Below are 72,089 nucleotides of genomic sequence, written 5' to 3'. Positions count from 1 at the left end.
AAACACATAGCCAGGAACAGATCTCAGTGTACTGCAGTATTGCGGTGATGAAACAATTGTATAACATATGCACGCTGCCTTCTCCATGCGGTACATTGATGGATGAATAATCAGAAAATCCTTCTGACTATATGATTGTAGAAACTGTTCACATATTAATGATTCTTCTTAGAGATATTGGTGACTACACTGTATTTTAGTGGAGAAAACAAATGATGTTGTCATCTCTGGGTGTGGTGCATGTAACACTGAGACTAGTCTGGAAGGGGACAAACAAATGCAATATGCCACGTTGGGCTGCTTAGTCATGCTGTGCGGTGTAGCAGCAGGTGCTTGTGTACAATAACAGAGCTGGGCTAAATACGTCTATAAATGATGCCCTACATTGTAATCAGGCTTGTCTGACTTAATGCTGTGTCTTTGTATGGGTGTTGTAAAAAGTCATGCACATACAGGTTTATATTATTTGAAAAGTGCAAAAGTCACCTTTTTAAAAAATATGATCTATTATATCTAATATATATATATTAGCTATATATGCTAATTGCCACTCACATGCAATACAGATACTGTATATCTTTATGTTATCTGATAAATCTTTGATTAAGATGTATATTTATAAGCAATAAGTAAGCATAGCTCCGTGTAGATAATTATGATATAGGTCAAAAGATCTCTGCGCAGATTCATAGAGACACCATGTTTGGATTAAAATATAAGTTTGGAAATGGTTTTCAGAAATCTAAATGCTAAAAAATTCTAGCTTTACCATAGTACTCAGCAAGGTTGAGTTCATATTTTCATTATAGTCATAATCCCGTTGTTGTGTCTTCTATATGTACCGAGGCGTGTTTTATTCTCTCTCGTTCAGGCTTTCTCTCTCTTTCTTTTTCTGTTGCTCTTTCGCATGGACGATTTCATGGCAGCTACATGAAGGGAAACAGTCAAGCTATTTTTAAAATAATCCCCTATATGAAATTCTCTCAGCCCCCGACTAGAGACAATCCAAGGCAATTTGATTTTATTATGAAGGCCTCAGGTGCTGAAACAATGTTGTCTTCATACTTATATATTTATAGGATGTTGGTTAATTGTTAAGTAATTACATTTTACGTCAAGTCTCCTTGTGTTGGAATCTTTCATTTTTTTATTGATGGAATGGATCAGTATGAATTATATGTTTCCAATAGATATAAGATAACATTCTGCTGATTTAGAGACTGATTGGAGGAGCACGATATATATGTTTAAAGGATAATTTGCGTGCTTGTAGTGAGGACAGCTCATTGTAACCCATTGGAAGTCACTGTAGTGGTGAATTAAAAAAAAACGAAATTGAGAGCTCCAATTGTGGTAAATAGGTTCAGTTAATTTTTATTTGGCAAGGAGCCACAGGAGTAGCCGGCATGTTCCGGCAGGCTTGTAGTAGGAGAATATATGGCTAGATAGCACACTGGACCATGTTGAAATGGTTATAATGAATCTAATAACATTTACAGGAGGGTACTATGCTTTACACTATTGAGTATCCCTAAATTTAAATTACCATAGGTTTGACTTTGCCACATATTGGGCATTGCTTTACTTCTGGTAACATGGTACTGGTAAAGAGATAGTAATTCTAGTTTATGAATTAAGGCATTGTTCATTGTACTTGTAATATGACATTGTAATGGTGTCAGAATATTCTGGACCTGGCGAAATGGTGTCCCATTTTACCTAAAATTGTCCCAGTTTATAACTGAAAAATGAAATTGACTTTTTTGGGTATCCCTAGCCTTTCCCAATTTTCCATATTTTAAAAAGAAGGCTTGTATTTAAACTGGAGCACAAGAAGCAGCATATTCAGAGATTGTTTAGAAGTAGTTATAATACATCCTGCAGACAGAGCTGCAGTTACAGTGCACAGATGCAAGAAATGTATGTTCATGATGTAATGGTCGCTTGCAATGATCAGACTTTAAGACGATGCTTCACATGCCTGGTGGTAAATAAATGTGCAACCAAATAAGACTTTTAAATACCCTGGAGTTCACATCCTTTATACTATAAGATAAAAAAAAAACTTTAAAGTTCATCTGTGAGGCTCAGCACATTTTTCCCACTGATGTAGCAAACAAGACTATTTATATGTATAATATGTATGGTCACCCTTACTGCCAGTTAATCTGTTTTTCTATTACCGTATGTATGTGTAGGCATTGCAGAAATCTGGCGAAAGGGACGTGATGGAGAAGAAGAAAGAGATCCATTTATGTATATTCATATACACACACAGGCACATGCTCACATGCCAATTTTACTTGTCTCAGGAGTATTCAAAGCTGTCGAGAAATTAAAATCTGGTTACAAAATCAATTATTTATATCATTTCCTGGAAGGAATGATGAATAAGATTGAATTAACCTTTGCAAAACCAGATAATTTAGAACAATATGACTTCATATATAATCTGTACTTTGATTATATATATGAAGCCTGAATGACATTTGTAGAATTAACCTTTAAAATACCAGACAACTGTTTATAATCTATATATTGAATATATAGACATCTATGTAGCATGAATCCCACTCTGTTGCTCTGGAGCTATTTACATTCAATTAGACTGACAGGGATGTGGACCTGAAATGAGAAAGGAGAGGTACATAGCTGGGCTGCAGAGGGAGGGGTACAAACACATGCATAGGGAGGGAGGTGTATAGTGCAGGGACACACTGATGTGTCATTAATGTTTCATTCCATTTGCTGGGGGGGTTCCTGCAGCCTTAGCCCACTCACTATACTTTGGGTGGGGTGTGGGAGTGGACTAATGGTATCAGAACAGTGCACAGTTTATTCATGGGAAGCAGAGAGACCCCAGAAAATCCTACTTTTTTTCCTTCAATTCCTGAAACCTGATGCCAATGAGATCCAAAAATAATTTTAGCATCCCTCTTGCTTTATGAAGTTTTAAACTTTGGATAACCTGTTTGGCTGGACATCTGCCACACATCCCAGAGGCAGATTTAGGAGGTAAGACACTGCTGTCTAGGAATCAGCATTGTGCTTGCTGTGTGTGCTGGAGAGAGGGCATGATGTATTGCAGCTGAATGGAGATGTGTGCTTAATACAGAATATACATTATACAGTGTTATATTCTGCACACTCAATGACCCTTACTAGAAACATGTGCATGGTATGACTTCATGTAGAAACAGGGTGAATGGAGTGTGAATGTGTGTAGGACAGATAGTGATCAGTAATATTTAGAGGGATTAAACTGCTGGGATCGGGTTAGCAGCTGCAGGACTTGATTTTTATCACTGAACTATCCTCTAAGGAGATTTTACTTCCAACAAAAGCAACACGTTGAGGCTTTGACAATGCGATCCTTCAAGTGGCTGAGAATTAATCAGAGAGAATTTATTGCAGCACTGTGGACAGCTCCTGATGAATTCAATGAGCCTTACCTCTTTATTCCTCCCATAGGAGAGTCCGGCTGCTGCTTTATGGCTGGGAACATACAGGGTGGAGGATTGTAGGATACTATGGAAATAACTTTAAAGTTTTCTCACTCTACCTATATGGCTGTCATTTCTGCTTTTTAATGGTTAGTTAATTTTATATATAATGTTACAATCTTTTGGTGATGGTCAGTTTGATCATTCTGACTATTCTTACTGTCCTTCCAAGCATGCTTCTAGTCATCTATTCATTTGGATCTATCTCTCCTTCCAACCATCCTTCCAATAATCTATTCTTTCAAGTCTATCTTTCTGTCCTTCCAACCATTTATTCATTCATATTCTTCATCTATCTATCTATCTATCTATCTATCTATCTATCTATCTATCTATCTATCCTCCCATGCTTCCATTAATTTATCCTTTCAACCATCTGTTCATTCTGATTTATCTATCTATATATCTATCCTTTCAACCATTCTTCCAACTATTTTTCCAGATCTATCTATCTATCTATCTATCTATCTATCTATCTATCTATCTATGTATCTTTCTATCTATCTATCTATCTATCTATCTATCTATCTATCTATCTATCTATCTATCCATTCTTCCAGTCATACTTTTAATTGTCTATTCATTCTGATCTATCTATCCTTCCAATCATTTGTTCTTTCAGGTCTGTCTATGTGTCTATCTGTCCTTCCAATTATCTATCTTTATATCTACCAATCCACCCATCCTTCCAAACACCTTTTTTGCCAGATTAATCCATATTACCAACCATACTTTTACTCAACTATTCCTTCTCGTCTTCTTGATCTATCCTTCCAATCATTTGTTCTTTCAGGTCTGTGTATGTGTCTCTATTTATCGATTTATCCTTCCAACCATCCTTCCAAATATCTACTTTTCCAGATCTATCCATCCTCCCAATCATACTTTTAACCATCTATTTTTTCTGATCTATCTATCCTTCCAATCATCTGTTCTTTCAGGTCTATCAATGTGTCTATCTGTCCTTCCAATCATCTGTTTTTTTTCTGATTTATCTATCTGTATATCTACCAATCCAACCTTCCTTCCAAACATCTTGATTTCCTGATCTATCTCTTTTACCATGTGTATCTGTATTTGTCCTTCCAATTTATCTATCTATCTATCTATCTATCTATCTATCTATCTATCTATCTATTTCTCTCTCTCTCTCTCTCTCTATCCATCTATCTATCTGTCTTTCTTTTTTTCATTCCAATCATCTTTTCAAACATCTGTTTATTCTGATCCATCTTTCAATCCACCCTTTCACCCATACCTCCAATCATCTGTTCTTTCAGATCTATCTATCTATCTATCTATCTATCTATCTATCTATCTATCTATATCTATCTATCTTCTGTAGGTTTATAATGTGATCTTGGGTCTTTACATATTCCAAATCTATCTTTCTATCTGTCCTCATTCATCTAAAAGGTGACCTTTTATACAAATATCTACACAATTATCCCCCTTTTAGTTTCTGAGCCCCCTCCTGATCCCCCTCTGCTCCTCTATTCTCCCTGTGTATGTTTAATGCATGTGTAATGCTCTAGCATGTCTACATTAGTCTCTGTGCCCTCCCAGCATGGGACCCACTGGGCCATTCATTCAGGGACAGACTAAATGTGTCCCCTAACCAGCTTTCTTTGTGGCTGCAGCATTTAAGGTTAATTTAGCAAATGACTGGGACAGGACATAGAAGGCATGAATGATGGAAAGATTTAGGAAAGAGAAAATGGATTAGCAAAATAGCAGATTTCCAGGCTACAATATCATGTTTTAAAGGGTTCTCACTTATATTTTACTTAAATGGACACTGGTTTAGTTTGTCTAGAAGGGAGTTGTCATTGAGGTGACATTTACTACAGGCAGAAAGCTCAGGGCAAATTGTAGGATAGGAGAAATGTGGATATTATATCAACAGGAGGGGACAGGAAAAAGTAAAAATTGGAGGTATTAATAGCTTTATCATGAAGACAAACAAGAGCAAGACAGTTGGCACAGAATAAGTTTAAGGTAGCAATATTGGTGAATGATACATATTTAGTAAAAATGGGTAACAGAGGAGAAGGTGAATAGTAAAGAGTGGAGATGGCGGAACCTTAATGCAAGGAAATGGGGAAATGAAAAATATTACAATGCATTAAAAAGCAACAAAATGATTTATAATTATGGCCAGAGATGAGGCCGGACATGAAGGGGCTTTAGGTTAAGGAAATAGAAAGTTGGGAATGTCAGTGATTTGCTGAAATGCTATTCTATAGCTTGTGTCAAGGTCAAAGAGGACAATGTGTGAACGTTGAAAATATATAATAAAAATTTACATGCTGCACTTGTTAGAATAGTGGGTATATATTTTATAGATAATATATTCTGTCAATGCATTAAATAAGTGGTACAAAATCAATTTTTCAATGCTTGTATAATGCATAATATGTATATTTATAATTCATTCTTTGTGTGTGCATGTACAGGATGTACACAGTATATATGTGTGTGGATATATATATTTATATATATATAGTTGTTTTAATATATTTTATATATGTTATATATGTTTATAATACATTTTTTAAAGTCTAAAGTGATGTCACTATACAAATAAATCTTACATTTTATATGAACTGGTTGGAATTTTTTTTTTTTGCAAATATTTCTGCAGATAATCCTTTATATTGCACATTCTATTTTTAGTTACTGAGATATTATATATTAATAATAACTTAATACTATATTTCAGACATATTTAGGTAGAATAAAAGGTAACCATGTTTTAGGCTCTTATTATTTAATTTTGCCAAAAATACTGAATTTGATGTAATTTAAAGTACAAAACAGAAAAACAAAATAAAAAATTACATACATAATGAATGATTAAAAAATGTAAAAAGGTGTTTAAAAAATCATTACTTTCCTAAAAAAAAAAAAAATCCTAAAAAAGTATTTTTCCCCATACTAAAAACAAAAACATAATGCCCTGTCAAAAAGAGTTTTAAAATAAAAAATTACAAAATTGTATTGAGAAATCTGGACCTGGCACAAATTTTTGAAATTTCCCTATAAACAAAGCAAAGCAGAACAACAATAGCAATTGACTGTACATTGTAATTTCTTAGTACTAATTATCATTTATTGTAATAGAATTATATTCTCAGATGTAACATCCACATAGGAGATTTTTCCTTGCTCTAGTGTGATCCAAAATCTAATTTTTTTCTTGTAATCTGGGAGCAGATGTTTGTAATATTTAATTTTAATTTTTACAAAACATTGGTTCTAGCATTGATCTTCAAACATTTGCCTTCTTGGGAGTGAACAGTTGAGCATACAACATTTTATAGCTACATATAGCTTTCAATACGTCTTGCACATATGAAAAAATGGCGCTTGTTTTTTTTTTTTTTTATCATTGTGTTGCTACTTTGCTTTGTCTCACATGTAGTGCATTGAACACATTTTAAACAATTTCCTTTTGTGTGTGTGTGCATATATATATATATATATATATATATATATATATGTTTTTTTTATAGTATTTGATAGATAAATAGTACATACACACACAACATATATATATATATATGTTGAATTTAATTTTTTTAGCTGAATTTTTTTTAGAACTTTTGCATCTTTACCCTGATTGTGCAATTCTTCCTAAAAGAGAAGCCTATTGCTTATATATCAAGAATATATTTGTTGCAAACATAAAAGAGAAGTAGCAGTGCATGTCTGAGTTGAAGGTGAGATGCTCTGCATGTGCTTCCATAAAGATGAACGGTGATTACACGGCTGATAAGCTGCAGACAGCCAGCCTGGACAAGATAATAGAGACACTTCTCTCTGTGACAGAGCCTTGCAATGTGCCCTGTTCTCTGTAGCATAGCAGGATTAGCAGTACATGTAGGAGGGGGGCAGAAGCTATTGTTCTCATGAATGCACACATTCCACAGGCACCTGTTGTCCTGAACTGTCCTCTACAGTGCAGAAGATGCCAGGAGGGAAATGCAAAAAAAAGAAGGGCATCAGAAATCTATTGATTTTTTATATGTCTCTCTGATCTTTGGCAGATAGTCATAGTTGGGCCAAACAAGGAATTATTTGCACCCGTAGCCTGAGTTTACTAGAAGCATCCCAGGAGATTTGTTTTTTAGTTCCATTTATCTTGGCTGGGCATTTGAAGTAAACACAGCCTTACGTGGAACATTGTTCCTTTAGGGTTCCTTCACACTTCTATTCTTCCCTGAGGCAAACCGCAATCTCACCACAGGGAATCCACAACTCCAATATTCATCTATGCCACATTACAGCATAAAAAAGTACTAAAGTTTTTAGAAAATCTTTATTTCTCTATTTTTAAATATTTCTAGAATGGGTAAAATTTTGCTAAAAAAATACTCTGAATATGTATTTGGCATTTAAAAAATGAAAATAGTTGCATATTTCTTTCCTTAGCAACATGATCATGAGAAAAATATAAAACCGGCATTATTAAGAACAAATAAAGAAACACATAAAAATACATGCCAGATGTTAGTAGACCGTCAAGGCAACGTACACTAAGTGAAAAATATATAACTTGCATTTGTTGACGTAGTACAAAGTTGGTTTCATGGAATAGTGGCTAAACCTGCTTTTTTGATCTTTTTCCGAAATTCTGCCTGCTCGCAACATTCAACATGTTTATATAGTGCTGACAGTTTTTCTAAATTACTTTAGAGAGAACAGAGAAACATTCCCATCTGCCCCCAGCACAGCTTATATCAATGTCCCTAACAGTCATACACATGTGCACAGAGTAGGTTCAATGAAAGCTAATTAGCATACCAGTATAATTTTTGGATTGAGGGAGAACATACAAAGGAATGCAGGAAGTTCCCTTGGAGAAATCAAATTAGTGCTGCCAATTAATATAGCTATCATGCTGCACACATTATTCCTGCAGCATCCAGGGATAGCACAGTGCATCTAATAAATCAGGTATCTTCTTCATTAAAAGTAGTGACAGTGGATATTGGCTTCTTACTATCTAATTGTAGAAATGACAATAACAATATTTTTATAGCATTTTTCTTCCAAAGTATATTTTTTTCATTGTAAACCCACACAAGCATGAGGAGAACATACTGAGTCAATATTGGGTCCTGGCCATGGTTAAAACCTGCAACCCTAGCAGTGCAAGACAAAAGTGCAAACTGTTTAGTGATGGACATAATCTGATTGTCCAGTTTGGTTACTTAGGGACTACAGTGTCATTCCCGATCGATCATCAGTCTGCCATGGCAGGTTGATGAATAATGTTGGGAGACCTCTGTACACGTCAGATTTTCTGACTTGTGAACATAACTTTAGTAGTTTTGTTTAGGTTGGGGACCATCACTTTCACGATCCTTTCCAACGACAAAAGACTGCATGATGCATGAATAAGCGCTGTACATACAGGAGGAGGGAAGGAGAGGGAAGGGGGAGATCGACGGAGCAGCACCCTGTCCAATATCAGCCCTGAGGCGATTGTCGGACGAGAATCATCTGACGTGTGTACGTAGCCTACGTCTCTCATTATTCATGTCCTCCATAGTGTTCAGCTCTAGATTGCATAATTCATGTATAGAAAGCAGATAAGAAGAACCTTCCATTGTTTACAAGTGTCCAGGGGAAACCCAGACGAGGAGAACATACAAACACAATGCATATTGTGTCCTGGCTAAGCTTTGATCCTGGGACCTTAGTGCTGCAAGGCGAGCCATTAGGCAGTACATATATAGTATATATATTTACAGAGCAGATATAGTATATTAAGTAAACATATGAGATCTTTGGCCAAACACAATGGTGGAAACCAGAAGAAATCTGGTTCTCCTGGAAGAAATGGCGAATGTAAGCCCCACTTTGCCCCATATATGTGCTATATATTGTGCAATGGAAACATTTTGAATTTGCTAATAGGGTTCCATAGCGAGGTATGTCAACAATGGTTTGATGAAATATCGCACATCTTTTCCAATGTCAAGGGTGGGCCCAAAACATGAGAGTGGAGCAATGCAGAGACATACCTTTCAGTACTGGGATTTTAACGTATACTCTATGATTTTATTAACAATTAAATCAGTTGTATCATACAGCAGTGTATGGACACCTTTAAACGATTTCCCTTCCTAATTTTGTTCTTTTATCTGTAGCAAGAAACAATTTTGATCTGTTTCTGTAACATTTTCACCAAGCTTTGAATTTTTAAATCATAACTACTCCCTCCCAAGCCCCCAGAACCACATTTCCTAGGAGCCCATCAGAAAATGTGTATGTATGAGGGAGACGTACTAACTATGCCTGATTTAAATTGCCCCTACACCTGTAGACAAAAGGTGGCAGGAAGACATAAGGTCTTGCTCCTGTCTTGTACATAAACATGCATGCAATTTATATTTGTTTGCAATTATATTTGTTTTGTTTGAAATACAGAGCTGTAGAGTTAATTTCTCTATAAAGATTTGTAAAGTATTGCCTGAAGATTTTAGCCTTGCCTTTAGCCTATTTTCCTGATTGTGTCTGTTAAGCTTTTACTCACAATGGACTTCTTGATTGACTATTTATTCCTGACAAAATTGCACATACATTACAAAAGACTTGTAATATCTATGCACATCTTAAGTCATTAAAGCTATCCAAACTTCACCTTCGTGTTGTGCATGTACGGACTAGATCTTGCTTTTGTGACTAAACAAATAGATTAGCAGCTATAACCTGTGACTTCATTGTACAGTTATGTACATCTTACTTATGTAATTGTATAAACAAATTAGTGGCTTTAGGTTTGGCATCATTTGTAGGGTAACGTGTTCACAAAGAATTGCAATTCATCACATGGAAACCAAAAAATGGTAGCATGTGGAGCTAGTGTGGTGCAAAATGTTGCTTGGTATATACGTTGAATGTTCTTACTGCATGTAATATGAACACGGTAAATCTAATTTTATTAAAAATTCTTTTGATGAAATATAATCAGCCCCTAGGGACTGAAAAACATGCAAATATCATCCACAGAAAAAAGAACACCACATAATTCCTTCTATTTTAAAAGCGGTTGTATTTTAAATACCCCTCTCTTTCTGGATGTTTTGAATTACCATGTTTTATGTGAGCCTAAAAAGAGAAGGCTGATTCCTGAAAATTATCATGAGGAATATATCACAAAATAGCAGTTTTTGTCTATAATGACCATTCAGAATTCTTACTGACACTAAAAGGAACCTGGTTAGTTGTAGTTGTAAACTTTTCTTTTCTTTAGTTTTGTCCAAATTTTAATGAATCACCCTTAATAAGATCCTTTGAGTTTAGTTAAAAAAGCAGACCAGCATGGTATTTATGGTTTGGACAGAAGACTCAATGTAATGCCATCCTTATGTCCTCGCTACTAAAGAATATGAGATACTTATCTTGTGTAGAGAAGAAACCTTCCTATCTGTATATGACTAGTGAGGTCCTTTCTTCTCTGAACTATTCCCAATGGAAATTGAAGCTCTGCAAAAGCATTAGTGTAGAAATCTCTTCTTGATGTCTGCATCAAAGTGCTCATTTTCAGGCTTTCCATCTTTAACTTTAAACAGCAATAAGACACAACCACAAGCTCCTTTCACTGGCCTTGTATGACATTAATGATTTCTTCATGACTGCTCCGATGTTCTTTGCTCATCCCAAGGCTTCATAAATAGCTTCACCTATTCCCTTACCATTTTCCAACCAATGCTAATTTTGGTTTGGTGAAGCTGATTTTCTTAGGGCTTCATACGAGCCCTAAGACCCTGGGCCAGGTTTTTTAAAGCTCTCAGAGGTTGGAGAGGATAAACTTTCATCAGTAAAGCTGGAGTATCCAGCAACTCTGGAATGGATTCTTTCAAAGTAATGTGCTATTTGATAGCTAATGTTTTGAATCATGGACCAGATCCACTCCAGGTTTGCTGGATCACCCAGCTTCACTTATGAAAGTGTATCCTCTGCAGCCTCTGAGAGCTTTAATAAATCAGGCCCAGGGTTTTAGGGCTCGTATGAAGCCAGTTTCATCACAGCTTTAACAAACACTGTTGGCTTAGCAATTTCCTATTAGATAAAAATGCTGACTATTTTACTCAGCTGACATGCTTTTCATTTTTGGTATTCAACTTCTGTTATCAAGGTGGCTTCCTTCTTTAGGACAAGAAATTCACTAGGAAGCAGTATTAGGCAGCACTTACGTTTTTCTAGAGGTATGGGACAAAAATCCATTTGTGCAGCCCATTCTGGAATAGCATTTGTTTCTGTGGATAAGTCTCACGGGTGCTTGTGACACCAAACGTTGCAAGCTTGATGCAAAAACAGTATATTTGACCTTTCCATCCTGTTGATCTATGATTAAAAAAACATTGCTCTGCAAGGTAACATTTTTTTAGTAATTTAAATCAAAACTGAACTTACTGAACTGTTTCAGGTAGAGTTATGACTTGACTGCCCAGTTTAAGCCAAGAAAAAAAACAAAATTAGCTCCTTTACTTACGTCAATGTCAAATCCAAATTGTTTCAAATTTTTTAGTCCTTGTCTGTTTCATTTAACTTCTGTTTGTAAATCCTGTTTATGTTTTTGCAGTTTTGTAATTTCTGGAGATTATTGATAAATGTGGCTCCAAGGAATATGGCACCCATGCTAAACTGCTGTGTATGGGCATACATCTCAGTTTACTGTATACATAACAGATATTGGCAGAAATATTTTCCCATAATTTATTTTCACATTTTGTTTTTATCATTCTAGGTGGAATATGGATTTTCTTCTCTTCCTGTATGCTGCTGTAACACTCCTGGGGACAGCACACAGCTGCCCTGAACCATGTTCTTGTGTGGATAAATACAATCAACAGTTTGCTGACTGCACCTACAAGAAGCTACAAAAGGTCCCAACAGGGTTTCCTTCCAATGTTACAACACTTAGTCTTTCAGCCAACAAAATTGGTTCTTTAAAGAAGTCTAACTTTGTGGGGGTGCCTCAGGTCACATCATTGTGGCTAGCGCACAATGACATTAGTACTGTGGAAAAGGGCACTTTGGCCACTTTGGTGCATCTTAAAAATCTGGATATTAGTCACAACCAACTTGTGGATTTCCCCTGGGAAGACTTGGCCAGCCTGCCTGCTCTACAGCTACTGAAAATGAACAACAATCGAATGGTCAATCTGCCAGTGGATGCTTTTGACAACTTAAAAGATCTTAGGTCACTTAGAATCAATAACAATCAGTTTTCCGTCATTCGTGAGGGAACATTTAAACCCTTGGTTTCCCTGCTGCATATCCAGATTTACAACAACCCCTTCCATTGTACTTGTTCACTTATGTGGCTTAAAAAATGGACTGAAGAAGCTCAAGTTACTGTGGCGGAGAAGGACTTAATTGTGTGTGCTTCACCAGAAGATCTCCAAGGGAAGACACTTTCTAAAATTCCAGATTTACCATGTGTAGCTCCTTCTGTGCAACTAAGCTATCACCCTAACCTAGACAACACTGAACTTTATGATGGATTCACTCTTGCGCTTCACTGCTTGGTCACTGGCATCCCCAAACCAGTCATCCAATGGAAAGTTCGTAATGCTACTCAAGAAGTTGAGATAAACTTGCCCACTGACACATCAAAAGCTGAAATATCTGGACACTTTGTGGTTCATCAGAATGGAACTCTGGTTATCCCCCACCTTAGCAAAAAGTTGGAAGGGGTTTATACCTGTTTGGCCACTAATGAGATGGGAAGTAGTCAGAGTTCTGTAAATGTCTCTGTGGCAGGTAGTCAAAAATATCCAACTAAGGTTGAGGATCCCGCAGCAGGAAAAATTCCAATGGATGGAAAGAAAACAGTGTCTAAAGATGTAGGGAACAATGTCCTCAATCCAGATAAAGATGAAGAAAAAATCAAGGTTGTGGTTCCAACAGAGCAAACAAGTGACAATGAGAACAGTATTGGGAATACCATGGAGCATCCACATTCAGATCAGAAGAAATGTGGACCAAATATAGGAGGCTTGCATGTTTCAAACCATGCATTCAATGAAAGCACTAACCTAAAACCTCATGTCTTTGACCTGGGAGTCATTGCTTTAGATGTATCTGAGAAAGAAGCTAAAGTTCAGATTACTCCTTATCATACACTTTCAGGAAAAAAACAGCTTAAGATGCTGTACCTGTGCCAAGAAAGTTCCAAAGGTTTTTCATTGGTTCAGTGGTCAGAGATTGAAGATCGAGTCAACTCCTACTGGTTTCAAGACCTAACTCCTGGCACTAACTACTCTGTATGCTTAACATATAAAGGAGAAGACTGTCAAGTGCAAGTGGTTTTCACCACCAAGAAGGAAGTGCCATCTTTAATCATCATTATTGTGGTAAGCATTTTCCTTCTTGGATTGGCCACTATACCTCTTTTGGGAGCCACTTGCTGCCATTTATTATCAAAATATCATGGCAAAAATTACAAATTAATCATGAAAGCGCACAAACCAGATCCAGAAGAGAAGCACATGGCTGCTGACTTTGACCCCAGAGCTTCTTTTGTGGGGTCAGAAAAGAACTCTGATCCTAGCGAAGCTGGTGGAGATGAAGGAGATGCAGAAGCAGCCCCAGCAGAAGAAGAGGAAGCAGTTGAGAGGGAGATTCAGGGAAGTGTAATAGAAGAGAGCCTTCCAAACTCACAATCCAAAACAAACCAGGAAGAGTTTGAAGTTGGGTCAGAGTACAGTGATAAGCTTCCTTTGGGTGCTGAAGCAGTTACTATCTCTGAGGAGATTAATGGAAACTACAAACAACCTGCACGCTGACTTTACATCTCTAACTGTCAGCAAATCATTTATCACTTAAGCCCTTTCATTTCTTCATGAAAGAGTCCAAAAATGAAATCCACCATAAAAGCCACAGTTTTAAGAGTAAGAACATAACCTGAACAAATATCCCAGTTCTCTGAGAATTTGTTCAGGATTAAGAACTTACACTAAGAAGATGAGATGCATATATACATATATATAAAACACATCTTAAAACTCCCTAATGGATAAACAACAAAAGTTACTACAGTGACTAGTCTAATATTTGTCCACAGACGTGCAAGGGAAGCAAAATACCAAGTACCCAGTCAACAGAAAATATTTTGATGGTGCCATAACACTGCACATTCGTATGCATGCCATGTATAATGCAGGTCAGTGTGCTTCAAAGTGTTTCGCTAACAAAGTGTATGTGTAGACCACAAAATACAAAAATGTGTACTGTAGGCTAGTCTATGAAAATCTGTAACTGTAACTGTGAGTGCATATTTCGTATTTTATTGAAACATGTAAATGTATATATGAAAGTGTTTCTGCAATGACAATGCACACCATAAATGTAGACCTGCATGCAAAGCATTAGATTGGATATGCAGGACAAAGAAATTGAGTGTTGCTTATGTACAGAATAATTAATCTAAATGTTCTAAGCGTTAGGTATGCAAATACATAACAATCAAACTAGTCTTCAAAACATCATTACGTAAAGTTTTTTTTAAATAATATGCACATTTTTTTGTAAATCAATTCTATATGATCAACAGAACAACCCTTTATGGACCTATATTCTTGCAGTTCAAAATGATGCATTGAATGGCACCCATGTCCCTGTTAATTTATTTCTATTACATTTAGGACTGCATAGAACACTGTATGATCAAATGCTAATCCTCTGTTAACTGTAGACTTCCTGAATCACCATTGTCAACAAAGAAACAAGATATATTCAAATCCCTGGGAGATCTAATTACATTAAAACAACAGGATTATGGAGGAAATTGTGCTGAGAGTGTATCTGCTCTGTGTCTTCTCTGAGTAATACCTGTAAAAGCTCCATCGTGTGTCTCTTGGGACACCATCACCATCCCTCCCTTCATTTCACAGAGTAAGAACCAGTTGGACACAAAGTCAATCCATCACAATGAGATGAGAGCACAATATTTATATGGAGTTTAGTATGTCTCTTTTATTATTCATATACCTATTTGATCATCATGTAACCAATGATTTATGCTTTAGGTGGTAGGGAGAAGAAACCCATATTTTATAATGAGACAACATTGCCAAACAAGCTACATGTCAAATACAGTAAATTTATAACCATATACTGTTTGACAAGCATTTATTAACATCTAAATTTATGACTTGTACACAACAGTTTTATCATGGGGGAGATACATTTTCTGGAGGATAATTACAATTCTAATATGCATATGTGGCTACAAGAAAACTTTACACTATATTAATTATGCTGTTCAATAAATGTCAGTAGACATAACTGTATATACATGACATGTATATAAGACTATATGCACATGCGTCTTAATGCCTTCTATCACAGGCAATCATAAAATAAAATATTTAACAAGTTACGAGGGAGGCAAACGTACAAAGCATTTATAAAGTACCGACACAAGTATAATAGTACTTCACAAGTGTGTTTTACATCTAACATATAGGGCTTTATTTGAAGCTGAACTCCAGGCAGATATCAATAATAAATCATATCATTTTATATTCATTAAATAAATTGACATGAATTTTCAAATGCAGCTAGTGTAAGTACTTATATTTGAGTCTCTTGTTATTCCCTGTATAGCACCAGGATGGGAAGGAGCAGTATTAGGAGCCAGTTAGGTTCTTCTGCATTCACGTGTTATAAGAAACAGACTAATGCAGGCTGACCAAGTTGTATTGTCTAATTTCAGAAAAGGAAAGTCAGGTCAGCAATGTGGCTGTGCTGCCTAGCAGAGTTGTGTAAATCTCAGAACTGGCTATATATACAGATATACAGAGGTAATATATTGCTTTTAATATTCATTACGGCTCTGCATGAAGCTATATGCCTGGAGTTCAGCTTCAATAGCATGGTGCTAAGAACAGTCATGAAAAGTGATCCATAGATAATAATCAAAGGTGAGCTTTAATGTTGGCCCCAACTGCCCACCATGGTCCTTCTCATTCCATAATTATGACCTCCTATTTCAGATCATGCACCATCCTCCTCCTCTTGCTGCCATATCCCACAGCTCTGGTGGCTCCAATGACTGTGGACACCATACCCATTGTAGTTCACAGCTGATGGGGAGTCTGACATCTGAATTGACATACAATTGTCCTTTAAATGGCTAAAATCACGTTGGATTGAGTTATAACTTCTCTCTGCACTGTATTAATAGGCAAGCCCCATTATGTCCCAGCTTGTTGGTAAAAGTACGTACACATGATCACATAACTGTTACCGATTATTACCATAATGTTAGCCTAAATTCTACTACAGGGCTCCTGCAAGGCAATCACTATCTCTGTTAACTGTTTTTTAAACTAAAGTTGAATTGTTGATTTTTTTACTCTCTCTTAATATATAAGATTGATTTTGTTAGACTTTTCTGGTTACTTAGGTTCTTATCTGGGGTGCCAATTTCTGCCTAAGGGCACTGGCAAAGTAAACTTGTCTGTTTGGGCATGTGCATATTTACAGTATAAATATACAGCTGCATGAAATATATATTTATACTGTGCATACTGGTGCACTTATTGTCAAACTTTCTCTGTGCCTGAAACATGTTTATTGTTAAGAATTTCTAAAACATTTACCTTTGTATCATTCTTCTTTTGTGATTTTTTTACTAATGTATGTGTTTTTTTATATGTTCTTTTATAGTGGTGATTTGTTTGTATATTAGGGGAATAATATATATTAAGTTGCAGAGACATTTTTTTAAATATTACCTACTATAATGTGACATTTTGATTCAATAGATTACTGTAATAGAAATCTTTTGTAATGGATTATTGATGCAATTGACAGTAAAATCAATTAAAAAAATTCAAGCACCCATTCATAAATATTGAAAATTAAGCAATCAGTTCATGTTTTAAAATCAGTGAGCAGGTGAACATCACTCAGTTCTGTTTGAAATTGCATTTGCACAAGATACCACATATATGCAATGGGAAAACTAAAGCTACATAAGGTGTAGTTGCAAGCACATGTCATTTATTGAAAAATCCTTTAATTTATCAAGATGGTTTCTGTACAATGAAATTCTAGTTACTCATATGATCATTAGTACCTGCTAGTGGTATAATTTACGGGGAAGACAGGAAATCCTCAACGGTTGGTTGCACTGTATGTGATCCCTAGAACAAGGCTAATTTGTGGCTATCATCATTTCTAACGGAATTCAGAGCTTTTGCTGATACATACATTCTACTAAAAAAACTGCCTATCCCCGTATTCTAGAGCGCTCCTGTGCTCAGCACCAGTCTTTTATATTCAACAGGATGCAATTTGCACAAAGTTAATTAAAAAAGCACACATTCAGGTAATGAAAAAAATACCCTAATAGGGAAATTATTTATTCCAGACCAATGCATCAGCTTTTTACCTTAGAAAGGGTCATACCGTGTTTTTTTAAAATATATTTAAACATTTAAAATTGCTGTTTTAGAAACAACCCCTATTTAACATAAAACATTGCTTCTCCAAGCTCTTTCCAGTGCAGCGCATAGCGCTGCTTTTTTAAATGGGTGGCAGATCTAACTGTTTGACCACAGTCAACTGCTCTGAAGAACTTTTAATGTACTTTATATACATTTATATCACCGGTCTATTCAAATGTCAGACATACCTGCAATGTGTGGTAATTGGTATATACGGAGGAAGAGCAGGTCCTCCCACGTGCCTGCCCTTCACATAGTGATAAGATGCTATATACAATTTTTACAATCCCTTTCTTTATAAAATGAAAAAAAACTTGTTTTGATACGTCTATATCTGGATTTACTTCATTAGACAAATAATGATGTCACACAGGGTAGGGGTTGTGATTGCAGACCACTTTTAAACTTCCAGTGCCTGGCAGTTATGCCTAAACACTGGTTTCACCACTTTTATAGGTCATTAAATTAGTACAAGTAATAAATGTGGTTACAATGGTGAAAATTCCTTATATGTGCACTTTTTATGAATAAGAAACACAAAGTACTGAAGGTAAAACATTATTATGACAACCAGGTGACTAGAAAAATCTAAAGGAGCAGACAGCGATGGGATCATCCATGGTTGTAATGAAACAAGGTTTCCTTTAGGATTGATGCAAGATTCATTCAAATCATTCATCTCTATTTAATCAATGGGCAATCTATTTCAATCATTAGTATATATTATTTCCCAGATAAATATGTGTTATAATAAGTAAATTGTTTCTCATAGTAAAATGTTGGTTAAGAAAACAGAGGCAGTGAATCATGACATGTGCAAATTCAATAAATATTGTAATTACAGGAAGAGTGAATGTGTATGTTATTTGTACACCTACATCTACATTTATATCAGCCATCTTGAGGTGAGAACTTTTTTTAATCAATTCTTTCCTCTCACAAATTCATTGCTATAGAAGGTATTATATCTTTTAAAGCAAGTTTTTTAAAAAGGCCACCATACTCAAATTCACATTTTTTAGAAGACGATGTGATTTTAAATCTGCATTATGCAAAATATGCTGTGTTTAAACGTCCGAACTTTGCTGCTCCAACAGCTAACCCCCTAAAGTTATGACTATCTTTATGTAAGCTGTAGACCAACCTATGTACCACTGAAGCCTCTCTTATACTTACTAGAGCAAGTTACTCCGCACAGCTGTGTGTCAATACTGCTAAATATTACACTTGTTAGGTTTGCTAAATGTAAATGGGAGAGATGATATGAAGGTCAAGTTTAAGTGAACTCCAGTTAATTTTTGTTTTTATTTTTCAATTCTGTGTTAAAATAATAAAACAAAAATTGTAGTTATCTTCTCTATGCTTGGCCGGGGCCCCAGCTTCCTCCTGGGTCCTGTCATGTCATCCTTCACTTTTCCAGTAACTCCAACCTGTCATTTTACATCCCCCCGGGAGCACATTATCACATAAGCTGAGCTTACAGTACCCCAGGTCACATATCATTACATGCCCAAAAAAATGCCCACCCAGATGAAGCTGCCATGCTGTCATTAGACCAACTACGACTAAAAAAAAACAGGTATGTATATTTATTTTATAAGAATAATTATTGTTTCATAATCATTTCCAGTGAGAGAAGAAAAAATTTAAATTTACTGTCTTTTGTACAATTTTAGCAGTTCTTTAACCTGCCCAGTGGTAACCCCGAGTGTGACTTGGGGTAAAAAAAAAGTGCTGAAAGCGGTTTAGCGGCAGCTAAACCAATGTAAAACAAGAGCTTTCCTGATCCACTGGCGTCCTTCTCCGCGATCCCCGTCTTCTTGCTTCCTCCAGTCGGTGTCCTCTGCATCTGATGAGTCACCGGGGAGTTCCCGGTGATGTCAGTGCGTGCGGACATTCTGTTCAGGGCATGGCGGGAATTTCAAATATATTTGTATTGCAATCAATACAAAAAAAACTATTTTGAATGCAATACAGTGGATTTAGAAGTGTAAAAGCAGTACATTGTCTTTCATGAACATTTATTTTACAGTATAATATAATAGTATGAGTATAATATTTATTTATTTATTTTAATTTATTTAATTTATTATTTTGATGTGATTTTGTGTTTCAAACTTTATTATACTCATACTTTTATATTATACTGTAAAATAAAGTTTAATGAAAAACAATGTACCGCTTTTAGACATATAAATATGGACAGAAATTACCCACCCATGAGGTTAATAGAATCTTATTTTACTTGTTGTCTAAGGTTGCTCTTACTGCATATAACTAAAAATAGGTTATTTTAAAAATTCTCTTCGAAAGCATGTTTTTTTTGCTTATGGAATTAAGCCAGAGCTACATAAAAAAGAGGAATTTTAAACTACACAGGTAACGTGGTAACGGTGCTCCAATTGTGTGCATACTTTTGCAAATTGTATTTTTTACTTTAAATCTAATAAACAGAAATACATACACAATCCCTGTCCATTCCCATTGGGGCAAGCAAGATCATTCAGGGTTGAAGCACAATTCTCTACTACGGATTGTGTGTTGCACCATTTTGAATTTCTCCCCACCACATAGATCTCTATGCATTGCAGCACACCACAATGCATGGTAACACAATACTTAGATTTTTTGGGACAAACAAGCTGCCTAATCCAATGCACATGCAGAGGAATAGTAGGCATTAACACAGTATGTCAAATTGTCATAAATTAACTTGGCTCCTAAAAGCATTTTTTACCTAATTTTTGTGACCGGTACTCTTTAATATGTTTTTGGTGCATTTTTTACAAACCACAAGAATTTTTTAAACACAAACAAAAATGTATATCAATGGAAATAAAATGCAGCATGGTGCATTGGTGCCTGATTGCAGAACCTGTGATTATGACTCTTTAGAACCAATAGAATATAACATTTATGTTTATAAGGATTAATTCAGTAGTATTTTGTTATTATACCCCTCTACATGAACCAGCATGTTCATAATTATGTATCACATTGTTCCTTCCTATTTCCTCCCCTTGCTTTCTTATCTGCACTCTCCAACAAAGACAAAGAACTTGTTCTGTACATATTTCTCTTATACAATTTATTTTTCAAATCCACGCTTTTCTCCTGTACAACCCCCTTTCTCCCTCCCTTTGTTTCATTCTCTTAGCACATGGAGTGTGATGTGAATTAGATGTGTTTTTTTGCTGCTCCAGGACTCCGTCTCACACATAGGATTTTTTTCCAGCCACACACACAACTTGACGTCTGTCAACACTTGGTCCATATCATGTTTCATGGTGCATTCACAATTATCCCTGAGGGCAATGCTCTTGTGCAAAAGAGCTGACACTCTAAATTTTGTCTTCAGGATTAACCTTTCTCATTCTCCAAATCTTTATCTCAGTTTGCTTTCTTTTGATATCTCAATTATTCTGTCAAGCTCAAGAATACTTAAAAGGCTGTGCAAAAAAAATGTTTGATAGGTGAACAATTGCTGACAAAGCTCTTGACAAGAAGGCAAAATGGAATAATACAAAAAGTCTGGCAGGCAGAGAGTACTTAAGATACATGAGCGGGTACATGTCATTATGTGCTCTTTTATGTCATCTGTAAATTTTAGATGACTTAATAAATAAAATGTGATCATTCACAACCTCTTACTATTGTAAAGCAAATTTGTTACATGGGAGAAGTGATCCAGCACTGTGGAGGAGAGTCAAGCTATGTATGTAGGTTTTTCTCACCTGAGATTACTTCAGGCCAAAATGTGATATTTGTGTAGCTGGCCTCAAATGCCCCTCAGTGATCCGACCTGCTGGATAACTAAATTACTGGCTACCAATGCTGCTTTCTATGGGGAGGATACTGCAGGATGCCTCCTCTCTACAAAGAATGAATAACATTTCCCTCTTTCCTACTATTGCTGGAAATGATCATCTAGTGTCCACTAGAGTAGTGTGTTACCGAAATAGTTTTTGCTGTCTAAATACCAAACCAATACCAGATACATGCAAATATATACCGATTTGAATATAAACCAAGATGAAATGCTTTGACTCAAATATAAACCCAAGGAATAAAATGCAACCATTGCTACTGACATTCAAAACATCAGTCAATAGAAATGCCAATAAACTGAACGTGAATCAATACATCCAAGTTATATTTAACCATTTTTTTAGGAAAAAAAAAACACATGAACTCAGTCTGCCCCAGACTATCCCCAGAAAAGTATTTTTTACTTTTAAGTTAGTTGACTGGTCACATGCTGTTAAATGATCTTTTGTGCATTATTGATGGCCACCAAAAGATGGCGCTGCGTCCTTGTGTAATGTGTGTTACAAAAGCTTGTCTGACAGTTCTGATCTGTCAAATCAGAGACAAATGCAGCTCAAGGTTATGCCACTAGGTGTCACCCGAATATAAACCAAGATTCTTTTTTACATGGCACTTTTAAGGACAAAAAAAACATGATTTATACTTGAGAATATACTGTAATTAGCAATAAAAAGTTAACAAAATTAAACTTGCTAACCTTGTTTACTGTGTTAACCCATGTTTACACATGTTCAATTTTGGATTTGGACATGTGGTATTGACACTAATGTTTTATTGCTGTTTGTGTCCGCTCCAAAAAGATTTACTCTTGCTGCCTGTATAAATCATATCTCACATGAACAGAGCAAAAGTGATAGGAAATCTTCCCATTAGAAGACACACCACAGTAATAAACCAACATGGTTCTCTAACATTCTCTTTTATATTATAAAGCAGGTTTTATTGATATTTTGTTCTCCCTAGGAGCACATTTTTTTTTGCAATGAAAGGAAGTAAAGAGAAATCTCCACAGTAAAGAGAATGACACCATCTAAAATTTTCAGTTCAACTTGCACTTAAAGTTTTATCCTAAACCTGCAAAGGTCTACAAATACCTAAAGCTTCGTACACACGTCCAATGGTTCTCGCCCGATAATCATCTCAGGGTTGATATTGGACGAGAATCTGGCGTGTGTACAGCGCCAGTCGTCAATTGTCAGAACGACCGCCCTGGTGGATCCACGGTTGATGTACGATGAATGATCCTAATGCAAGGTAAGGGAAAGAGCGCACAGCAGGGTGCTGCTCAGTCGCTACCCCCCTTCCCTCTCCATAGAGCCGAACAGTGATGTATGTAGCAGCGCTCTTTCATGGATCGTGCAGTCCTTAGTCGTTGGAAAGGATCATGAAAGATCATTTCCAACGACAATAATTGCACGTGTGTATGCAGTTTAACAGTGAAGTCCAATTTATCCAGCATCCTGTGATTGGATGTCAACAATGCTGCTAATGAATTCTGAGTGGAGTTGCCTCTTTCTTTAACCACCCGACCGTTAAACCCGACCTTGGTTCGGGTTTAAAAATTTTGCAAAAATCGATAAACCCGAACTTTGTGGAGTGGTTTAATTCCATCACTTACCTGGTCCCCGCTGTGATGATCCGTTCTCAGCGTCATCAGCGTCGGTGCGGGCGGGAGGCGGGGCGGGAAATTCAAATCGCTTTGCAATGAACTCAATACAAAAAAGCTGTATTGAGTCCAATACAAAATAAACCTTATATAACATATATATAATTTTATTTTATATATATTATATAAGCTACTGTACAGGTACATTACATTATACACTATTTTTTTTTTTAAACTTTTTTTTAAAGATTTTTTTTTTTTATTTTTTTTTTTATGTTTTATAAAAAAAAATTATTATTAAATTTATAAAATTTTGGACATATTTCGGTGAGTTATGCGGTAATTCGGGGAATTATAAGTAATTATTGAGTAATTCGTTGAATTATAGCCTACAGTCTAAAATAAATTTCCATGCAAAAAGGCAGGAAATTCAAATATTTTGTATTGGATTCAATACAAAGTCCTGTATCAAATCCAATACTAAATAATACAAAATATATTTATGTGGTTTTGTCTATAGGTATGTGACGTTGGACTCTGTTTTAAAATTTACCGCCTAGGGAGGTGTTTTAGAAAAATATATTAGTATACAGTATACGGAATTATCACATTTTCAGTATTTTTTAAATGTATTCATGTTTAAGCTGATTTTTGTGTCTTTTATTTAACTTTATTAAAAGTAAAAAGTTAAAAAGTTTTTTTTTTTTTTTTACATGATTGTGTTTCAAACATTTTTTATATTCATGATATCTTTTAGAACCCTGTTCGGACATATTTCTGTAAGTTACAGGTCTACAATTTAAAAAAAAAAATTTCATGAAAAGGTGTACTGCTTTTGGTACAGAAATCCAGACATCAGTGTAACGCCCAGGAGGTTAAAGGATAATGTTACCGAATGTCATATTTACGGGTTTCTGTAGGGACCTAAAAGGTTAAGGATAATCCACCTGGTCAGAAGTATAAACCTGCTTGACTTACTAGAAATCCTGACCTGATTTATTTATTTGTGTGTTCAGCAATAAGTAATAGAATACAAGAAACAAGATTTGTTTTATTTTTTTATTTTCTCTAATTGGGATCAGATCTTTTTAATTTAATTTAACCCTAAATATAAAAGTTAAGCTTTGCTGGTCAGGCCACTATATTTATTGTGTATTCCCAGCTTTATGCTGTTGCACATAACCCTGGGTAAAACTCTCAATCTTTCCTTTTAGAAGCAGCATGTGTTTATCTAAGCTCTGGATACACATATATATATTCCTGTGGAAAGAACATATCACAGCCCCATTTGCAGCACAGGACAGCCCACAACAATTTGCTAATTTGTGAAAATCGGGATTTGCGGAGGTTCCTATGAAAATGATACAACTGTCTAAATAAAAATGTGTCTAATAAACATTGATCAAAGTGCTCATGGATTTACTTGCATACATTTCTTCGGAACCCCAGGGATTATTTCCTGGTTAACTTGTTTCTTTTTATAGTTTTCCCACTGATCTGCCACCAAAATCCAGCAGACATGTATGATACATTGGGCAGTCTGAGTCACCGTGTGTCTGTAATTCAGGAAAGAGACTTAGTCATAAATTTACTGTATGTCTTATTCCCATGTATTACTCCCTTTTTCCTGACTTCCTGTGATGTGAAGCATCTCTCTCCATGTCATTGCACACATCTCTGTCTCTCATTGCATATCAAGATCTCCCAGCACTCTTTCCTAATCCCCCAGGCTGTGATACTTGGAAATGCTTTTATGGAGGTGTGATTATTATCTGACCTCAATCTGACAGCTGCAGCAGGGTAGTGATGAAGTGAGGAGGGGGGTAATGGCAGAAGCAAGGCAGGGGTTAAATAGGACACTGCTACAGCAGACTGCGCTGGAGAAAAATAAATTAATTGCCCGGATTAAAAAAACTAAGGAGGCAAATAATTAGCAAAAAGCTGTGCAATTACTGGCACTAAATAAAATCTATAGGTTTTGTTGTTCGCTGTCAGGTTATTTTGTGCAGGGCAAAAGGCATTTGTAAAAAAAAAAAAAAAAAGTTCCTTGTGGTTTCAAATTAAATTACAAAGGAAAACTGAGATTTACTAAACATTTCCACTAACACTAGTCAAGCTACAATCTAGCCCTCCATTTCATATTATAGAGAGCTAAATATTATGGATATGTTCACCAACTAGAAGTAAAAAATTTTGTTGTTTAGCACCCATGGGTGCCTACTACTAGTACTATCCACAGCTAGCCATCCGGCATCACATTAGGAAAATTGCTTGCACATGGGTGTTCTGTAAAAGGTTAAAACCATTTGGCCTCAATGTTCATCTTTAAATATATGTAGAAAAACAAGATGGTGCTAGCTGCCAACCCAGTGACATATTCCATTTAAATGTTATTCAGTGCACATAATATTGGAGCCATTCATGCTAACAGAGAAGCCGGCAGGCAGTTCCAAGCAATCAGGTAATAGTGTTTGCAATTAAACTAGCCAGCAGCATTTGGCACCGGGCATATGGCTACCTTGTTGTTAAAATACATTTAGGGTTTTAACCAACCTTGTTGGATAATTATGTAAAATCCTCTAATATATTTTGGGCACAGTTTAATAGCACACAAAACAATTTTCCATTTTGAAAACATAGTTGCCAGGGCTGGTAAATGGATTCCTGATTTTTAATCAAAAGGCACATGTGGCCCTTGACCTCCCAATGGCGTTATGGTCACAATACATGCACATTAATATTCCTTTAAACAGTGCCGCATGCCGGGTCAAACCTCTTGTCTTCTACATTGAATGCAATTTTTCACAATAATTCCAGCTGATTGCCTCATTTTATTTTGCAAATTCTGACAGATAGCAGACGGTAGAGGAGGAACAGATCATTAGAATCCTGACTCTGGCTGTGGGATGGGTTTTGGCTCGTTATGCTGTTTTGGGGCTGTGTCCAGCCTGTTAGGGAAGGAGGAGAAAAAAAAAGGAATTTGTTTATTTAATTCATCCAGCTAACAGAGAAGAAAAGGGGACTGTCAGGTAAGAAAAGCAGACTATATTAATCTGGGGAAATGAGATTTGTGAAAGATGAAAAGAAACATCAGAGAGGGCCAGAAAAAAAGACTAAAAAGGGCAAAAGAGATATCTGGTTACATAGGTAGGAGTTAATGTCACGGAGATGATCACAGAACATGTCCTAAAAAGTACTGAGGAGAGTAAAACTCAGCGTTTATAGAATACAATGAATATGGTAACCTATAATCATGACTGAAAAAGTCAAAAAAAGCAAGTCAAAGACAGGTCACTGCTGCAGCAGCGGAAAGAAGCATTTTCTCATGTTATGCACGCAGAATATTTGGCTTCGTCATGTGAAAGCAAAGCGTGTGAACAGGGCCTGGCAGAAATCCTACAGCTCCATTTCCAGATGAAGAGAGAAGGGAGGAAGGGTGATATAAAACAAAACAAAAGTAATGCTGAGACATAAGGGGAGATAAAGAGAAGACATTAAAAACCTTAGAATAAAAGAGAGATGTCTCATCATATCATCATACTGAAATTCCAAATAATAATATGCTTCCTTCACAGTTAAGAGTTTAAAGTGTATGTGAGGGCAAAATTAAAGAAAGAAAATATTCTTAGTTTGCCTTCGCAACACATACGTATTTCTTTCACCCCGCTTTTTCCCCACAGCACGTGCATACATTGTTTTTCCCAGCAGAACAATGATGGTGTTCCACTCATACATTGGGCCTGATTTAATAAAGCTCTCCAAGACTAGAGAATACAGACTTTCATGGGTGAACCTGGGTGTTCCAGCAAACACAGAACAGATTTATTAAAATCATTTGGGTCAGTGGCTAGTACTCACAACGCTAGATCACAGGTCCCAATCTCAGCCAGGACACTTTCTGGAGATTTTCCCAAGTTTGCATGGGTTTCCTCTCACATGCCAAAAACATTTAGTTTGATTAATTTACTTCCCCTTAAAGAAAAAAAAAATGTCCGGAGTCTGTGTTAATGACATATGACTATAGTAGGGGCATTAGATGTGAGCCCCTTTGAGGGACTGATATGACTAAAGACTTTGCAAAGTGTTGCATAATATGTCAGCACTTTATAAATACAAGATAATAATTATTTGGCAAATGTTTTCAGTCTTGGACCAGATTTATTCCAGGTTTGCTGGACCACCCAGGTTGACCCATGATAGTCTATCTTCTGATAGTCTTGGAGAGCTTTAATAAAGCCCATTATGTCAAGAGAAGGGGCTGTTGAGAGACATAGTTCTGGGGGTAAGTGTATACAGCAAAAGAAACTGATCTCCTAGAACTCTGGTGATAACATCATATGAAATAATAAAAGCTCTTTGTACAAAAAACAAGGTGAAATAAAACAGTGCTGTGATTTCAAGGGGAAGTTTGGTAATCCTTGGACATACATTTTGCTAATTATGATATCTCCCCCCACAGGTATGACAAAAGCAAGGTCACATCTTTGGTCCTCCACATTATAAAAAAGTTTATCATGGCTGCTCAAATGTAAAACCATTAAGAAAATTATCATCTTACTCTGCATTATCCAATCCAATCTCTGGTTATTGTGCATCATGGCTGTCTACTTTCAGTTGTTTGGCATTATTGGTTACCTGTTCTTGGTGCCAAGCACATGTTGCCCAGAAACCTGCAGGTGCACTACAGCTACTCGACCCTCCGTTGACTGCTCTTACCGTAATCTAATCCGTGTGCCAGCAGATCTTCCTGTTAACATTAAACAACTTAGCCTCTCTGTAAACTACATTAGCAATCTCGATGCCTCCTCCTTTGCCAATATTTTAGAAGTGACAAGTCTGTGGCTAGCTTACAACAAGATCACCGCCATACAACCTGGCACATTTCAGAACCTGACAAACCTTATGAGCCTGGATCTGAGTAATAACCAACTCCTGGACTTTCCATGGAAAGATCTATCAACCCTTGAAGATCTCCAGCTTCTAAACCTCAACAACAACAAACTAACTATGGTCTTACCAGAAACATTCAAAAATTCCAAAAGTTTAAGATCCCTACAGCTCAGTAACAATCATTTATATTCTCTGCCTGAAAGAATTTTTGATCCATTGACAATGTTGTCACACCTTCAGTTACATGGTAATGCCTTCCATTGCTCATGTTCACTGTTATGGCTAATGGACTGGATTAAAAAGGTTCAAGCTATAGATAGAAAAGGTGATATAGCCTGCCAAACTCCTAGTGAGCTAAAGGGGGTTTCACTGGAGAAGGTGCCAGATCTACAGTGCAGAAAACCTTTGGAGGTAATGGGTGATGATCCTGAACTGAGCAATACTTTGTTGCTTTGCAAAGAAGTGGGGGTACCATATATAAAAATCCACAAAAAGCAAGAAAGCTTTGGGGTGACCATTAAAAAATTTGCCAATGGAACTATTATATTAAACCCTGGTAGACAAGGCCTTACCTACTTATGCCATGTGTCCAATCAGACTGTAGAAAATACTGGTGACATTTCTGTATCTCTCAGCTATCATAAAATATCAGGATGGCCTAATGATCCAGGAGAGATACTTCTATTTATAGTGTCTGAAAGAGTTTGGTCAATGGTAAATGAAGCTTCACGTATAGTGCCATTATGCAGAATACATTGGCATATGCTAATGCTCTTGTGGTACATCAGTTTGTGGGTATAAGTGAATATGTATTTTCTAAACAATACCAGCACAGCAATCTAAAAATCTATGGGCCTGATTTATAAAAGCTCTTCAGGACTGAAGATGATACAATTTCTTCAGTGAAGCTGGGTGATTCAGCACACTTGGAATGGATTGGGTCCAGGATTGAAAACATTTGCTAATAAATAGCAAATGACTTTTAAGAAATCCAGTCCATCCATTCCTGGATCACCCAGCTTTACTGATGAAAGTGTATCTTCTCTAGTCCTAGAGAGCTTTAATAAATCTATAAAACTATTGTAAAATCGTGGGGATTTCACACACTAAGAGTAAGAAAGCTGCCATTCGTGAAGCGTTGACTTGCAGGTCATGCAGGTATAAATTCTTTAATAATCATTAAAAGCACCTGTGTGTCCTTCTATGCACCTTTTGTCACTAGCTTGCCCAAGAACAGTGACCTTCTCACACAGGCACACTGCCAGCCTAGCTCCTCCGGGGATGTTATTAAAGTTCCAGAATGAGTATTTCTGTAGTAGCCATTGCATCTAGGACATGTCCCCACACTAGGGCATGTTCTTATTTAGATAAGCACTCATTATGTTTCCATGGCTCACGAATATCAAAGGGGAAAAATCCACCTGTAACACCAAGGCTCATGCAGAGTGTAAGTCTCATGTTTTCTATGCTTTACCATACATTCATACCTGGTCTATGGATTGGTATCTTATGCTACTCTCACACTTACCTCTTGGGGTGGGCCTTGGGGTCTTCCCCCTTTCTATTTAAGTATTGACTTTTTACCCAATTTTCCCCTAAACCCACACCTTCTAGAATTCTAGAAATATTTTTTTTTCCTCCGTAACCCCTACGTTTACTGCTGTACCTCGTAGTATGTTGTCCCAATATATGTTGTCCCCATAGACTTTTACTTTTCAAACACCAAAGATTATATTTTTGTATGTATTATCATGGATGTTACATTTATCTCTTTGAACACACAGGGTCTAAATAAGCCAATAAAACATATATTCAGACATATCTCTATTTCATCATGCAAACATTGCCTACAAATCACCCATTTTCATGTGACTTCTTCCCTACTTTTTTGCACTTTACATATCCACAATTTCCAACTACTTTGGCTGCTACAAAAGAAGTTTCCTGATTTTTCTTAACTCCATTTATCTGTACGAAACAAAGTAAAGACCCAGAAAAGAGATACTTCATTTTAGTGAGCTTATGACATAATATTTCTCCTATATCTGCCACATACCATGTTCCTAATCTGGAACAGTTTTTTCCAACATATTTCAGGTCTTCACTACTCATGCATGAGTGATGGTGCTGTTTGTGGAGACCATATTCTTGTATTACACCCCTATATAGCTCTCCAGGATCCTCAGGTCTCTGGTTTTACATCTTCAGTAGCAACAAATGAGACTACTTCGAAACCTAGTAAACCTAGTACGAAACTCAATACAGATTAATAGATTTCTAGTGAGAATAACAACCCACCAGGAAAAACTTTTTATTTCAACCCTCAAATAAATTTTCACTCTTGGTTGTAATGAAGAAACTGCAACATGTTTATACCAACCTGCAAATTACTTCTATCACAAGATCTCACCGATGCCACTGGCTTTGCCATTTGGCCTGGCCAAAGCCCAAAACATTAAAAAGACATTTTTTGTGGATGCCTTTCAGGGCCAACATTCAATATAAAGAAATCCATAAAAAATGATGCTTTAGAGATTATATAAAACTGCATATAATATTTAGAACAGTGCAATCCTCACAGACAGTACCAGACACAGTATATACTGGTAGTGAATATTTGCCTGTGTTTTTTGATTTTACAATCAGCTTGCCTTGCATAGAGAACCAGCAGCCCAATCTGAAAAAATAAATAGAATTCTAAAAAAATATTAATGGGTATGAATCAGCTAACACAAATAACCCCTTACAATTACTGATGGGTCTGCAAAATATGTGAGCACTGTATAGCAATGCCATGGCACAGTATAGCACAGTCTGTCTTTCCTCCTACTCCAACTGTGAGTTCTCTCTAACACACCGGCTTGTGGCTGCTGGGAACATCACATTTTATAGTGAGGGTACTGGCGCATATACTGCTAGTCACTTTAGTTCTGCTAACCAGTCAGGCAGGACATTATAAAAGGGAAAACTTCCTCCAAGCGAACCTTTGCGAATGTTTATTATATTTGCAAACAGCTAATGGGCAGAATTGTTCACAAACTCTGCTCAGCTGCAAAACACATTCCATCCCTACTCTAATATATGAAACAATTGGTATGTTTAGGTGTGTGCCTACAGTTCAGCTTTCATCTATCTTTCCCAATTTCTATACTTGTTCCAGGTCACTGCCTCCAGCAAAAGCAAGTTTATATTACTTTTAGTGCAGTTTACAAATAAGCACATCTGAATAATTACTAAATATATGTAAACCTTAAGTTGTATTACTATTCTGTATATGAAAGATTTGTGAAGAATATATACTGCAAATGTGAAGAGGGAAATTTGTAAATGATGAAAGAACAGAAAACTAAGTTGTCAACTTTTTATAAAGGAAACACATTTGAAACTATTAACAAAATACACATACAGCAGATTCATTTGAAAAGAACAGTCTAAAGGAGACAATACTTAAACTACAAAATCAAGGGGCCACCATTCCCCTAAAAACCCCACCCTGCCCAGCAGAGCATCTAGGGGATAGGAGGTTAGGGAGGTGGGAGGTAGACTATGTCACTGGAATGTCCCTGGTTCATGCCAGGTGCTACGTAGGACACGTGGGAGATCCTCCATTGATGCTTTTATGGCCTCTGTGGCATAGAAGTGATGGATTGTGTATAAGAGTATATGCCAAACCCCAGCGGGCTCGGGCAAGTTGTGAGCGAGCACCCTTCATCAATCGGCCATCTGCAGGCATCAGATGAATTCCTATGGAGAAGAGAGGCGATGTGTAGAAAGTTAGATGTTCATACAAACATTTAGGTACATCGTAATAACAGATCGGAGTCTGACAATATGAAATTATGACATGTAACAGATTTTGCTGCTCTTCACTAATCAAATTTAAACTTTAATTATCCAAGTATCAGTTTCCAAAATGACTGGTAAAGATTGGTACAGTGTAAAGTTGTATGTGTATATATACCGTTTTTTATGTAGATGTTTATTACAAATGACAATTGTATTAAAGCTGAAATCCAGTTAAAAAAACACAGTTTAGGTTGTGTATTTTTATTAAAGCAAGGTGTGTCTGCATCACAAGACTGACTTAACACAATTACAAATATGTTGGCAGGTAAAACAGTACATTTTTTTATTTTTAATTTGGGTACTCAACTGCTTGTTTGGAGTTCAGCTTTACATTGCACAGACAGCAACAGTATTATGGTCTATTCATATAAACATTACACAATGCACTCTATTATTGTTCAATGTGCTAAAATAAATGTTACTGTCGTTCACAACTTCATGTGTCTATTTCTGATATGTTAACAGCACTGTAAAATTATTGTAGTTCTGTGTGTCATATAAAATGCATATTAAGATTTCTAACTGCAATAAACACAATAAAATGAATGGGAATGCGTTCACGCAGGAAATGCATATACATGTAAATCACTCCACTTAAAGACCCATATAAAATGGAGCAAAACACTGTTTTTACTTCCTCTTTCTAGCGTATTACATATCCAGCTTATATGGCAGAGACAATATTAAATAAGGTTTCTCTTTGGTAGACTGAGTGAGTGTTTTCTAAATGGTCCATTAGTTCTCTTTATTAGATTATAAAGATCTAACATCAGCACTGAAAAAAGGACCATTGAACTGATTTTATTTATATGCTATGAGGCCCATTAAAAAATGATGGGTGCACTGAGCAGAGGGAGCTCCATGACTGAGAAGAGATTGTACGTCTTTACAATGCCAAAGCATGTGCTTTACAAATGTGCTCTGCACTTCACTGACTTTGGGACTCTGATGCCATGGAGAGCAATTTAAATAAATGACATCTCTGCAAACAAAAAATAGGATGAGAGTCTTTAATCGTTAGAAGTCAACTGACCTATCTTCCAATCACAAAACACTCTCTGCTTCCGAATTTTTATAAATAAAGTGGGCCACAGCTGCAGTAAATAATGCATCAGTGCATACAGGGGAACAGATGTCGATATTGGTTCTCCATTATAAATCAGAGCCTAATGCTAAACAATAATGCTTATTATGGATCATTTTGTACAGTATGCTGTGACAAGGACACCATGTTCTCTGAATGGTCATTGATAAATAATTTGTTTTTAAAAAAAAGTGTAATAATAACTAAAGACACAAATTCATGGTGACATTATTATCAGATAATGTAGGTATACACTGTATCATGCCTGTATAGAAGAAGAGGGCTGAAGTAGCTTTGACTAACCTTCTTCCAAATCGGGTTGTTTCCACCTGTTGGGTTTTATGAGCAGGCAAAATGCTCTAACCACTGGGTGACACTCAGTGGCTTCAATAATTAGGAAATTACAATAATTCCTATACCCTGCAATGCAAACATAATATTTGTACATAAAAAGTAGAAGATTATTGATGAGATCTATCAAAAAGAACATGACAATATTTGCAGGAATAATTATGGTTTAGGACAGTGTTTCTCAACCATGGTTCCTCCAGAGGTTGCCCTTTAGCAATGAGCAGTTTGTGATTCTCAGGTCAGTGTAACAGATACCAATGATCTTTTTGGCTATCTGTATAGTTGACATTGTTCTCACTGTCCAATAATATAAGAAGATATTTTCCAACTGACCACCACATTAATGTACTGTAATTTGCAGATATAGTAACTATAGCAGGGGTTCCCGGACTTGAAAGTTATTTAAGGGTTCCCCCATGTTAGAAAATGTAGAGAAGCCCTGGGTTGGATGAAGTGACACATGTCCAGATTTTGCAGGGCTAGGGCCAAAACTTGGACAAATTGTAGACCTCCTTTTAGCAATGCTAGTTTTTTGGGGTTGTATGTCTTAGTAATACTTTATTTTAAAGAACTGAAAGACAAAGGAAGAGTACAAAAGCCAGACATTTATATAAAACATCTGATAAGATGTATCACAGTGTAAGTTTAACATCAAATAATTAAAACCCTCTGAATCTAATGGTCATACTGGGACAATCATTTTAAATAATGTATGTATCAGTTTATCGCCTACATATGGGTCTGCTTTAGGCAGAGCATCCATCAATCATCAGAGATATTTGCCTTAGCATTTGTCACAATACACTGCTCCCAAGAATATGACCTGCTATGCCTTTATTTCCTGGGCAGAACTCTCTGCTGACACTTACATGACAGCACAATAGCTTTAAACTTTTAATGAAAGTGAAATTGGACCTGCTCTTTTTTTTTGGCAGGAAGTTGTTGGCTATTTTTTCTAGTGATAGAAACTAATAAATTGGTATTACCATTTTTTTCCATTAAGTTATAAACCTATATATTTTCTATCCTAATAAGAAAACAAACACATCAAGAGCCTGAGCCTGTGGGCTTTTATTGGAAATGTCAGTTTGAGATGCTTCTAAGGTTATTTAAAATTCATTGACAGGTGCATTTGACCAGCAGTTGACCTCCATGTGACCTACATTTGCAAGGTAATATAAAGTCCTGTTTTAGCTATGAAAGGTTCAGTGATGCAGGTTTTGAAGCACTCATGTAGCTGAAGATCATAGCTTACCTGGGTCCCAGCCCTGGGCACTGTGTTGTAGCAGGCTCAGATCCAGACGACAGAAGTGGATAACATTAAAAATAACTGAGACCACAAGCCGGGCAAGAGCGAGAAGCTCGCCCCGCAAAAAATTCACTGGGAACATGAGGTATGTTAGCATGAAAAGACTTTTCCTGAATAGATAATAAAAAAAAGAGATAATATTAATAAAATATAAATATTTATTAATAAAACATAATAAAATTATTGAAATACAATCCTTACAATTACAACCTACAGTGCCCAAAACACTAATAGACCAACAGAAAGAATTATTTTCATATATACAGTGTATGTATATATATATATATATATATATATATATATATATTTAAATGTTTCATATTTCCACCAATGGCCAAACATCCAGACCAAAGTTTAATGCATGCATACCGATGAATTAGTGCTCCTGGAGGCAACAGTAGATCAGCTTGGATGTAATCATTTTAATTATTATTATTTAATTCATTATTAACTAATAATAAGTTAACCTAACTGTAACATCATTGATGTAGAATTCTGATCCATTTAGGCTATGTACACACATGCAATAATTATCGCTGGAAAGGATCTTTCACAATCTTTTCCAACGACTAACTACTGCATGATGCATTAACTAGTGTTGTACATACAGAAATGTTCTGCTCTATGGAGAGGGTAGGGGGAGAACGACCGAGCGGCACCCCGCTGCGCTCTCTCCCCTTCACTTCCATTACGATCGTTCATCGCCCATCGCCTGTGGATTCACCAGGAGACAGGAGACATTACAGTGTGAGCCCCTTTGAGGGACAGTTGGTGATATGATTATGGACTTTGTACAGTGCTGCCTAATATGTTGGCGCTATACAAGTCAATTCTAAACAAAATATCTAGCAAGTGCAGATATGATCACAAAGTCTTTCCATTTTTAGTTAGCGAGGTGCATAGCCACAAACATTGAGAACCATACAGAAATAATTGATTATATCTTGGCTGCGGTACCTTAAATGATCCCCAAATGTTTTAGATTACATGCATTCATAATTATGAATTTGGTACAGCTTGATTCAGATATGTATTCAGTTTGTATTCTGTATTTAATTACCAGTTATTTCAGTAAAGTAGCATATTTTTTGCAGTTAAAGTTGTGTATTTTTTATAATTCTAATTAAGTTGTATTTTCATAATATAGTGTAATATAGGGAAAGGTAGATAATGAGTTATGTGTAAAATAAAAAAACATTTGAAAATGTTGCTCAATATTCACTGGTAGTTTACAATGTTTAATGTAATACTATTTAATAGCTTGTCTTGAAAATGTTGTGTTAAAATAATAGTATTTGCTTGTATTCAGGATAATAATAATTTCTATGGAACTGGCATTCAGGAAGAAGATGCCAATACATCTCTGTAATGTATCACAGCCATAATCATTATAGAGACAGATAACATATTCTTTGCAAACATATTGGTTGGCAGAATTCTCTTGAAAAATCAAAATGGCACACAGGGTTACATATTAATCAACAAACACAGTTTTTTGGGGGTTTTTTTTTGCACCATTCAATGTATACTGTTGTGCATTGCCCTGCTGCCACATAATTGGCTGATTAGATAATGGTATAATAAACAGGTGTAACACATTTACTAATACATTTGTGTTCATACATTGCAATCCTCTAATAACTTATGTAAAGAATGTAACTATATTTAGGGGAATATTTATACATGATAATTACCTGCGGGTAATCTGTGATGGATTTCCTTTCAAAAAGAGAAATCGTGCACATAGCTGGTGAACGACAGTTACCAGAAACAGAAGTAACCAGAATGGCCTTAATAGAAGAGAGAAATACATAATTTAACAAATCATGTCTGTCCTAATTAGAAATACTCCCTTAAACCCCACAGGACTGTTCTTCTCTAAAGATTGTGCTTCTCTAAATGATAACCACTGAACACAGTGTTACCTTGTATTACACAGAATACAAAGTTTTATTATGCAGTAACATAAAATAAAGCCACAGATTGGTTATACACAATGCCAGAAATCCAAAGGAGTAAAAGTAAAATGTAACATTGTGATGGAACAATGTGGACACTTAACTAGGAGCTCATACGTCTGGAAAGCTTCACTGATAATAAAAAAAGTTAAATGTTATATTTTAGCCAGGGTGCCCTATGAATCACATTAACAAATCATACCCATACAAAAACGTATTTCTCAGCTGCCAAAATGTATATATTTTTCTATTGTAATAACAATGGAAAAACATTACTATATGAACACCTGTCTTTGTTTTCAGTGTGCAAAATGCATAATTTTTTTTTGCTTTCCTCTGGACCAACTATGCCCATAGGGTTTTATATCTGGGATATGATTATTTCCCTAGTGGTTGAACTTGATGGACTGTCTTTTTTCAACCTGATCTACTATGTAACTATGTAACTATAATTGCAATGTATACAAGCACTAATTACAGCTTCCCTATTGTTATTCTTTGGCATTTAAAGGTTAATGCTAGGACACATTCCCTGACTGTATATGGACCTACTGTTTGCACAGTACAGAAGATAAAAAACCTGGTGGCTGAATCTGAGTTCAAAGAAGAAGGAGTTTTAGTAGTTTCCCTAAGGCATATATAGGCCATTGCTTTGAAGCAGAGTAAGGTGGATATATAATATCATTATTTGGGTGATAGTTTCAGGTGACAGTCTTACTGGTTATATAATACAAGCTACACGGCCACTACACTCTGTTTTATGGGAAGGGGGAAGAATCAGGAGTAGTCACCCTGCTCATTAGTCCTCATTATCGATCCGTCATTTAGTGAGCTGGCATGGTGGATCACTAAACCACATCTCGGGACACCTGTACTGATGTAAGATTTTCACCCAAGACGATCATGAACCATATTGCACGAAGCTGACTTTGTCAGCTGGGTGTAAAGTTGGAGTTCAGCTTCAGGAGAACCTCATATGAGGAAAGAGATATAAAAGAGATATAAATCTCATATAAGAAACCATATGAGGTTACTGCTTACAAAAAAACATTCAATTTTGTTAATTTGATACAATAATTTGATGCAATACTGCTATACTATCATGTTCTGTTGCCTGCACCCTGCTGGGAGGAGATTACTCTCTATTACCTAATCTAAAGAAGCAACAAGAAACATGAGCCAATCTCTCCAAAGGAGAATGCTTTTATGAATCAGACCTCCAGAAAATAAAAATGTCCCCGAAACAGGTGTCCCCACTGGAGGATTTCCCTCACCTATTGCCATAGACACCAACACAAAAAAGGGGGTAATTCCCCTAGTGGAGATGGCAATACCAACTTGACACAGATCCTAACCCTTCCCTTCTTTATCCAATAATAAAAAAAAGTTATATTACACTTAAATTATGAATAAATTCTGGCTTTTAAAAATACCAGTGGTTACACATACCATGTGTTTTCCAGTAACTTGCGTAGGATTTGGAATTTTCCATATGCAATTGGAATGATGATAAGGAAAGTGACAATCATGTGAAAAATAAACAGGAGCAAATGCTGCAGGATAAGGCCTACAAACAAAAACAAAACACTTATTAGCCTAATAATAGGCTTCATTTCTCTCAATGGCATAACAAGCTGAGTCTGTTAGACCAAGGACAATGTTTGTTGAGGTGTCAGTAGGCAAACTACCTATACAAGTCACCGATGCCTGGTAACTGATATGGCTCATCCAGCTAGCAAGAGTTGGAGACGTTTTCTGGAGAGGTCGAGAGTCCAGAAACACCTTTGAGGCCTGACCAGCAAACAGACATTGTAATGCCCATCTAGAAAACCAAAAAAATCAAATGAATAAAAGAGTACATAGAAAAATGTTGACAAACAATGTATCAAATAGGACTTCCCCACTTAAATTAGTAAACAAACAGGCCAACATGAAATAGTTTTTTTCTCAGTTTATTCCAAATTTATGGAAAATATGACCCCCACTTAAAAAGTTGGCGATTAGGAGAAATAAGGGTACTATTGATAGGTCCCAATTTCTAAGCGGCAATCACTACTAATTTCTGGCAGTTGCACTATGACTGTGGTATTTATAATGAGATAATCAGCTAGATAGCATTTACCACATCCTATCACAGTAAACTGCATTTTTGCCAGGATTACAATCATTAAGAAAAAAATCACCATTTTTTTCAACATTAATGGAGAACAAAGAAGTAGCAATCAGTTCTCAAGGTCCAGGGAGATAGTTAGCCAGCCTAGATTGAGTATCCTTACCTTACCCTTGCCAAGTGTATGTTCACCTTTCAATCATTGTAAATCTAGTCACTCTTCCATTAACATGCTTTGCTGCCTTGCCAAGAACACATAAACCTCAGGCTCACTTCCCTCTGCAGCATCATTTTTTTGATTTCTAAGACATTTTAATTCACTCTTTTCTCCCTACTAGTGCTTTTAAGTATGCCTTTGCCAGTTTATTTTCTGTACAACTGTTTCCTATCAATGCTCATCTTGTCAAGTGATATGTTACAATTGGCTAAGCTGGTGGCATCATGACTACACTGGAACCTGAAGACATAGGAGCCATTTATTTAACAAAAAGTGGTGGGGGGACCTGGAATCAAAAATCTGAAACAATCTGCTTTATTGGCCTACCTCTGGCAATAGTAATAGCACACAGTATCTTTACTGATCGGAGATATTTGTACTTCTTTTTAAAGTTTTATAAGTCTTTCAGTGTAAGAAGTTTTAGTTGAGTCTACAATCATTATGGATGTACAGTTTTTACTTTACCTATGCTTGACCAGTGATCTCAGGAGCATTGTAACTGTCACAGTGCAGGAAAGAATCAGTGCAGTAATGTAACAAACTGTAGATAAAAAAAACAAACAATTTAAAGCACTTTAAACAAATCAAATGGTAAAAATCTGCAGTAATCCAAGACAAAGAATAGGAATATATTTTGGGGTTGCTAAATGCACTGAAGACAATTTCTGCTTGGATGACAATGGATACTGAAGTTTCCAATGGCAGAATAAAGTTCCTGGACAATGTGCAAAGTGCAGTAATTTTTTGTAACTAACCAGCGGTTGCCTTATAGTATTTATAGTATTTCTATATTTCTAAGTCTTTTGGATATAAAGTCCATCCAAAAGACTTAGAAACCATTAAGAAATCACACTTTCACTTGAAGAGAAATTGCACTTAATCAACTTGTTGGACTATCAACAATACAAACTCTCAACTGCACTCAATAATAATGGTCCAGAATGCCATACACACAGGGGTGTAGTCACAAAAAAAGAAGAGGGGGCATGGTACCTGCCCGGCCCACTACACCCCTGCCTGTGTCACTCAAAGAGGAAGACACCTCCCCCAGAGTGACATCATGATACCAGAACCTGCCCACTCATCCCATCGGGTTGTGTTCAGAGTGACACCCTTCCCACTGACCAGAGCCTGCAATCAGCATGGGGCACAGGGTCCAAGGCTCTAGCCAGTGCCAGTGCCGCCAGAGCCACGGACCACCAAAGACTTTGTAAAAAAACAAGTGGGCACGCATGCCCACTCCCAAAAAAAGTGAAGGCACGGCATTCCCACCTGTGCCTGCCCCACTTCACCCATGCATACACATTAAGGAATTACGCTTCAGCCAGATGTGTCCCTGCTTTCAGGACATGGACCATTTGTATTGTTGATGGTCCATCAAATCCAGTGAATGCTATTTCATTTTGGGTGAAGATGTGAATTGCATATGGTTTATAAGCCTTTTGGATCAGATTTTGTGGTTCAACTTTGGATGAACTATGACCCATTTCGCTACATGTATCTGACAGAACCATATGATGGGTAGGTAATCACACAAGCATATTAATTACACCATAAGATAAGTTCACATGGTCTCACACAATTTGCTCTCAAAGTAAAGTAAAGACATTGGTTTTCCAAAGTGTTAGGAGAGCTTCAAAAATGGAAGGCTTTACTATTTTGGCCTTAACATTCTTTCACTGCTTGTATTACATTAACATTACCATTCACATATTCCTAAATATTACTTCTTCTAGACAAAAATTGCAAGGGATATGTGATTCTTCTTGCAACTATCCAACAAGCAGAAAATGGGTCTGCCTGTTGCGTTAGCATAGATGACAAATACACAATTTATATTTAAAGGATGTTAAAGTGTCAGTCCGGCCGAAATGTTAAACTACCTGACAGCTTCTTCAGTGGTTCTATTTAATGAGATATGTGCTCTTGAGTTCCTTGGTTTCCATGCAAGCCATTGCCGTTAACATATTTATATTACAAAGAATGCAACAGAAAGTGCTGGGACACATATATGTAGCTGTGGACACCCCAAACTCCCAGATAGACTGGAAGACCTGCCAAGGTGCGTGGCAGGGAGATCTCAATGTTGACATATCCAAGATATTATAAGAAGCTCACTGGGCTCATTCTATAGTATTATCCGCTGGATTGCTTAGTTAGGTAATTTGCTTTTCTCAGACAGTATCATCAAGGGATATGATTTGTCTGGCAAATTACCTTGTCTGTTGCACTAGCATAGCTAACAAATACATGCCTTTTCATGAATAATTATATCAAATTTAAAAGATAAAGGGTCAGTTAGCTCAAAACGAATATTTCAATTGAGGTAAATGCTGTAAAGTAAGATGTCTACACTAGTTTCTTGCTTTGCATGCTGGTTAATATTATTATTATTAGTTAGTATTTATATACCACGGACATATTAAAAAATGCTTTACAAAGTCCATTATCATATGGATATTATTAAGCCAAGAGTGTTCTCTTGAAACACAAATGTATCTAGGAACACACTAAAATTGTCAGAGAAAGAATTTGCAACAAGGGAATCTTTATCAGTCTCAATATAAAACAACAGTCAACAATAAATAAAAAAATCTGTTGAACGGACTCCGCTTTCATTTCCTTGGTTTGCAAACTGACTAGTATAGTGCACCTTAAACATAAAATATTCTCACCTTCTGTTGCCCAGATATAATACACAATATATTCCACTGATTTTTGTTTATCGTCATCTATGGTTATTCCAAAGCCAGCTATCATGAGTACTAATTCTGTATCAATTGCTCCTCGAATTTTCTGTACTGTAGGGAGGAATCCAACAAGCAGGAGGAGGGCCACCTGAAAAGATAGAGAAGTATGAGCTATGGGCTATGATAATACCAGCATTATTGTATATAGCTTTTATTACCTGATATGCAGACAGTACGGACACTGTCACTGCAAGAATGGGCCTTAGTGGTAAGTTTAAACCTGCAAAGAAAGATAAGTCATATCCAATATGCATGGTCTCATTTACCAATCAGTGGAACTCCTTTGTATTTTAGAAATGTCAAAATAAAGACTTACCTCTATGAGGAGGGCATAGATAGGAGCAGAGATTGAGTGACACCTGGGATCCAATACTGACAGAATCCTTACTATAAACCAAAATAATATTGAAAGTAAGGAAACATAGTAAATAGAATACACAGCAACATTTTCACAATTTCTTTACAAATATTAACAATAACTGATCCCAAATCAGGTTTCATTACATTTTTTTATTATATTTTATTTACATGGAAAGCAATATCACAAGGATAATTATTTCAAAAAGCAGACAGTATGATGTTCACTTGGCTAACATAATTTTGTAAAATGAAAATCTACATCTTTTCTAAAACTCATGATTTTTTCTATTATTACTGCATTGCAATATCTTCATTTTAACATGGGATTTTTGTGCAGCCCACCTGTACTAGTTAGTTTTGTGCTTCATCACAATAAAATTTTGAATTCGGAACAAAAGCAATGTAATGTGAATGTTACAAAATTTGAAACAAATTAATAGCTGAAACAAAACATAAACAACAAAATCTTCAGGACAAACCTGCGTTTAGATCTTTTACTCTTCAAAAGATTTTTCAGATATTTGAGATAATAATTTCTGTTTGACATCTACAAAAGAAAATCACACAAACATAATCCACAAAGCGTAGTACAGAAATATGGATTAATTCATACAATAATGATAAATCTTTAATCATACTATTGCAGATCAGACATTTTTTGTGAAACAACATCTTTTTGATGTATACATGAATAATGAAATCAAGGAAACCATTTTTGTTTGACACCAGGACTTGTGTATATAAATGCTAAATTAGCGATTACTGCAGAAGAGCGGCTTTCTACCCAGCAACACAAGACATGTGGCAGATGTGTGTGCCGTGTTCCTGGTAATATGGCATGAAGCGATGCACAGTCTATTTGGCTGCTCAAGCATTATCAGTCAAACCTGGCAAGTGTTTTATACATATTATTTAAACTCTGCTGCACAAAGTAACTGAGTTTCTGGCAGCATTTCTAAACTCAATTATAACACCTTCCTTAGCTCCAATGTAATAAAATGGAAAACCCACAAACTGATCTGGAAAAAAATTAATGTACTTGTTGTTAATTATTACATCAGTTATGCAAAGCATGTTTGGTCTCCAACCCCTTCTGTGACCAAATGTCATAGAAGCATAGTTGTTCAGAAGCATCATAATGGATTTGTTAAATTACAAAAACTGTATATTTTGCATACCTAAGCCACCAGAAACCACTTTTACATTGATTTTAGGAAATCTTTTTATTATTATTATATACTGACAAATGTGAGAAAAACTTTAGAAAAATATTGATGATAATAATAATATATTTTATTATAGCTGACCTCCAGCCATAATATTAATATTATATCTCCTCCCCTGTATTGAAATTCTTTTTTTCTGATTTTGCTGAATGGCCCTGACTTAGTAAAGTTCTCCAAAGCTGGACAGAATACACTTTCATAAGTGAGGTTGGGTGATCCAGCAAACCTAGAATGGATCTGGTCCAGGATTGAAAACATTTACTAACAAATAGCTAACAACTTTTAGAAAAACCATTCCAGGATTGCTGGATCACCCAGTCTCACTGCTGAAAGTCTATTCTCTCCAGCCTTGGAGAACTTTATTAGGTCAGGGCCATTGTGTATTAAAAGCTGTAGCATAACATCCAGCCCTTTCCTCGCCAGTTTTATTGTCCCTGGCCACCTTTCATTTATTGGATTGCAGTTGTTTCAATCCTGACTGGTCACCAATACATGAGGGCAGTCTCCCTAGGAGTTAGAAATCACCCAATCAAGGCATTTTGATGAATGCACAAAATCTTCCAAATGCAACCCTACTGCTTGTATTATGGCATTTGAGAGGAGTGCAAGGGTGAAACCCATTGTCAGGTTTTCAGAATTTGCACCATCAGTGTGTTATAGACACAAAATGAGAGTAAAGCCATCATTTTAAATTACCAGTGGAAGAGAAATGAAAGAGACCCATATTAAAAAAAAATGGGAAAATAACCTGTTTTAGGTTTTCACAACTGTCTCAAGAATACCAAGAAAAACTGGCAGAAGTTCCAACCTTTCCCCAAAGCTAAAAAAAATTTTAGGTTACGGTACATTAAACTCCATTTGGAATATTTTTTTTTTTACATTACAAGTAACACTGGTATTTTCCCCTATGATACACATTTCCATATTTAGTGCAGCGTATGTTATATTCACTTTGTTCTGTGTTTTTCCATAAGCTTTGTAGTATAATATGTAAATTCAGAGTTAGACACTTTCTTTTTATAATAGCTTAAGTGGGATGTGAATAAAATAATTGCTTTTCACATGGTACTGCAGCTTCACAGCATATTGCTATTTGATTGTTAGACCCAATAATTAAAAGATCTTTACCAAGGCCACGGTGCATTGCCAGGCCACATGGAGACAGCTGATTGCTAGAAACAAGAGTAATATGAAACTAGACTAGCTGTGTTTCCAAGGAGAATGCTTTGTAGAAATGTCCTGAATAGCTAAGACCTTGACACAAACAAGGATGCAGAGAAGGGAGCCATCATAGCACACTTCATAACCATGGAAGCACAGTTGCTTATTAGAGAAGAAAAAAATGAACATTAGCATAGACTACAGTTACTCTTGATATTTGTTGGCCTTTTCATTTGGAACAAGAAATACCAATAATTTTAGTCTTTCTATTGCTTTACTGGGTACAAAAGAAGATTTGTATGCAAGCAAAATATTGGTGCTGCCATTGTCGGCCTTCTTCATAAGGTGCAAGTTCCTTAGCTGTTATGGCGATTGTAAGAACAAAGATATGGAGATGAGGAAAATTAGAATAAGATAGATAATTCTATTTCTTAGAATAAGAAAGCCCTTATCTGCATGATTATTTGGGTCAGTGACTCAAACTCACTTACAAAAGAAAAGGTCAGCAATGATAGCTTCAATATTTCTTGTTTGCCTGGTTTTCTGAAGCTTTTCCTAAAGTTATTGAAAACTGTGAGCTGTGGGGGAGCCACTGCTAAAGGTAGTATTTCAAACAATTAATAACTCCAAATCATTGTTATACTAGTTCTCTTTTTGAATTTGGAGTTGGATGCCAGAGTCCCTGGGTATCTCAAGACCCTACTATGTCTTAGGAGATAAAGAGCCAGTGGAATCGGTCAATGAATCATGGCAAAGGATGCAGCCATCCAATACCTTAAAATATGTCAAATTCAAAGACAAAGTGTTGTAGTCCCTTTATTTATGCTGGAAAAATTATTTAACTATGAATAAGACGTGACATTTTAACCAACAGAGAAGAAAAGCTACCACCAATTGTTCTTCTATATTTAGATTAAAAAATGGGCAATGTAGGTAGGTAGGTAGTTATGAGTAGTGTTGGTCGAATAGCTCACTATTCGATTCGGCAGCTATTCGCTCAAATATAGCAAAAAAATTTGGGTGGTCGAACATCGAATTCGAACACCATTAAAGTCAATAGGAGAAAAATTCGGGTTTGTTTCAGCACTGTGTAGAGCTTCTACAGCCTCCAAACAGATGTAAAAAGATACATTATAAAACGATACATAAAAAGATACATTATAAAAAGATACATAACATTATTACGTACCGCAGAAACATGCACGATCACTGAACGTCACGATACTGTACACACGATAGATAGTGAAAGATCGTCGGCCAATCAAATCAACCATGGCAGTCGTTCATTTCCAGCGACAATCCTCGTTCGTCGGCGTCCTTGGTCACTTTTTTTGGCCAATCGGTTGTTCATCGGTCGTTTCTAACGTAATTATTGGACGTGTGTATGCAGCTTTAGTCTACACGGACTGCATTCCCATGGGCTAATCTACACCAGGACGTTTCCTTCAGGCACGTTTTTGAGCGTTATCTTAAATGTTGCTTGCAACATTTAAAAAATTTAAGTGCTGGATAAACGCAGGAAAACGCTTCCATTGAACTCAATGGAGGCTTTTTCAAGCATTTTTAAGCTTTTATGAAAGCTTCAATTGAAAACAATGGGGGCTTTTATAAACATTTTTAGCAGGATTTTGGAGTCTGGAAGCCCCCTTTAATAAAGAGACTCCCAGATCTCCTCTGCCTCACCCTGGGGAATGAGTACAGGGGTACATAAATCCTCTTACTCATTCCCTGAAAGGGTTAAAATATAAGTAAAAAATAGGACAAGGCTTTAATTTAAAAATTATTTGATTAATGTGTGTGTTTGTGTAATTTAACTTAAAAAATTAAAACGCTGGATAAGCGCGGGAAAACGCTTCCATTAACTCAATGGAGGCTTTTTCAAGCGTTTTTAAGCTTTTATGAAAGCTTCCATTGAAAACAATGGGGGCTTTTATAAACATTTTTAGCAGGACTTTGGAATCTGGAAGCCCCCTTTAATAAGGAGACTCCCAGATAAAGTTCCCACAGTCCAGGAATCCCACAATGACATTATGATTCTTTTTTCTTCCCAAATTTTAGCTGTTGAATGCAGCAAAATTCGGGTCAGGTCTACCCGAATTCGAACAGCCATATTCGGGTCGAATATAGGGCCACCCCGAATTCGAACATCAACACTGGTTATGAGCAAATCAGCCAAAAAATGCTTAACTTGACTTGAACTTGAAGATATGAAGATAAGAGCCTGGCAGATCATTACCAAACTGCTGCAATCCTATGACCCCAAACTAAGAAAAGAAAAAGCACCCTATCACCCCAAAATAAAATAAACCTCCCTGCATTATTACACAATTATTAAACTACCAACAAAAAAAAAAAAGCTTACCAAGAGACTGCTGTCCTCAATCCCACCAAAAGCCTATACATCCAGCTACTGCTCTATACAGTGAAAATCCGGGATGTTATGGGTCTTAGCCTAAAACGTACAAATTTGAATCAAGTTACCTACTTGGATATCTACGTTTCCTAAACTTGTGTTTTAAAAATGTAGGTAACAAGTAAAGTCTTTTAAAGTTCCCGTACAATTCTGGCTAAAACAGGAGCACTAACTGCTGCCTTATAATAATTTCAGTGTTTACCCATTGCTCATATCTTTAGTCTAGACTACAAGATAATACACTCCCCTGTAAAAATAGACAATGCAAGAAAACTCCTGCACAAAGAAATTGTATGGACATATGCAGATACAATGTTGCTGCAATAGGAAATGATCCATTGCCTTTAGTGAAATAGCTCTGATAATTATATTCCACTGTTGACTTGCCTATAATGGCTAGAAACAGGATTCCCTGTTTTATGTGATTAAAATGCAGTGATTATTAAAAGATTTGTTTTGGTGTGGTGTAAGAGAATGCATAGCCTTTAACAGGTCACCAAACCCTCACTTAACATGCAGACATTTAAAAAAAAATCAATAGAATATGTTCTGTGATTAAGACACCTTCAAAAAAATCAATTGTGTGCCTTAAAAGCTTTTCCCGTTGATATCAGTCATCCCACCCAAATGCAGTAATCAGTGAGCAGTTGACCTATTTCCCATTCATTTCATCAGACTGATTGCTACAAGTGTAGGGAAACTCCCTTTAAGGTGATGACTGTATCACCCTATCTGCTGTCTTTAAATTCCCAGAAACAGAAAAATGATGTGTTATGTAGATAGCTATGAAAAAAACAATGGACATATAAAAAAAGCAAAAGCAAAAAATACACTAAAACTGGTAAACTTGCAACACATGTTCATGACTTTATTTTTGATGTATGGATTTTCTATATAGTATATAAGCAGCATTTTTCTAAATATGACTAAACAAGCAATTACTCATTATCCAGTTTAAATCATTCATTTGTAGTTTACACATTATGTTTTTTCTGAAAATCAATGAATTTTGTAATCAGTGATGCTTTGAAGAGTAAAATCTTGGTATTAACCTGGCTTCCTGGCAATTTATTGGAACATATAGTCAAATCCCATTTATGAATTATTATTATTATTATTATTATTATTAATAAACAGGATTTATATAGCGCCAACATATTACGCAGCGCTGTACATTAAATAGGAATATTATTCTTTATAATTTACCCCTTCACACCAGTCAAGGCTTTTGTGTGTTATTTGTAGCTCTGATACAGAAGAGCACTGTATTTGGACCTGCAAAACATGTTCGTTTTTTATGACATATGATTCTAAGTTTAGGTCAGTATGGTCTTTATATGTTCTGCTGATGGTTCTTTCTTGCACACAAAGTGCTTGATTCAAGAGGTTCTTTTATGTGGATGATCTTATGGTTTTCTTTCATAAACCATAACAATTTTTTTAACTTGCAAAGATCATTTATTTTTAAAATACACATGGGATGATTTCAGATTCCGGATATAATCAAAGATTGCTTTCAGTTATGGGGATTGCACACGCATTTTGTGTTAAGTCCATGGCAGAGACCCACCCATAATATTAACCATTATATTGCACTTTCCACAATTGTTCTCTACTGAATCAACATTTTAGTAATCTAATGTCTAGTGTTTTCATTATTATAAATATTACATTAGGAACACAATCATTGAATCAATGGTTTTCAGTAAATATAATAAATTACCAGAGTTGCTGGAATCATTCTCTTGCCAAAACATGTAATTTCCTATGTAAAAGATGAACTGATTTTCCTATGTAAATATTATTTTGGATGCGCCATGCTTGATTTACTTGCTATTGTTATTTTAATAGGGGGAAATTACCAATGTCAAACATTGCATGACCAGCATACCATGAATTGTGGAAGCACTTGCAGGTCTGCCTACCGATGTAGTCACATTCAATTATTGGGCAGGCTGGAAACAGGGAGGTAACATAGAAGGCGGTGGTGGGTATGTAGTCAAAGTAGTCTAGATGAAGAGTGGCAGACAGAATTCAATTTATTCTGCAAAGTGAGACAGATAATATATCTAGTTGTGTGTTTACTATTTTAATACTACCCTAATTCACAGAAAGCAATATTTAGCAAAAATGCATTAATATTTTTTATTTAAAGGTTCATTTTACCCCATATCCTCATGTACAATACCTTCTTACACAACCCACACCAGGAAACTTGGAACTATTTCAAAGCATAAAACATATTCTTTGTACTTGACACATAATCACTGAAACAACGTTATTACTCTCTACACATTGTAACATTCTAGATGTTTGCCTAGCACAAGCTGTGCATTATGCTGTAAGAGAGCATTAGCACTCTTGAAATAGCTGCCAAAGCAATTTTCATGCCTCGCGCGGCACAGCCTGTCACCCACAATTATTTGGGGATAGGTATAATGCAGCAAATGGTGCATACATTATTCTAGCAGACCCATTAGCAAATCCATGGGTCAAAAGAGGAGCACCAAAGAACTCTGCAACACATGTTATGCACTGCATAGTTGATAGCTACTGGTGCATACATTCCTAGGCATCATCTATCTATGCCTTGTGAGAGGTCTGTATGGGAAAGGTGGAGAAAGGAAAATAACGCTGATTTTATGGAAAATAAAGCAAAGAAAAAACAGGGGAGATATCTACCAATCCTGATTATAGATGCCATTCATTTATTCTGCACCCAGGAGAAGACTGCAAAAATAGCTCATAAATTGCTGACATGATCCCCTTGTAACTGAAATCTACAATTCTGTAGGGGTAATTGCCCACAAATCTTGGCAGGGCATACATAAAGTTCCAATAATATGGGTTAAAAACTGACATTGAAAGGGGGATCAGGCCACAAATCCATCCTATATAAAAAAACCTATTGAGGAACTAAATATGAAGTCAAATAGTTTATAGAAATTATGACCAGGTGGGTCCTGCATTGCAGATGACACAATGTCCCTTCTGCGATAAAATAAACATACCTGCCTGATAGCAATTTTTTATTTTCACTCACCTGTCATTGCTCCAGCGCAGACACTGCCATCTTCTTTCACTCCTCTTCTGTGTGTTGGATCTCCAAAGTGCAGGAGTTCATTCATTGCTGACAGCCCTGGGGGATGCTGTGATACCAGGCAAATCCCAGTATTTTATACCAATATAAACCGTCCCAACATCCGTAACTACCACTTTGATTGGACAGCTTTGGGAGTGGAAAATCAACATATTGGTGAAATCAAAAGTAAAAATAATGCTAGGTTACATGGGAACTGCTATTTAATTCAAGGGACAAACTACATGTCATCATATGGGGCTACATATTCAAATTCATCCCTTTGGTGCAGAGAGATTCAACCACTTCTTTGCACTCCTCTAATCTTAGCACGCCCAAATCAACATGATTAGAATGAGACAATCAGGTAAATCTATCAATTTCAAGGAGGTGAAATAGTTTGAATCTGCTTCTTCAAAAGGCCAATCAGAGTGGTTACGGTAGTAAAGGCCTTGTTGGAGTAGGTTACTGCACCCCAGTATCACAATGTTAAAAAGTCCATCTTCCATTCTCAAACTTGTCCAGTATCAGCATTTGGTTTTCCAGAATACTACATTGGTTCAGGGTAACATCAAAACCATTTTCAGCATCATTTTACCAGCCCATGTCGACATCATGACCCACCCAGGAGGTCTGCCTATGATAGCCTGTGTGCAGGAAGCAAGATTTAGTAGAAGATTGTAATAAGGGGACAGTGCCAGTGAGCAGGTGAGTACTGAAGCTTACATTTCTATTTATTTAATTTAGAAGTATTGGACGAAGGGTTGCTGGACTGTCATTTTACTGTCCTATAGTCACAATGGACAGAATCCTTTATTCCATCTATCAGATGGAGGTTTTTAGTCTGAATAACTGTCGGGAGCAAAGTTTTTGCACATTTCAGTGAGTTCCTTGGTTTTGTTTGACACTATATATTTTGTTTATTTTTGTTTTTTGATGATATATTAAATATATAAATAAATATAAATATATACAAAATGCGTAGAGTCTGCTATGCATACCGAACAATCTAAAGTTATGTAGACAACCCTATAGTGAGACTATTATCAAAAGATATGGTGTACATATATGAGGAGGTATATGAATTCTAAATTATGTTTTGTTTTCTGTTACATAACGTAACAACATTTTCATGGCTGACAGGCCATCAAGATCTTAGTGTTTGAGACAAATTTAAATCTTTTTCAACTGTTTATTGAATAAGCATTAGTCAAATGAGTGTATGGAAAAAATAAAAATAATGACATGCAGCATGCATATACCTATAATTTACATAACATAAATGCTCACACACACACACAACCATAGTCACATCAGCTGATAATTAATCAGATAAAATCCTTGTTGGATAAGGACAAGTTGCCATGGGAACCAGGCTGATTAATCACATGGGACAGATTTTTGGGACAATGGGTCTATTCAATGAGACTTTCCTCCCCACTTGAAATCCCTTTACATGGACAGGACTTAGGTAACATCTAAAGTGGGCTGCAACAATGCCAGCTTTCCTCTTCTTGCACACTGAGCTTTCCAGTAATTCGTTATAGAAGAAGTAACAATTCACCATCCAAATACCCACAAATAAAAGCACAGTGTCTGTGTGTACCGACAACAAACCCCGATAGTTCTGTCATTCTGTTATGGCTAAACTGGATTACAATACATGGTAATAGGCACAATGGGATCATTTTATCCACCATTCGGAACATATAAAAGAACGATCGCTGTGATACAAAGCAGAAATCTATCCCTCTAGACACATATATCAGTAAAACACAAATAACACATCATGATAATGTTGTTTTTGCTTTATAGAAAGCCCTAGTGTGAATGTATTAATGCATTTACCTATGCATGTTATTATTTTACCCTACAGAAATGTACACACTGCCTAGTCTACAATGTACATCAAAGCAAATATAATAAAATATACGCATTTATATAAAACATTTATGAATATGAACCATATAGTCAATATTAATATGCTAAAACATGTATACACAAAGCTTTTAGCTACTGTGCCCAGTATACAAAAATGTAGCAGAATTAGAGTTACAATGCCTGGCTCTCACACAGTTCAATCCCTCCATTAATACCCACAGCGGGACATTACTTGGTTGGTGCCAGCACACACTAAACCATCTATTTTTATACAGAGCTCAGAAATCTTGCCAGCCATCTTTTCAGGTTGTCAGTCATTCTTAAGCTCAGCATGGCACATTGTAAGTGCTATAAGCCTGCATTACATATTCAGTAGATCTTAGCAGAGTTGGAAGAATTACCTGTTTGGAGTTGGAAGACCGGCGACATTGTTGTACCAGTAGCACAGGGTACATCAAGCTAAGCACGACCAGGCAGAAGATTTGCGGCAATGTTGACAATAAGGAGTAATACCTGTAGTACTGGATGATAATCAAAGACAATATTACTGTATAATTTAAGGCAGATGTTAGGAAAGCATTTTTGCATATATATGTAGAATAAATACTGTTAGCTAATCAGACATTTTCTAACCCTACTGAGAATTATTGGCAACTTCCTAATTGTTACAAAATTGATCATAAGCCATTATAAAGTATTCTATGCAGAGTATTATTGAGTAGATCAACAATCTGACTGTGTGGACAGTTTCTGGACCTGCATATGAATAGAAATGATTAAATAATGATACCCTGGTCATTTGACTAATTGGACCTGTTGGATATTTTTGTGTGTCTAATATTTGCTTTAATTGACATAGAAAATGCTCCATATGACCACTTACCAGTTTAATATAATGCAAATTACATAACACTCCCCCATGCCCACAAGAAGCCTATACTCCAAAGTATTTGATGGGAATCCTATTTTGGGGTCATTTGGGCTTATGGTACAGGAAACCAATATTCCTCCAACCCCCTTACTAGTAGAGTAGTAGTACCTTTAGGGATAAAGGTACACTGTGCTCAAATGGGGAGTGCTGCCACTATGCAAGTCATAAATGAATGGGAAACTTTTTTTTAACTAATCAATTCCCTTGAATTAAACAGGTCCAATAGCAAATCAAATAAATACTTTCCTGCCAGTCTGTGCTTAAAGCAAAGTTTGGATTTTCATGTGCTTTGTGTGCACTGATTAGTTCATCCCTTAAAAAAAAGCGTGTAACTCAAGAACTTTTTGCATTCTCATCGTAGCAATCAGGGTCTCCCATTTGTACTGCTAGGGTAGATAAAAGCACATACAGGAGAAGCTAATTTACTAAGCTGGATGACTGCCGTCCCAGTCCTGATAGCTGCCATCATTTCAGGCCATTGGATGGCTCTGATTATACAAAGCAGTCACAAACCAGGCTGTGCATGTACACTATACACCCTTATATACATCATTTCAGTGATGATGACAGAACAGAAAAGTACTCAGTACTAAAAGTAGGTTAAATTTAACACTCCAAACTCCACCCAACATCAAGCCAGTGATTGGTAAGGTATACTTAATAGTGGGAACAATATTTATCTTGCCAATAACATCAAATTATAGGTGTCATTTGTAAACGACTGTGGGCATGGTAGCAAGAATATAACTGGCTGCAGAAAACAACTTTTAAATTTTAAACAGATCATCCCAATGTTCTCTATTATAAAGTACTGATTTACCAGTATCTGATTTCAGACAGAGTGGACAGGTGGAAATGAGAGTTAAAGACCCTGTCATGACACCAATGTTATCAGCAACAATTTTCCAAAGAGAAGATAAATCTATTTATCCCATTTCGGGCTTGTTAGTTACTTGTACATGTGTCCACGGAAAGACATCCAAAAGCACTGAGACTGGTGCTTGGTTGGGATGTAAGCAGACTCAGGGTTGTCACAAAATTGACACTTTATAGAATTCCCCTTTGTTACTCTCATTGCAGCTACATAAAAGATTATGAAGGTAGGTGAGGGCAGAAGCGGAATAGATGGGCCAATACAAACCAAAATTAGAAATTTAAAAAAGAGAACAGTATTATGATCCACAAGAAGAGAGGCGGCTGTGCCGGGGAGTTTTTACTTCTTATAATTTTGTATTTATATAGCACCAACATATTATGCAGCACTTTACAAAGTCCATTGTCATAACCCTAACTGTTCCTCAGAGGGGCTCACAATCCAATGACCCTATCATAGTCATATAGCATTAACAGAGACTAAAGCAAATTTTGAAGGGAAGCCAATCAATCTAACTGCACATTTGTGGGATGTGGGAGGCAACCAGAATGCCCAGGGGAAAATCACACAAACATGGGAGGAACATATAAACTCTTTGCAGACAGTGTCCTGGCTGAGATGTGAACCCGTGACCCTGTGCAAAGGCCAAAGTGCTAACCCCTGAGCTAACAATGCTGCCCGTGTTGTGTGTTTATTCGTCAGATGAGAATTACAATTCAAAAAAAATAATTTATAGAAAGGTAAAACACAAGTAAGATTATGATTTTTCTCTATTACTAGCTGGCGATTTTTAAAGTTGGTAACAGATTCTCTTTAAAAGGGTCCCTTTCCACAGCCAGAATTAAACGAATGGTCAGTAATCCACATACTGGTAGTCCCCGAGTTAAGGACATCCCACATACGGATGACTCCTAGATACGAACGGGGCTTCCCTGCTCCCTCGTGTGCAGCACGGAGGCTTGGAGGGGCCAGTTTGCATGACTTGCAGAAGAAATCATTTGCCAAACACAGCTGACACTGAGCTCTTCTGCAAGCTCTTGTAACCTATTAATCACCAAGACAAACTCTGAAGTTGTTTCTTTTTGAATCAAAGCACAGCTTGCTCCAGGAGTTAATGAATGTCTAGGCTCCATAAAGTTTTGTTTGTTTTGTTTAAAATTTGTTTTTTTTGTTTGTGATTAGCTCACTGTGAGGATTTTATACAGTAACTGACACCACACTGCCTAATATTATGTTAAGACAAACATTTGTCCTAATTGCATTTATTAAAAATGTACCTGTTCCAACTTTCATACAGATTCAACTTAAGAACAAACCTACAGTCCCTATTGTATGTAACCCGGGGACTACCTGTACTATGATCAGAATGCGTTAGGCATACATAGGTACCCTTGAAAAAACATTTAAAGGTTAATATGCTGGGATAGATTTAAATGACACAGACCTCTGTACCCAGAAGGTAGTAGGAGAATGTCAACGGTGAACAAAGATATTCAGGCATGTAAGACATGAAGGAGTATGTTTATGTACCCATAGGACAGGTAGTTGGATGGTTTCCCAACATTTAATTAGCATCTAATGTATATTAATTGTGTCATTGTGTTAAAATAATAGCAGTTACTACACAATCCTTGTTTTTATACTTCTCTTAGTATAGTACTTTAATAAGAAACTGCAAGAAATCCTCCCTCTAAATGGCTGAATACATTCAGTGCATAATTATATAGTTAGGTTGAAAAAAGACATAAGTCTATCAAGTTCAAGTACTAGGGAAATAAACATGCTAGGCTTCAGCATATTCTAGATAAAACTATTTATACATTAGAAGAGTGAACTGTCTTAAAATATGTAATTCTGTTCATCCAAATGGTGGTGCAGGTACCCCTGTCAGACAGCAAGGCCAAATTAACCTGCCCTCCCTATCCATTTGCTAGCTGTTAGCATTAGAAATAATTCACAAAGACACTTGTTTGGCAACACCAGTAATAATTTCCCATTTACAGAAAACATTTACAAAGCATTACAAAAAAGTAGTTTTTTGAAAATAAAAAAATCAGTGCCCTGCATACAAGGTCAGTTACACTTTGAAGAATATCAAAAGATAATGGTACTCTGATCTGCGAAGGGCACTCACACACTATATACATGAAGTATACAGCCTTAGTACCAAATAGCGCCATACACTAATCATAAAAGGTGGTCAAAGTGCCTCAGTATTTGGGAATATTGAACATTTAGCCACTGGAAAGTTAACATTTTTGTTTTTGGAATCAGGTTTGCTTCAAGGCACTCTTTGCCTTAACTTAAACCTGTATTGTGCAAACCCTATAAGGCATTTAAAAAGCTTGGAATATAAAGTTTAAATAATACCCATATGAACAGGGTCTTAGACTGACAACATAGTACAATTCTGTATTTCCAGCCCTTCATTCCACTGTATGACTTCAGCTGGAGAACACTTGCAAATCACATACCATGCTTAGCTGCATTGTGGTGCCATTCATTTTAATGACACTTAATGCATTAAGACAATGCACCAACATTGTAGCACAATAAAGTGTACAGTAGTGCACTGTGATTCATTACATTGGAAAAAAAGGATTTGTGTTTTGTTAACATGACATAGTGTGTAGGTTGGTTGGTGCCACTTTAATTCTCAATTACATGGCTTAATTCAACTGCATGCAAATGAGACAGAATGTGCACCTGCATTGACATAACTTATAACTCCAAATTGGCCTTTAATGCTTTCCAATTAATATAAAATAGAATTAAATGATGTTCAGCTTTATCATGTTATTTAGTCATATATTTGCATTTTAAGTCTTTTCTCCCATTCATTAATTTAGCATTTTTCTTATTAGGCTTGTTATCAGGCTGTTTCATCTAAATAAAACTGAGAAACAATAATCCCTTCTTTTTCAGAGATATTAGAGGAAAATGATTAGATAATAGTAGCCGATGTAACAAGCAAGTCTCTTTCACAATAAAGTGTCACAATAAATGCCAAAAACATTTATACATAGATACCCCAACAAAAAGAAAACTCTGCCCAAAATAAAGAAAGCCATCTGTTTGTCTTACCTGCTGTGATTGTGGGCATTCTGCCTTCTGCCATATTAATGCTCCGCAGTGCATCCAGGAGAGGATGGTGCCCACGCTGTACCCTATAGTCTTTTGAGCCCTGGGACCATCCAGTCTGTTACTTGCAAGAAGAGGGTAGTACAGTGCAGGATAATAGAACAAGGCAAGGATTTTCCAGCAATATCCTAATAGTCCTGCAATATGGTAAAAAGATATTTATGTACCATCAATTATTGGTCCTATAGCCATTACTTTAGTGTTCAGTTATTATGCGGCTAGCAATTACAGCAAAAAGAAAAAAATGTTTCAAAAAACTAGTTTTAATGTGGTATATTGAAAATAAATATGAAGAGCTTACTCATTGGGCTTCTTGCTTTACTAAAGGTACAGGTACAGTGTTACAGACATTCAGCGCCCAGTCAAGAAAAAAACTAAAACTTTTCTGTAAAAAACTAGATTTATAGGCATAGGAGCCAGTGACCTACCTATCTGGAAAATGGCACCTTATTTGTTTGTCTTTATTATGGAATAACATGTGCATGTTAACTACTTCAGGAGACCTTAGCAAAGGGGGAGAACTGGAATTCTTTGGTTTTGGTGGCAAACCAACTGGCCTTTTCATGGTAGATTTTTGCGAATCTAAGTGCGCCACAGTACTACGTTGTCTGGTTGGGTAGATATGACACAAATTTTTCATTTTTTGTCATCAGCTTCTCTTGCATGGACCACTTGGCATCCAAGAGCTTCAAGGGAAGTTGGTACTGGAAGACTTGCCTCCAACATGTGCTGCGAACAGAGGTTTAAATGGGGAACATTCAGCTATATAATGTCCAGTAGGGCTTGTGCTCTGATCAATGTTCAAATAGTGATAAATCTCCCTTTCAGTTACTGCCTCAGAGGGGACACTCAATGCATTTGTGAGCCCTGCAATAGAAACATTGATTCTGCTGTTTGTTCTCGTTGTTTTTTAAACAACAGAATTAATTTGTGCTTTTCTATACAGGTAAAAACTTGACATGTGATACCTAAATGAAAGGGTGCATGCTGTCTTCTATTTTCCAGTGGCCAGGTATAGTATTAAAGAAAATTTACCTCCATAGTTATTTGGGATGAAGTTCATTGCTGTAGGGTCCAGAAATAAGCGGACAATTGAGGACACTAGCAAGCCAAAGACAGCACAAGGCACCCAGCTGCTCCCAGAGGCCTCCAGAAGGTTCAAGGGGCTGCAGTTTGGACAAAGGAGAAGTTGACAAATGAGAAGAGGATGGCTTAGGGAGCAACACAAGTTGTGTGAGGTAGTGCAGATAATAATGGGCAAATAGAAGGGTAACAACAGGGACAGAAATTGGGGTTAATATAATACCTGAGAACACCGGGGACCCCCCAACAGCAGGAAATGCAGAGTTTTCGCCGTCGTATCAGAAAAGATAAAAGCAGCAATGCGCAAAGCTAGAAAAAAAGGTATATGCAAATTGTGTACAGAAGTTAACAGCAGGTCGATATGTTTTTTAAATTTTTTTAATTAAACAGTATAGAGATGTATACTTGCCATCTGTCTCCTCTTTTTTAAAAGTGGAAATTGCAAGTTTTGAAGATTTTAGGCCCTGTTTGGATGATTTCTGATTTGCATCTATTTATACATGTGCTTGTAAAGATGGCCTTTAGAATCAAGCCAAATGCACTTTTCTTAAGTGCTTTTGAGCTTTCCATGCATTTGAGTTGTTTGTTTTGCCTTTCAGTTGCTAAAGTAGTAGCTTTTGCATTCAGGTTGACTTGCATGGTGAACAAATATTACAGCATTATAGCAATAGCCTATGTGCTAGCATCCTATTTGAAATTTTAAGTTTTCAAATATTAGACCCTCCTTGGGCATTTTTATTCTGCTTAGTAGGTTTCATCTGTGCCTATATTTGACCTGTTCTGGGAAACATATTCAGACTGACATCTTCTAAAATGTTAGTTGCCTTGTAAGGCCTGCATTGGAACATGTCTCAAGTTTCTGATTCTAATTACCTATTTGAAGCTTCCTTTATTTAAGTTCAATGAAGATTTTGATTAATTATCTGGTAATTGTAAATTAAAGCATTTACTTTATTCAAATGTAAACCCCAATTGTTTTATAGTATGTTTAAAACTGTGGCAGTGATATACTAAAGACATTTAGGTTATTCACACACCAAGGTGAATTATCTCCTTTCAAATGATACCCCACCTAGCTTAGTGAATGTGTTGAGAACTTACTTTGCAAAGACTACCCAATCACATGAGTTGTTTGTCAGTCACATACATAAACTCTAATTTACTAAGCTAAGTGAAATATTTAATAAAAGGGCATGATTCTCTTTGCTACATGAACAGCTCACTCTATACAATTCTTAAGCAAACATTTTTGTGAATCTGTGACAAGCATTCTTACCTAGAGATTGAGATTGCCAGTAATAGCATTTTCTGATACAAGCTTACAACACTAAGCTATTGCCTCTCAATTAGCACCTCATTTTATACGTTAGCCATTGGTCATCGATCAGGATTAATAAATAGCTATCCCAATGGCTAGCCTAGTGAGTGCACATAGCAGGCATTCAATGTTTCCACAATTTGATAAGTAATTGGTTAGAGTTGTCAGCCTGTACCAAAAAGTGCAGTTATTGCCAAGATACCCAGGTAAGAGCTTTGCAACTGATTCACAAAGATATTTGCTTAAGATCATTGTATACAGTAGGACATAATGCCAAACATATTAAGGTAATATATCGAAAATTATTTAGGATTTAACTTCAATTTAACCACAGGTCTTTCATTTTAAAGAACAAGACATTAAATCAAAGGCTTCAGTGGGGTTAGTAGTGATGTGCACATTCTCATTATTTTTTTTATTTATAATAATTAGGTGGGTCCTAAACCTCACATGTATTTTACTAATAGATTATATTCAAGCAGGACGCTTCTCTATTTTGCAGGAGCAGTTTGAGGAACTTGGGTATATTGTAAGGAAGTAAATGTTAGCATCAGATATTGTTGTGTTAAGTTTGTAAGTTTAAAAAGTAGGTTATTTCCAGTCAATACTTCAAGTTACATATAAGGTATTAGTTATATAACAATGACTGGTTAGTTACAAAAATGGTGATTAAGGGTAAGGACACAGTGAATATATCAGAAAACTCACGGAAACAGGGGCCATAATGAGATGGTAGAGTTCATCTGACAGGGTTGGTAAACATGGTACAATAATCCTGGAATTTAAACAAACTGTAAGTAATATCATAATACAATGCATATAGTCCAGAAGTTATTAATATGTGTATTAACTTACTCATCAGGTTGTACCACTGGTCCTTGTGGCTCATCGATGTACCAATTATCATACAAGTCATCCAGTTCAGGATCTGGACTTGCCTCTTGTGTTGACATAATTCTGCCTGCTGCTCCTGTATAGCAAAAAGAAAGACCCTTTCTTATATAGCCACACTCAGCTGACCACTGGACAGCATCCTTTTGTGTAAAGGATTATAGACATTCCCTTAGGGTCAGAAAGTGCCAAGGGAGAAATATATCAGCAAGTGCAGCACAGCAAGAACAGGGAAGCTAGGCGACCCACCGCAAACCAAGGTGCAGGAATGCACAGTAGGAGATGAATAATATGACAAGGGTATCTGAACTCTGAATATAGGGCAGATCTAGAGAAAAAAAATCAAGGATCAATTTTATATTCTGTATTATATGACCTCATCTCTATCTGTGTATCTTTAATCTGAATCATCTCATATTTAGTAACATAAAATCCCATTTTAACTATGACAATGCTGCTAGCCCTCTCATTAGTACTAGAGTACTAATTTATAATGCCCCTGCAGCCATCTGAGTGGGGATTAAGAGAATCAAGGTCTTAACAATGATTTTGTTTTACAGTGAGTATACAAAAGTTTGTTTCTCTTTGGATTTATTTGTTATACCACCATTATTAACATTGTTCTTTATTGCTTAAAGACAAAGTCATGTCCTGAATACCAAGTTGGCCTGACTTAGCCTGAGATCCAGCTTCATTCTCTACTGTTCCCAAGTTACTGGCCTTATTTAACTCCATTGTACATGAGTTTATACCTAGTGTAATCACTTTCCTAAAGAAGGAATTACATCCATGTGACCAATAAGTACTTTGTTTGCAGCTATACATTAGATCGCTTTTCCTGATTGGCACTGAAAACAAAGGATCCAACTTGTGTCTAGTTTTATACTGAAGCAGTAAATAATACACATATAAAGCCACATTTTGGGTCTATGTTGACAGGCTTTTGTTTGTATCAAATGCAAATGCATGTCAAATGCATCTGTCAGCAAGTTCTGAATGATCTCAGAAGCATCTCAAAGTGATGTCAAGCCAATGGCATCAACACAAGCCCAAAGCCTGTCAATGCAAGCCCTATTTGCATTGAGGTTTTTCCATCAACATTTTATGTAAAATGGGATTTTAAACAAATAAAAAGGAAAAACTGTCTAAAATATATATACGCCTTCTTACAAATTCCTTAAAAAAATGCATTTTTTTTAATTTGTCTAGTCAACTCCCAAAAACTAATGTCTGGTTAGCATTTACCTTCCACCATTTGGACTGGCCCTACCAGAGGTAGAATGAATAAGACAGAAAAGCGGCTCTGGCTTGAAATAGATGGCAGCTAAAGAGTAGCCGCGGAAAGAAATCCTAAGTACAAGGCATGAGGCTCTATCACAAGTCTAGTGGTAATGACAGGGATTTTTAAAGTATGCGTAGCCCACTTGGCATAGGTTGCTGCTGCTGCCCATCCTGTATATCCGGATTGCCCTGCAATATTTTCTATGCCGGCCCTGTAGTTTCACTTAACTCTGTTGGCACATGCCTTGCAGTTTTGTGTATGAATTTTTCTGCCTCCTGCCCTCTGATATTTCTACATCTCCACTGTCAACAGGTAGTGTAGTGACATGGAAAGCCCTCCATAGAACTGAACAGCATTCTACTGTTGTTGGAAACAATTACTAAAGATCAATTCCAGTTACAGAAATTTGACATCTGTATGCACCTACAAGTAGTGATCAAGGGTCCTGTAGTCTTAAAAAAATGATGTTCTCACCCAAAAGTAATTAAATAGGGTGTACCTATTAACAGTGATAGAAATGATTGCTAATAATGGGGTGTCGCAGTATTTATTACAGTTAGTTGGATTCTGGGATTAATCAAGTATATCATAACCTGTTATTCAGGTTGAGGTACATAACTAACCCTATGTAGAACATTTCAAGGCGCCTCACCAAACTCTCTTTTGAGGTTTCTCCACACAAGTCTTCATTGCCTGTGATTTGTTGGCAGCTGATGGGGCACTAAATGGTTGCTCATATGTGAATTTATGGGAAACCTTTATATTACCCCCATTTATCACCACACACAGAGCACACCCCTTATTATCCATTCAGATCTCTCTTACTCATGGGGTGAAAATAGTGCAAAGCTTTTAATAAAATGAGTCATAATTCTTTCCAACACTGAATGTTGGGGTGAGAGGCCATTAGAGGCGGAGAATGGGGACATGAGGAGTCTGAATTGCTTAAAGAAACAGATGTAACCAAGAACAATTTCAATGTTTGCTACAAATGTGCTAATTTCACTGCAGATTTCTTAATTATAGGTAAGCAAATACAAAACAAAAAATGTTCAATGCATGATACAAGAAAAAAACATGAATAATCATAATATATAAATACAAAAGGGCTGAGCCACAAGATCTGAAAGTATACAAAATAAAAACAAAACTAGTTGTAGTTGATGCAACTTTTAAGTCACATTTCATTTCACTAGATTTCAAGAATTAATGCCAATTTAGCGGTAAATTACATTTAGAAATAAAAAAGTAAGGAGAAATGTAAGCAGGTAGTTTAAAAAAAAGCATAAAATGAAGACAGAATTTTTGAAACTGGAATTACTTAAAAGTACAGTCATGACAGTCTGATCTGACTGTTTTCAGACATGTCTGTAGGAAGTGCTAGACTAACCTGACCCACAGATCTTAAGTGAAATAGAAATTATTCAGCTAGCACTACATAGGAGACGTTTAGTAAGTTGTGTTGCTTATATTGTTAGGGATTCATTGCTAATATTAGATGGATGTAGCTGTGGATCCCTATTGTGTGACCAGACAAGAAGCATATAGTAATAAGTAAAACTGGACTCTGGGGAAATGACAAAAACTACCCCTACAGGGGGTTCCTTCCCCTCCATGCTGCAAGGGTTCAAATGCTTGTTGTCTAGGGTAACAAAGAACAGTTTTACACACCTTATCCTTCTCTCCCACCAAAGGCACTGCTCTTCTTTTCCCCTTGAAGTCCTTTGGCCTCCCATTCACTGTTGGTCCTTTGTTTGGTCTATTGATTACTTGTAAGGAGGAAGTTTGTTAGGTAAAACCTACCTTTTATGTTTCCCTAGAGGAAAATTAGCATTAATAAGGGTAGCTTTGTCATTTCACAAGAGTTCTGCTTGAACTTATTTACACCATTTTTCCTTCTTTTATCACATCTTTCAATCCTGCAATCTGGAAATTTTCCAACCATCTCATACAAGGGCAAGCTATCATTCTCCTTCTACCTGAATATCACGTTAGAGCTTTATTCAAATTCCCTCTTTCCATTTACATTACAATCTTGCAAGCTTTAAGCAATACTTTCCTCTTGACTGATTGACTGACACTAGTACATGCTACTTGCATAGCTTATAGGGAGCTACCTGATCCATCTGTGAACTAATCAATTGCTATACCTTGACAATTTTATGAGAATGACTGAGATATGAACAATCTCCTATGTAGGTCTAGCCTTGATGGTAATATCATAATTATCTCTTCTCCCTTGGCATACCTACACACCTCACTTCCATCCTATATATGAGGCTGATTTAAGCTACCCATAGACAAAATAACTTTTTTTTTATTGGAAAAATGTTTGTTGCAGACCATGCTTTCATTAACATTCCAGAAAACATTGGCTAGCTTTTTACACTATTATGTGTGCTTTCAGATATGACAATTACAGATATGGTTCCAAAAGGAAACCCTTCCCAAAAAAGTTTGTCCACCAGCAATTCATATAGATAGTTGGCAATAGATGCTCAGACAAATGTCCTCCTGACCATTTTAATTTGGGCCAGATATCCGTTGGTTTTGAGCAGCTGTACTTATTATTTCTGTGTCCAAAACATTTTAGAGGTTGAAAATTAGTAAAAACCATTATTGTCTATAGACTTTAAAAATATGTCTATGGGCACCTTCAGAATTTCCATAAGTCTCCATACTGTACAGTTTAAAGAGATGAGATTCACTCTTTCCATTAAAACATGACACTTATGATGCTGATTTCATATCTGGTAATCTTTCTGTTGAATGAATATATTGAATCAAACCCGGGATCCTTATTTTAGCCTTGTTACTGTAATTTTGCTTGATCTCATTGACCCATCTGAAAAATAATATTTTTACAGACATTCTTAAAGTTTTGCATGCTATTTACAATAACACTTCTTAATATCAGGGAGTATAATAGGCACTTCTCTGCTTTGTCATTAGTTTAAACTCGATAAGAAAACACCAGGAAATTATTGTATTCAGTAAGGTGTTTTTGCAGCACTCATTAGCATAACACATAAATGTGATGTATGCAGTCTGTATGCTACCCGTTCTGCCCAGGGCCTACAATTGGCCAATCCCTGCCCATACATGTTTCCAGGGATGCCCATTATTCCCAATGGCAAACTCCAACACATGTACACAATTTCTAAGCACATAAGAGTCAGCAGAGACCATGTACACCGTGGGCCATGTAAACAGAATTCATTGCACACTCCACATTGTGATTATTTTTACAAATGTGCTACAGAAGTTAAAAGTCCAAATTTTGAAAAAAAAAGCTCAACTCCAGATAGGTAAAAAAGACTCAAATGAATGCAAGTAAATATTAATTGGTAAACTTTTAGTGTAAGAAATTAATTTGACCTGGTATCAGCATATGACATACCGCTATATATCAGACTGGGAGGAGAGGCCGCACTATGAGGCAAATAGGTATCTTAAATGCAAATGGGCTAAAATTGACTAAGCTGATAAGAGGAAGGATGTTATCGAGAATTTCCACAATTACAGATTCAAAAGTTGCACTGACTACTGAATATATTAATGTATAAAAGATAGTAAAACTTTACTGGCCTCGGTCTTTCAATCATGTAAAGAATCAGCATGTTTTAGTTTTTATTTCCCAGCACATGATTGGACTTTTGAAGAACACACAGATGTCTTTCATTACACTTCACTTCACATTACACTTTGGTACGTCATTTTATATGCAGTTTCTGAGTGCATGGATCTCACTGTGTATGTATTATGAATGAAGATATTTGCATCTTGAACTTGAGCTTTGTTCCATTCCAATACCTATTCCTAAAAATCTCTGATGATTACATACAGATAAACCAACATCATGTTTCACTGCCTATGGGGATCTCAACATGCTGAATTATTCAATGCCATTTAAATCTTCATTTAGTGCTGAATACAGTACTGGAATGGTTAAAACTTTACTGTATCAAAAGATTTCCCTTCACTTTCTATCTCAAAAACAAAAGAAGAAAGTAAAAAACAAAATTCTTCAAAATAAGATAAAAATCCCCACTTAGAAATCCCCTCTTCTGTGGTTATTAGTACAATGTCCTCACTGAAAGATTTCCTCATTGTGGTCTTGGGAGTGGGAGAAGGTGAAACTGGGGACACATAAAACAATACTAATTTGACATGGATACTTAAGCTACACACTCATGATGACTGTCACTTGAGAAAAAGGTCCTGCTCATCTCAGGTGAAAATCTAACATGTGTACAGTGGTCCCTCAGCATCGTGCAGGGCTGATTGATGAACAATCATTAGGAACAACCACTGTATGCCGCTCACTTGTCCGCCCTATAGAACAAAAAATATTGCAGGGTGTACAGAGCTTGTTCATTCATCTGTCAATGGAAACGATCACAAACGATTCGAGCAACACTAATCTAACATCTACCTGATGTCTGTAGGAGGCTTTCCCCACCATATCCTAAATATAACTAATCACATTCAATCATCATCCTATCCCATGATATAGATCCAGCATATAACAATGGACAACAAGTGTACTTTGTCTCCTGATGATTTAATCAGCAGAACTGCTTAAAGGATAAATACAAATGAGGTGGAAATCCACACATTCCAACCTACAACCCTCCACACCACAGTAACTTTGTAAATTGCAATATATAAAGAGAAATTATTTCAGTTGCTGCTTCCTGGCCTGCCCAGGGTACACAATTATGGGTATTGTTCCTAAATTTAATTTCATTGTTTGTGCTATGGAAATCATATTATATCCCTTTAAATAAACATTTGAATTTGATTGTTCATAATGTGCTCTTTTATATATATATATATATATATATATATATATATATATATACATAAATTAGAAATGTATAATGATAACTTAGCTTTATTATTGTGTGCAGTGTAGGCTGGCCAAACATAAAAGGAGATTGTCAAGTAAACATTTACAGTTACAATTACCCAACTTGTTGCAAATGTAACAATTGCTACAAAGTATCATGGCATTAGTCTAATATTAGGAAAATTGCTGCTTATACTTTGTTGATACAGCACTATATGGTATGCTGCCATTGTATTGTATTGTCAATAGAAAATGACACAACAAATGACATTTACTGATCATTTAGTGAACTTGTATGATGAAGAGGGGATCTGTTTAGGGTATGATCTTTGGGAAATATCTAAATCCCTATTGTATGATCAGTGTAATAGAATGTTGTGTAACACACTTGTACTATGTGTTTTCCGCTGTTGCTGTTCTGATCTGTAGATAGTTATTATCAGCGCTAGAGATAATGCATCATAACATGGTAATACATAAGACAATTAGGGGCAGTTAATATATAACACGGCTGGATAGTAGTATAATAACATAGACCAGTAAAAGTATAGCAGCAGAATAATGTCATGATGTACTTTGTATCTTTTATCACAGCATGTACACTATGGGTGTATTAGGGTGACCCCAAATGACCTGGTTCTGATCTTAGTCTGATACCTATTGAATGGGATCAGAACCAGATGAATATAAGGTTTTGTAGGGTTTCTCTACCTGACCACTACAAGTACTGGTTAATATAAGAAGATACTTTCTATAGTGGGTGCCAAATCTTCCCTTTTCTATGAAGAACAGGGAAGGAGAGGTTAACCCTTAAGTGAACCATTTATGCTGTCTGAATATTGTAGTCAGCCCCATCAGCCTAGACAAATGACTTTCTGCTCATCTGCCTATTGTCCTTATCAATTGTACATATAGGATAACACTGTAACATTTGAAACTGCAATTGTGATACAGAAATCCCCTGTTCTTAGATTATACTAACCTTCTAAAACGTGAACCAATAGACAACAGGGAATAATACCAAAATTCAATAACAAAATATGGCCAATTTATTAAATCATACAATTAATTTCACTCAAAACCCTAAAAATTACAGTGAGTATAGTTGCAATGCTTGGGGAAATCCTCCCCAAGATTGGTTATGCATCTGAAACATATTAAAGAAATCTGTTGCATACAGAACAAAATTACAATAAAGCAGAAATCAGTGTGTCTGGCATTGCTGAACAGTCAGCAGTGGAAATACAAATCACTGTTATTTATAAACAATTGACATTAGCAGAGTTTGGAAATCATTATTTAATATATAATGCCCAGGGTGAACTGAATATAACTATTAATCCAAGTTTTGCCAGACTCAGCACAAACATGTACTTTAGCTAATTAATGAACTGCTACGACTTCCAGTGCACTGAGTTTGCTTCCATAACAGATTTCCATCACAGACAATTTTTACCATTATTTCTCATCAGGCATTTTATGTGATACTACATCTCCAATTGATATATATGCTACAGGTAGTAGACAATGAAAAAATACGTTTCATACAACAAATTGCTTACTTTTAGTTCTGAAATATAATAAAACACTCTACTATCCAATATTTCAAAATGACACAAAATAACACAAGTTGTCAGCTGCTAGGTTGTGTCACCTGATTCCAAATACATGAAGTTCATGAGCACTGAACCTGTGCCATGCCAATGATCCATTCCTCCTTATACTACAGCCATCACCCTTGTCATACTGTATACTACTACGCAGGATGAACACTGTATCTGGATCTCAGCCTGTGTGACTACAATAGGAATCCACCTGTCCCACATGCATTGACAAACCTTTGTAGCTCTTCTGGACAATGCAGAGCAGCAGTAACACCTGTGATCTGAATACAGAAAATATGTGCAGGCTCTATTCACTCCTCTAGACTGGAAGTTATGGAGGGGGGTGCTTTATCTGAGATGAGGAGGTGGGGGAGAGTGCCCAGACAGAGCAGGCAAAGTTCAGTGGGAGGGGGTAGAACTTTACACCCCGCACAGCAAGGAGGTAGTGGATGTTATCCAAGAAAAGGGGGGTGTGGGTGCTGCTAGGACTAATAACACTACATCAGCAGCATTACTAACTTCCTGACATACCTCTAGTCTCATCTGCCTCTTAATAAGCAATTCTCAGTACACCTGAATCTGGTCTTTGTAGTCCATGTCGGTTATTAGGTGTATGTAACTCAGGTATGCTTCAATTAGAAGAAAATTGTTGAGCTTTCGTAACAACAACGAAAAAAGCAGAGCAGCGGTTGCAATTAATCACAGATCATGTTTCATTTGTTAAAGAAGACCTCTAACACCCTATGATTGTATTCAATTGCAGGTGCTGCTCCCATGCTGCCTTAACCTCTATTTGGCCTGCAGTCTGATTGTAGAAGAGGGAAGAGACAACCCCACCCCTTGTTTTTGCCATTCATTACAATGACAAAATTAGGGAACGGGATAATAAAACCTCCCTGTTAATGTAGAACGCAAGCAGAATTAAGATGAGGATGTTAGTGGCATGGGTCCAGGACTATCAATAAAATAATCACAGAAGTGCCCCACTGTAAATTCATTATTATTCTTGGGTTCTTTTGGAATAGAGGTAACAGAAGTTGATTTCTAATTGTTGCTCTTAGGTTATCAGTTTTATTAAATAAAGCCACATGTGTATTCAATGAATCTGTTTCTTTGGTTATAGTCACAGTCTTTATTTTGTATTTTTAGCATCACCGCAAGTTACATAAGAAGTTTTTCATCTTTTCTCTTTTTATTCTGTACTTTGTCCAACAGCTCTGTATTTCTGCTATAAACCCTGCAGACAGCTGTCAGTATGCTGAGCATTGCAGCTGGCGTCGGTGATATGAGATCCAGCACTGTATCAATCTCAGGAATTTAAACTATGATGTACTGATGTGGCTATACACCATTACAGGTTGGAATATTCAATAAATAAAAGCAATTCCTTTTCAAGTCAAGAGAGAACTGCAAAAAGCTGGCCTTAAAATTTTGGAAGGGCCTCTGATCCTCTTACCTAAATCTTAAAGGAAAGCTGCAAAAGGCATATATAAACTCATGGTCAGTCTCCTATATAATAGCTGTTCAACCATGTGTGTTTGTGCCTCCGACGGGAGTCTGCATGTGACACCATCCTATGGAGGATTAGGAGACCAATTTACTATAAAAGTTCAGCTTGACTCATAAATTCCTCTGTCTGCTGCTCTAGAAGTAGCATTATAACAGAAAGATCTGACCATTTATTAGTTTACATTTATTTGGAATGGAAATCCATTTTCATTGTTACATTTGTTAAAAACCTGTATAAAGCTCCCTCAGCTGACTGCCAGAGATAGGAGGCACAAGGGTCACAAATATAGAAAAACTGACTTTATTAAATAAGAAGCAGCCTGACTTGTATCTAATAGTGTCCCTATTCTGCTAAATAAATACCCTGCTATGTGGTTTGTGACCATTCAGCGCAATACTGCATCAAGATAATATATATTGTGTTATTTCAAACTATAAAGATAAGCATATTGGTGTAAATACCTCTTGTGTTTGATGTACAGCATACAAAGATTCAACTATTTTAAGGGAAATTCAAGGTGCAAGTTCAGATTTAGTATCATAAATCATTGTGCCCAGCTATTTTACCATGTGTAGTCAAATAGTGAATCAATTCACATATCATGAAATAATAGTGGTTTGGTGAATTCCTGTCTTTATAGACCACCTGTCTACTAAGAAAGTAAAGGCTTTTTTGTATCTATGTAACAACCACTGACATAACTATAGGAAGAGCAGCCATTTGGCACTCTTAGGGGATTTTGTGTTATATGGGGTCATATATCAAACAGAAATCTTGGGGAACAAAACTAAAGTAAAGTGGACTGTTGCACAAAGAGGGGGACCCAACAGTGGTGGAATTGCTGTAGTTTAGGTTTACTTCTGTACTACTTTTTATGGAAGATTGGAAGTGGAGGCATGGTGGCTGTACTGTTAAATTATTCTTGGTGGCTGTGGCCCCTGAGCAAAGGGGTTAACATGAGAGAAAGGAAGGGACAAAGAGATGAGGGCCCCATCAAAGTTTTTTTTACAGTAGGTACACTCTTGGTAACAACCTTCACCAAACCTGCTATTTGTGCATAGACATATTTGTGGCTACATCTCCAAAAAGGATCTTTGGAAGTAAGGAATCATGAAAGAAACAGACAGCTCCCAATTTTCCCACAATGAAAAAGCAATGAGTAACTAAATTGACCAAATTTCCACACTTTCCACCTACTCCTCTTGGATTAGTTTGCAGTCTAGGCCCCTACAATCCTTTCGTCCTCCCACTTTACTGTATGAAGATGAATCAGGAGACCACAACTAGTACATGTTGTTTCATTAAGTGGAATCTGTTGTACATGTCATGTTGCTTTGCTTAGATAAATAATTGTAGTCAAATATTATGAGACAATGAGGAATACTCTTCTTTGTGTAATTAATACCTTGCATTACCAACCCTCACAGCAGCCTTAATTCTGATATAGTTATCATTAAAGACTTTCTAATATCTATAAAAGTATCACTTTAAATAGCACTTACCACCATTGATAAATCAGAGCCACGTAGAAAGGATGGTGTTTGTCTGGTGCAAGCTATAGCATTGTCAGGCTGATGTGAAAGCATGTATTTCAGTACCTGTACCTCATAAATCCAGCATCATTTTTTCCATATAATCATGTAGTCTTTTGCTTTGTTCTAAATCATTTGAAGTGGCTATGCTCGGAAAAAAGCAGTATATATTTATTTTTAATGTGAAATGGTTGTAGGATATATTTTGAAGCCTAAAACTAAACGTCAGCTAATGCAGTTCTGTATTAATTAATACCTTATTAAAAGTATTTTTTATTGCAAGCAGTATAGGTGTCTGTTTTTGGCGTGGTATCAGTCTCCTGCAATCTCTATACAACAGAACTTAGATGGGGAAGGAAGGAGAAGTGCAAATAACCAACCAGGCTTATTGCAGTGCAGTTAGCATGGCTTAGTGACATAGAGATGAACTTGTCAATCTGTTGCTTCTCCTTTCACTCTCCATTCACAGGCTAGGCTGGGAGACAAGACCTGTAAGTGTTTCCTAACTGCAGCAGATAAAAATCAGCTTTTTTTTGCCTTGCAAAACAGGGATTTAAATCTCGGGACTAGATGGACAGGTATACAAATTCTGCAGGCACCGTGGAGCAATTCCTCTTCAAAGTTCACAGCACAAAGGACTTATCTCAGGTCCCTCTGCTCTCATTTCTGGTATAATTCAGCAGCTTTCCAGTCTCTTCCAAATGTGCAAGGTAAGCTAAGCTGGAATGACTTCTGGACTTCTGCTGTACACTTTAAAATAAACTTACTTTACAGCTGCAGACAGTTAGTTATAACACCTAACTTTATACTTTATATATGCATACCAAATAAAGGTAAAACATATAAAGGAAAAAAAAACAGACTGCAAAATGTACCCTAAAGTGGAACTTTCATCAAAAAAAGACATATGTTTATTGGTGGAAACCCATTGATCCCTTTGCAATCCTTTGCAATTTTTGTTTTAAGTTTCTGAAAAGTAAAAAGGAAAGTACTGATCTCGCATATACACAGTGAGAGCACATTTT

The 72,089-nt window shown here is 36.3% G+C and overlaps 3 protein-coding genes across 6 annotated transcripts in view; 2 read left to right on the top strand and 1 right to left on the bottom strand.

Moving 5' to 3' along the window:
* LOC140324335 (immunoglobulin superfamily containing leucine-rich repeat protein 2-like) overlaps window positions 1-18,824 on the top strand; it is a 22,354-nt gene extending 3,530 nt beyond the window's left edge. Inside the window, exons 1-2 of one of the 3 annotated variants that reach the window (XM_072402142.1) lie at window positions 2,805-3,015; window positions 12,265-18,824. In XM_072402142.1, coding sequence (XP_072258243.1) covers window positions 12,272-14,308 — 2,037 coding nt within the window. In that variant the 5' untranslated portion in view covers window positions 2,805-3,015; window positions 12,265-12,271 and the 3' untranslated portion in view covers window positions 14,309-18,824. Of the gene's footprint in view, window positions 1-2,804; window positions 3,016-3,335; window positions 3,593-12,264 lie in introns of those variants that run through there. The other 2 variants (XM_072402143.1, XM_072402144.1) reach the window with 2 other exon arrangements.
* A 7,550-nt stretch (window positions 18,825-26,374) lies between these two features.
* On the top strand, window positions 26,375-30,118 carry LOC140324333 (immunoglobulin superfamily containing leucine-rich repeat protein-like). Its single transcript, XM_072402141.1, has 2 exons — window positions 26,375-26,440; window positions 27,871-30,118. The coding sequence occupies exon 2, from the start codon at window positions 28,008-28,010 to the stop codon at window positions 29,100-29,102; it is 1,095 nt and encodes a 364-aa protein (XP_072258242.1). The 5' UTR covers window positions 26,375-26,440; window positions 27,871-28,007; the 3' UTR covers window positions 29,103-30,118.
* Window positions 30,119-31,648: 1,530 nt separating this feature from the next.
* On the bottom strand, window positions 31,649-68,397 carry STRA6 (signaling receptor and transporter of retinol STRA6). Of its 2 annotated transcripts, none has more exons than XM_072402140.1 (18): window positions 68,257-68,397; window positions 60,249-60,363; window positions 60,102-60,168; window positions 58,299-58,384; window positions 58,028-58,158; window positions 56,936-57,129; window positions 52,448-52,567; window positions 42,766-42,833; window positions 42,243-42,313; window positions 42,085-42,146; window positions 41,852-42,014; window positions 39,642-39,717; window positions 38,538-38,671; window positions 38,299-38,416; window positions 36,586-36,681; window positions 34,838-35,001; window positions 33,535-33,651; window positions 31,649-32,045 (listed from the first exon to the last, which is right to left on the bottom strand). In XM_072402140.1, exons 2-18 carry the CDS (start codon window positions 60,344-60,346, stop codon window positions 31,882-31,884), a joined length of 1,929 nt encoding a protein of 642 aa, XP_072258241.1. In that variant the 5' UTR covers window positions 60,347-60,363; window positions 68,257-68,397; the 3' UTR covers window positions 31,649-31,881. The 2 variants fall into 2 exon arrangements, with proteins under 2 accessions (XP_072258241.1, XP_072258240.1); XM_072402139.1 differs by lacking the exon at window positions 68,257-68,397 and adding an exon at window positions 68,073-68,135.
* Window positions 68,398-72,089: the final 3,692 nt, after the last annotated feature.

This window comes from Pyxicephalus adspersus, chromosome 2, assembly GCF_032062135.1.
Source record: "Pyxicephalus adspersus chromosome 2, UCB_Pads_2.0, whole genome shotgun sequence".
In the NCBI taxonomy this organism is placed as follows: Eukaryota; Metazoa; Chordata; class Amphibia; order Anura; family Pyxicephalidae; genus Pyxicephalus; species Pyxicephalus adspersus.
Note: the sequence above shows the minus strand (reverse complement) of the source record. Positions and strands in the feature narration are given on the sequence as shown.

Coding starts and splice junctions, on each gene's coding strand:
- LOC140324333 (XM_072402141.1), top strand. CDS start 28,008: ATGGCTGTCTACTTTCAGTTGTTTGGCATTATTGGTTACCTGTTCTTG.
- STRA6 (XM_072402139.1), bottom strand. CDS start 68,130: ATGGATCATTGGCATGGCACAGGTTCAGTGCTCATGAACTTCATGTAT. Junction 60,364..68,072: donor CTTCATGTATTTGGAATCAG/GTGACACAACCT, acceptor TTTGCTATACAG/GAGCAGCAGGCAGAATTATG. Junction 38,672..39,641: donor AGATCACTGGTCAAGCATAG/GTAAAGTAAAAA, acceptor TTGGTTTTCTAG/ATGGGCATTACAATGTCTGT.